The 72,089-nt window shown below is 42.9% G+C and overlaps 1 protein-coding gene across 4 annotated transcripts; it reads left to right on the forward strand.

Moving 5' to 3' along the window:
* The first annotated feature begins 20,541 nt into the window (after positions 1-20,541).
* Positions 20,542-37,210, forward strand: LOC135460205 (activated RNA polymerase II transcriptional coactivator p15). Of its 4 annotated transcripts, XM_064736940.1 has the most exons (7): positions 20,542-20,614; positions 20,713-21,132; positions 21,486-21,579; positions 23,389-23,461; positions 25,357-25,476; positions 32,239-32,347; positions 33,175-37,210. In XM_064736940.1, exons 4-7 carry the CDS (start codon positions 23,390-23,392, stop codon positions 33,252-33,254), a joined length of 381 nt encoding a protein of 126 aa, XP_064593010.1. In that variant the 5' UTR covers positions 20,542-20,614; positions 20,713-21,132; positions 21,486-21,579; position 23,389; the 3' UTR covers positions 33,255-37,210. The 4 variants fall into 4 exon arrangements, with proteins under 4 accessions (XP_064593010.1, XP_064593009.1, XP_064593011.1 ...); XM_064736939.1 differs by lacking the exon at positions 21,486-21,579; XM_064736941.1 differs by lacking the exons at positions 20,542-20,614; positions 20,713-21,132; positions 21,486-21,579 and adding an exon at positions 21,365-21,451.
* Positions 37,211-72,089: the final 34,879 nt, after the last annotated feature.

Here is a 72,089-nt window from a genome sequence, read left to right on the forward strand (position 1 = left end):
GAAAATTCCAGGAACCCATCTGCCTTCTGATCCAGAGGAAACAGGTAAAAATCAGCCTAAAAAGTCAGCAGAGCAGTTCGCTGCTTGACTGGGTCAGGCTGGCAGCTTTTCACGAGCCGGAAAACCCGACATTGGCGAGAGAAACGGGACCTGCAACGGACGTCCCAGCGAAAGGAGAAAAGGTAAGAAAAATCGTAGTAATCCTTGAGAAAATGGGGTTGGGAAAGAGCAGACTCCAGAGAAAAGCTCAGGAAAAACCCTCCCAGGGTCCCAAAAGAATTCTGCCAGAAATCCCAAGAGATAGTTACCTGGGATGGATGCTGGAACACTGGGACGAAAGCCCGATGAGGGTGGGAAAGTCCAAGGAGAAAATGATCCATTTTTGTATGGAAAAATGGGGAGGGAGGGAGGGAGGTCGGTCGGAAAATACATAGTCTGGTCGATTTTCGGCACGTTTGAAGCATGGACTTGTGAGTCTTTGTGTGACCACGTGGCCGATTGCTGCCCGTGGGATGCTGAGGAAACTGAGTATGCCGAAATGTGGAGGCACTCTTGTTCGGGTCTATACTCGATATGAGCTCTCCAGCACGCGGCAAAAGTGGGAAAGGAATGGGAACCGTTGGAAAATCTTCCACCCCCTTACCTTGTGGCCCTGCAGCAGCCCGAAGCCGTGCAGGTACAAGTGGTTCCAGGGATGCCTCCCGAGGCGGGGGCTCAGCAAGCTCAGGTGACAGCACCGCTGCCACCTCCAGAGCAGGCAGCAGCATCTGCTTTCCCACATGGCCATGCGGCTGTGGCACAGCCGCTGCCGCAGGCTTCTCCAAAAATCAAGGAGAGAAAGGGAAACATCTCTAGGGACATCTCTCCCCCAGCACATCGAACGAGGCGGCAGACAAGGAGGGCAACCAGGGGGGAAAGTGGAGATGAGGAGGAAAAACCCAGTATCTACCCTTTACGGGAAATGCCGACAGCTCCGGGGGTGATTGGATACATACACACCCCAATCGACACAAGTGATGTGAGTGCGTTCAAAAAGGAAATGGGAAAATTAATGGATGATCCTTTGGGCATGGCGGAGAGGTTGGATGAATTTTTGGGAACCAGCATATACACCTATGAGGATCTCCAAGAGATCTTAAGATCGCTGTTTAACAACAAGGAGAGAGACATGATCTGGCAAGCCTCGATCAAAGATGGGGAAAAGCAAAACCCGAACAGGGGAGCTGGGGAAGAAAGGTGGCCAAACCAGAAGCCATCTTGGGAAGCCCAGAGAGACGAGGGAAGGCAGAAGATGATAAATTTGAGAAATATGGTCATTCAGGGTATCTGGGAGGTGGTACCAAAAGGGCAAAACATGAGCAAGGTACTCAGAGAGTGTCAAGAGAAAGATGAAACCTCCATGGAGTGGCTGGAAAGGCTCTGCAAAGGTCTGAGAATGTATTCAGGAACAGACCCTGATTCTCCGGTGGGGATGGTGTTGTTGAAAATGCAGTTTGTGGCGAAATCTTGGGAAGATAATTGGAAAAAGCTAGAGAAAATAGATGGGTGGCAAGAGCAGGGCTTGCAGGAACTGCTGCGGGAAGCCCAGAAAGTATACATGAGACAGGATGAGGAGAAACAAGAGATTCAAGCCAAGGTTTTGGTGGCGGCAGTAAGGGAAGCACAGAAGCAGGAGCAAGGGAAGGATATGGCGAAAAAGGCGGCGGCGAAGAAACCGGGTTCGTCACAGGGGAAGGGCCTGGGCTAGCAAATGCTTTTACTGCAAACAGAAGGGGCACATTGGACAGAATTGTCCCAACAAAGCCAAGGACCAGGCAATGTTCCAGGAAGATTAGGGGTGTCAGGGGCTTTTCAGTTTGGGGTCCAGAACACCGAGGGAGCCCTTGATAAAATTAAAAGTAGGACCCCACAAGGAAGAAATGTGGTTTATGGTACACTCAAGGGTGTAACGGACAACGGTGCTACAAATACCAAAAGGGTGCTTTCTGAGCAGTGACTCCATGATGGTAACTGAGGCAAAAGGGGAAACTTTCTAGGTTCCAATCATAAAAAATGTAGAAATAGACACGGGAAATAAAAAGCGCAAAGGAAATATATTGTTGGCCAGGGATGCGGACTTCAATTTGCTGGAGCGGGATATGATGGTTTCGCTGGAAATTGGGTTGGCGGTGGAAAAATCCCGGCTCAAGGTGAGACTTTACAGCCTCACTGTTCAAGATGAGGAAAAGATAGACCTGAGGGTGTGGTATGTTCAGGGGGAGGCCAGGAGGCTGGACACAGACCCGATTCGGGTTGAGATTGAGAGACCAGAAGACCCGATATGGGTCAAACAGTATCCCATCTCCATGGAAGGGAGGAGGGGTTTGAAACCAGTGATTGATGAATTGATAAAGAAAGGTACACTGGAGCTATGCATGTCCAGACAAAACACCCCAATTCTGGCGGTGAGAAAAACAGATGGCAGCTTCAGGCTGGTGCAGGACTTGCGGGCTGTGAATCAGAGAACTAAGACTTTGTTTCCCACAGCTTCAAATCCTTACACTTTGTTGAACAATATCTCTCCTGAGGACACTTGGTACAGTGTAATTGACTTAAAGACATTTTCTGGACCTGTCCTCTAGCTGAGGACAGCAGCAATTATTTTGCGTTTCAGTGGGAAGATCCAGAGATGAACAGAAAGCAGAAGCTCAGGTGGACTTCATTGCCTCAGGGCTTCGTGGACTCTCCAAATTTATTTGGACAGGCACTTGAACAAGTTTTAAGTAATTTTGTACCGATTGAAGGGACAAAACTTCTACAGTATGTAGATGATTTGTTGGTCGCAGGTCAAAGGGAGGAGGCGGTAAGGACAAGCACAATCGAGCTTTTGAACTTTTTGGAGGAAAGGGGGTTGAAAGTTTCAAAGTCAAAGTTGCAATTCACAGAACCTGAGGTCAGGTACTTGGGACATTGGTTAACCAAGGGCAAAAAGAAACTGGACCCAGAGAGGGTGGCATGGATTATTGCCTTGCCAGCCCCGCAGACAAAAAGGGAGGTCAGACAGCTTTTGGGGTTGTTGGGATATTGCTGGCAGTGGATTGAAGGGTACAGTGAAAAGGTCAAGTTTCTATACAAGAAACTCACCACGGACCGGATCAAGTGGACAAAGTCAGATGAAGAAGAATTTAAGGGAGTCAAGGAGGCACTCACAGCAGCACCAGTGCTGAGTCTCCCTGACATGAGAAAACCCTTTCAGCTGTTTGTGGACGCTAGCAATCACACAGCACAAGGGGTGCTGACACAGGACTGGGCAGGAGTCAGCAAACCTGTGGGTTACTTGTCCCAGCTTTTGGACCCGTTCAGCAGGGGCTGGCCCACCTGCTTGCAGGCAATTGTGGCCGTGGTTTTGCTGGTGGAGGAGGCCAAGAAGGTAACCTTCGGTGCACCTCTGGTAGTATTTGCACCGCACAACATGCAGGGCATACTACAGAAGAAAGCAGACAAATGGCTCACGGATGCAAGATTGTTAAAGTATGAAGCCATTTTGATTCACTCGCAGGACTTGGAATTGAGAACTACGACTGCGCATAACCCTGTGCAGTTTCTGTTTGGGGAAGCTTCAGAGGAGCTTGTTCACTACTGCGTGGAGGTGGTTGAGTTACAAACCAAGATCAGAGAGGATTTGGAAGAGGAGGAATTGGACGAGGGAGAAAAGTGGTTTGTGGACGGGTCAAGCAGAGTGGTTGAAGGGAAAAGGAAATCAGGGTACGCAGTCGTGGATGGGAGAACAGGAAAAGTGATTGAAGCAGGTCCCCTGAACGCGAGCTGGTCAGCACAAGCATGCGAACTGTACGCAGTTCTGAGAGCCTTGAAGGGAATGAAAGGGAAAAAGGGAACAATTTTTACAGATTCAAGGTATGCCTTTGGAGTGGTTCACACGTTTGGGAAAATTTGGGAGGAAAGGGGACTGATTAACACGAGGGGAAAGGGACTGATGCATGGGGAATTAATCCGGCAAATCTTAGAGGCTCTAAGAGGGCCAGAGGAAATTGCGGTGGTCCATGGGAAGGGACACCAGGCAGGAATTCAGTTCCGGACCAGGGGGAACAACTTGGCAGACCAGGAGGCCAAAACTGCAGCGTTGATGATGGTAAGTACCCCAGAGATTGAAAGGGAAGAGACCCCTGACAATCCTCCTCCGCCCTCCCAAAAGGAGATCGAATGTTATGAGAAGATCGGAGGAAAATTGAAGGAAGGTAAGTGGAGATTACCTGATGGGAGAGAATTGGTTTCCAGAGGTTTTACCAGAAGGATTTTGCGGAAATTGCACCAGCGAACACATTGAGGGGCACAAGCCCTGGCGGAACAATTTTTGAAATTTTTCGGGTGCAAGGGAATTTATGAATTGGCAAAACAAGAGGTACAAGGGTACCTGATTTGTCAAAGGGTAAACAAATCAAGCGCCAAACAGGCAGCCCTGGGGAGTTGCCCTGTTGTGTACTGACCATTTGAAAGAATCCAAGTTAATTTCACAGAGTTGCCAAAAGTGGGGAGGTTCAAATTTGTACTGGTAATTGTGGACAAATTGACTCATTGGGTGGAGGCCTTTCCCAGCTCACGGGCAATGGCTCAGACAGTGACAAGAAAATTACTAGAAGAAATTGTACTCCAATATGGGGTAGTGAATTGCATTGATTCATATCAAGGAACACATTTCACATTGAAAATTATTAAGCAGATGGCTGATGCATTAGGCATCCGATGGGAGTACCACACTCTGTGGCACCCCCAGAGTTCAGGACAAGTGGAGAGAATGAATCAAACTTTGAAGGCACAGTTATCTAAATTAATTTTAGAAACACAGATGTCCTGGTTGAAATGCCTGCCATTGGCACGGCTTAATATCCGAACCATGCCTCACTCAGAGACGGGGCTCTCGCCGTTTGAAATGTTATATGGGATGCCATATAGACAGGGAATGCTGGTGGGACACCCCAGGTTTGAGGATGGTCAGATTCAACCATATCTGGTTGCAATCAACAGGAATTTGCAGGAACTCAGAAAACAGGGTATAGTGGCCCAGAGTGCTTCTCTGGGATTCGCTATTCGCAAAATCAAACCAGGTGACAGAGTGCTTGTGAAAGTGTGGAAAGAGATGCCGCTCTCCCCTCACTGGGAAGATCCCTTTCTTGTGCTCCTGACAACAGACACAGCCATTTGGACAGCAGAGAAAGGCTGGATGCACATGTCTAGGGTGAAGAAAGTTGAACCACAGGAGGAAGCACCCGAGTGGAGGGTCACTTCTTCCCCCAGCAACTTGAAGATCAGACTCCAACGTCCCTGTAAATGACCGACGGCGAGCGGATAAGTTGTATACTGTCTGATTGTGTATGCTATCCGTTTGTACACTTTGTGTGAATATTGTCAAGGGGTTTTTGTTATTCATTGTAGAAGGTGACAGAGGCCGAAGGGGCTGTGTACCCAGTGTTTGGAGGAAGAGCTTGAACTGACTGACCGTATCCTTACCTTAGCCACAAATTTGGGAATCATTGAATTGGACTCTTTGGAGTGGTTTCATATTTTTCAAAATGGGGTGTGTGGGAAGCTTAGATCTCAAGCAGAAATTTTGAATGTGGAGTGCCAGAAATCCATCAGGATACCATGCAGTTCTGATGCAATCAGAGTGTCACGGTGAGACACCTTTAAGAGGAGGTATGCGGCTAGGTCCGAGGGTGTGTTCCCCGAAGAATATTCCTGTTGCTGTGAAGATGGTCTTCCTCGCCGCTGGTGGCACTCCAGGGGGTGGAGGCAAAGGCAGAGGAGTACTCCTGGTGGGAGTGCTGATTGGCCTGAGCCTAGTCGTATGCGGGATGCAGAGTCTGCACACTGAGCTCCCAAAGAAAGGTGGAAACGAAAGCTCTGCAGATGAGCGTGGAAATTCCACTCAGGTGGTCCCAGTCGCAGGGGACGGGGGACACTCAGCATACCAAGCCCTAAGGGAATGTCTCAGGGAACCTGGCAGGTACTGTTGGAAGAATGGCATTGGGGTCAAATTGTGTGAATTGGAGACCAGGATTTGGTGCATCAATCCCGAGGCAGGGCTAAGGAACGGGCAGTCAAGTGAACACAAGCATCAAATGAGAAAACAAAGTGTGGAAACAATGTCAATCCCCATTTATAACCAATGTAACCGAACCATGTGGGTTAGGGGAAAGACGGAATCTATCTTTATCGCGTATCACCAGGTGAATCCATTGTGCTACGACAATGCAAGGCTGGGGATATGTATGATGAATGGGAAAATGTACTGGACGGCAAGAAATACTAAATTTGGCAACAAATTTACCTTGAATAAGGACCCACTCATATTGGACCTGGCACTGGCAAATGATGACAGCGTGTGCCAGCAATATGATCAGGTTGATTGTTTCATGAAAAACAAAAATGATGAGGATCCTGAGGGGAGAATGAGAGAGATAACTCAGGAACTGAGACGGAGGGAGTCAGAATTGAGGAAGAAAAGAGTTGAACAGGAGAGATTAAAAAAATTGGGCGAACATTATGAAATGCTGGAAAAACAATATGCTGATGGGGAATTACCTCCCCCAGACAGGAACCTGTTCATTGATCTGATGCAAGAGATTGAAACTGAATTGGGATTGTTGAATTGTTGGATTTGTGGGGGGGCTGAAGTCTGCAGAAAAATGGCCTTGGAAAGGGGAAGGTTTGGCTCCAGAACAGCTCTTGAAATGGGACAATCCGAGGATCTCAAAATTGGCAGAGACCTGAGGGGTGGATTTTGGATCAAAGGGTAATTGGTACAATCTGCATCAGTTGGGAAAGAAGGGAGTACACTGAGATGGTGGGATACACTCCTTGTGTATCCACCCTGACAGTGAACTCAGACACAAAAACCAAGGTCTGGCAACCAGCACCTCCTTTGGGGTACTGGAGCCAGAGAAACAAGACAAATTGTGAGTGGGACAAAAGAATGGGATTGTGCTGGGTCAAAAATCCAGGAGCCAACCCTTTCCAGTCCTTGGAGGGCATGAGGGAATACTGGGGAGACCCAGGGAAAATAAATATTAAATGGAAAGCCCCGGATGGAATATACTGGATTGTTGGGAATTTAGCTGCTAGAAAATGGAAAAGTACAAAACCATGGCTAATTCCAAGTCCTGCACCTGCACAGATAGCAGTGTCCTTGGGCCTAGCTGTGGTAGGATAACAAACAGTGAAAGAGACATGAGAAAAGAGAGCTGCAACCCCTAAGGAATGAGGAAGAGTTGATAGTATAGTTTAACCAATAGATTGCTTAGCTTACAGAATATTCATAAGCTTATTACTCGCTGTATAAGTGTCTGATGCTCTCTTCAATAAACGGAATTTGCTTATCACTCGTATTGAGTGTCTGAGTCTCCCCTCACCGACAAATGGCTCGACCCCGGCAAAGGCCTTCATTCTCTGTGACACTGGATCTGTGGGAAGAAGGCATAGTCAGTTACTCCCAAGGTGGAAGGGATCATGCACCTTAGGTATGATCCGGCTGGTGTTCTTTACTCTCCTGAGGACAAAAAGTAATCTGCTAGGGGCTCCATTATACGAGACCCTGAGAAGGGAGAGAAGAAGCCTGAAAAAGATAATACCAGTGATAAGTGGTAAACAAACCTGGGGGGAGGAAGAGTGGCCAGCGGGGAGAATAATTGACTATTATGGACCGGCCACGTGGGCCAAGGATTGAAGCTACGGGTATAGGACTCCAATTTATCTATTGAACAGACTGATTAGGCTGCAGGCAGTGGTGGAAAGTGTGTCGAATCACACCTCTGAAGCCCTGGATTTACTTAGTCGGCATGACATCCAGGTACGGGCATTTGTGTACCAGAATCAAATAGCTTTAGACTATTTGCTGGCCGAGGAAAGGGGAGTGTGTGGAAAGTTCAATGAATCAGAATGTTTTATTGAGATCGATGATTATGGGGAAACCATAAGAGGTTACATGGCCGAAATCAAAAAGGTGGCCCATGTCCCTGTTCAAAAATGGAACTCGATTTTTCAATCTTCATGGTGGGACAGATTGTTTGATGGGGCCTGGTGGAAGAAAGTGATGTTTTTTGTACTCTGTTCAGTAGCTGGAATCCTATTCCTCCCTTGTCTTGATTCCATGCTTTATCAGACTGATCCACTCTGTGGTCCAGGGAATGCAGATTGCAATATTTCCCATGGATTCGGAAGGAGCTTCTGGAGGCGACACATCTAAGATCATGAGATTGGGAGAAAGGAAGTATGCCAGCAATGCTGCCAAGGCATTGGCAAAATTCGGGAAACAGGCAAACCTGAAAATGAATAATATAGGGTATCAGGGTGTCCCACAAGGGGAGTACTGAATAGTGTAAAGGAGTACTCTGTTTGTGAGAGACCCTTAATTGTGGTGGGTAGATGTAGGAAATGAGAAATTTAGCAATTTGTAAGCATGAATTAAATTGGTGAAATAAATGGGGAGGGTTTGTAGTATATGGTAGAGATAATTCATGCTATTAATGTATAAAATATTCTAAGATCCCAGCTATGTCTTTTTGACCACCCCAGCTGGGGGCAGAGTCTACTTCTTATTCATCCAGTTCCTAGATGACGTTAAGATAATATCAGGTTCTTTAACATAAGAATGGAACCTTCCTGAGTGATGATCACTGACTTCCCTGGAATGCCAGGACCACTCAAGAGTGATTTCACATCTCGGAAGATTGTATCTGCCATGGTGATCACCAGCGCCACCCTGTTACATGTGAATGCCAACTTCTCCGAGTGCTCTGACAACATCTAGACACCTGGATTGGACTTTTGTCTAACTCTGCACGTGTATGGCCCTGGTTCTGCATGTGAAGGGACACAAAGGAACATTCGGTCATCTCTGCCTCAGGCAGAATAAACTGTATAAGAACTCGCTGAGCAAAGCAGCATTCATGAACAGGGGAAACTGACATTTGGAGGTCAGGTCTGTGTGTTCACCCAGCATCGATCCCGGGTTCGGCGCTGCCCTTGGCTGTGGTGGTTTTTGCCGATCGAAATTCTGTTTCTCTGACAATTTAATAAATCATTACTAAATTTTCTTATAAATTTGGCTCTCGATTTGATCATTTATAACACTGAGGCTCTGTTTTCTGCAGAGTTGTGCAGCCATGGCTTTGATGATCACTGATGGCAGGATTGTTAAAGTCTGGCACCAAGTTCTAAGTGGATGGATGACTGGCACTAGGCGGTTACAGTGTGAAATAGAGCAGGAGAATTTAGAATTGAGAACCCAACCTGCTGTTTACCCTTAAAGGAGGCTCCTGACTGTATCCAGGGAACAGATCTCTTGACTCGAACTAGGGAAGGTTTACAGTACTCCTCTGCCAAATGGAGAAAAGGTGTTTATTAATGGATTTTCAAGGATAGTAGGAGGAAAACTCTCGGAAGGTTGCAGTTTATTGCAGCCCTGAGACAAGTGAAAAGTCTCTGTTTCGGCCCGCACGTTTGAAGAATGAGTTGGAATTCTTCAGTTCTCGGTCTCAGAGTTGTTTATTGTACCTTATCTATAAAAATTTTTCTCCTGCCCTGCCGAGGTCCATCCAGCAGGACAGTTCCAGGCACACTGCCTGCCCCCAGGTCGGTGTTATCTCTTTATACTACAAACTACGTATACCATGTTTACAATTACTTTCCAATACCTATCATCTATGTTAAACAGTGAGTTTCTAATCTAAACCAATCCAAAAGTGCCAACATCACAGCAGAAGATGGAGGTAGAGAAGAAGAAAGGCTGGACACACCCAAGTCCCTCCATCTCGTCCCCAAAACCCCTATTCTAAAAACTCTAAAATCTACTTTTTCACCTAGTGATAATTTTATTATTACACTACTTAAACTTCTGTGGCTTTCAGGTCTTCATACAAAGGTGGTAATTTGCTCCATGGGTCATAATCAAACCCACAGGTGTTCTGGGCTGTGTACCAGGGTCTCTGAGCCCCCTGGGAGGGGTCCTGGCAACTCAGGACACCCAGAGGGATGTCCTGAGTTCCGACAGAAAAGGAGTTACTGGATATACTATAGTAAAGGAAAGGGAATTGCGAGAAGGCGGGGGGAAGTTACCATCCACATGGTCAGCACAAACCACAGAATTCTATGCCTTAATAAAAGCCTTCAAAGTATATCAAGGATGTGGATGTGACAGCCTGGTCAGAGAGCGAGAAAACGATATTAGTTTTCTCAAAGTGGACTTGTGAAACTTTTAGGGAGTTGTAGAGAAACTATGATAACTTGTTATTATAAGCAACCTGCAGGTGGTGTTTTCCTACTCTGTTTTTCTGTTCTTCTCAAAGACTGTTTGTGAGGAAAGTGTTTTTGTTAATTAACCAATCAAGCCGAATGTATCGGAACTGTCTATAAAAAGAGTTTTTCGTATTAAAGCTGCTGTTGTGCAAACCAGCCTGGTTGGAGTCTGTGCCACTATCTTACTTGATAGTGACACAAGGAAAGGTAGCAAAGTCCAGGTGCATACAGATTCCAAGTATGCATGTGGGGTGGTAAGTGAGTTTGGAAAGCTGGAAGGAGAGGAGTTTGTTAACTTGCAGGGAAAAACATTTGCTCATGAGAGCTCAATTACTCACTTGTTGGAGGTGGTGAATTTACCAAAAGAGGTAGAAATAAGAGATGTTAAGAGACATCAGGCAGAGCACTCAGAGGAGACAATAGGTAATCAACTGGCCAATGGAAATGTTAAAAAAGCAGCACTTTGGACAGAGGTCTCTGGGATCCTCCCTTTGCTCCCTGTGACTCAGCTGATGCCAGGAGGAGGGGGGAAGTGGTGGTGCTGTCTTTTTCACCAGAACAGTTTGAGATAATTAATTAGGTGGTGGGGCAGAAGAAAGAGGGGAGAATTTATTTACAAAGGTGTCCTGCACATTCTCCAATAGTGATGTAACAGATTCAGAGGAGAAGAAGGAAAGCAAAGGCTGAAAAGCCTCATCCCCTGCTCCTCCTCTAACAAGCTGAGTGCATACCCATAACCATGAACCATACATACCTGGAACAGACTCCAGCACCTTTACAACTTCCTACAAGTCATTACCATCAAGCCCAGCTCAATAGCTATTCTAGTCAGTGCCCCCCTACTGCAAAATCTACGTATTAGGGACAGTACCAGAGATACTTCTGGATAAGAAAATAAACCTAGGGACCATAGAGGTACTAAGACCTCAAAAAAAACTAGGGACCAGAAACACATGCAAGCCTCCACCCCAGGAGACATTATTAATTCAAACAACATGGCTATTAACTGCTTTATACCAACACAGACTAATTGCAACCAAAATGCAATCAGAACAGGTTTTTTTCCACTCTCTTGAGCCCCATGTTGGGCACCAAAAATAGTCCTGGTTTAGGGAAAATTTGGGAGAAAACCTCCAAAAAGAGCCCCTCCAGAAAGCCAATCTGCATGTTCCCTCCTTCCAACTGGTTCGGGAAAAAATTTCCTGGTAGAGAAGTGGAAAGAACCTGTTTATTTAACAGGCCAAGCACTCCCCAGCACACAAAATGAACAATACTGGATGAAAAAACTCATTTGCTGCGCTGAATAGATGAAAAATTCAGAAAGTCTCTCTGATGGGTGGTTGCTCTGTTATCAGTCCCTCCAGCGCTGGGAAAGGCTGCAGAGTAGGCCCCGGCAGGCTACAAAGTACAAGCTCTCGGTGTTTTCCCAAGTCCCAGTCTGGAGCTGGTTCGAATGGTTCTGTTATAAATGATCAGCCAGAAATCCGAATTAATAAATGTGAAAGATTTTATTTTCACGACCAAAATACGGTCCTCAAAAACCCACAGCCAAAGAGACAGTGTCTAGCCTGGGATTGGTGCTGGGTGAATCTAGATCTGACCTCTATCGCATCGGACCCTCCTCTGTTCATGAATGCCGTTTCCAGAGGGGCTATTTTATACAGTTTTTTATGGCTGAGGCAGAGGTGCCCCAAGTTCTTTTGTAACCCCACATATGTATGAAAGTTTCTTTCACTGTGCAGGGCTGGACAATTGCTGTTTCCTGAGTAGCAGCAAGCTTTGATCATGTCAGGGGAAGTCGTGTATTCAGATGTATATTTCTTGGTGACTTCGGTTATCTTGATTGATGGTATCTATCAAGCAATGATCACCCTTGGGTGTCTCCTGATGGCCCCTGAGGAAGCCCATAATCGCACTGGCCGCATCTATTAATGGGTAAATGGAGCATTGTTCTCCCGCTGCGTTCAGGAATTTCGAAATTCCAAAGTAGTTATCTGTCCTTGGGCTGCTTGCGGTCAGAGACTCCTTGGATTTTACAATTTTATAATATACATTTTCTCCTTAAGCATGAAATACTTTATAACATATATTACAGCTCCAAGAAAAGGGAAAGAAAACCAGTCCAGGGAAAGCTCAGACTGCCTCAGCTAGCTAACCTAACTAACTCAAAAGCAAAAGGAGCACGGTGTTCTGCCGCGTCCATGCCCAGACAACAACAGTGTTCCAGCAAACTGTGGAGGATTGAGTCTAGTTCTTGATAAGAAAACTCTGTGCTGCTTCTTCTCCCCGCCTTCCTTGTCAGAGCCAGTCTTAAATACACACAATATAATGTCCAGCATAAACAGAACACACGATTGGGGATACAAGCATCATAACATCAACCTAGGAAAAAAAGGACAGTAAATAGTGGGTGTTACGAACAAAAATTCGGTTAATATTTTTTTGTGAGAAAGAGTTAAAGGGACGCAGCCAGATCTCTGTCTCTGCCAGGGTTCTTAGTGCCTTGTTATTGCAATCACGGGTCGTTGTAGCTTATCTCCTCTTTTGCATTAGTAAAAGGCCTGGCTGGAGTGGGGTGATGGCCCTTCCTAGAGGCTGTGCTCTCTTCCAGCATAGGCAAGACACCTGAGAGGGTGGGGGGGGTTATGCAAAGTGACTCCAAGACCAGCATGCTTTGAGACCTCAACTCCAAAATGCAACGAGAAAACCCCAAAAACAACGAGCCAAATAAGAGTTGAGAGACTAAAGTGATGTCTAGACATGAGGAGCCGATTGCTGAGCCTGCAGCGATGCGGAGTCCCTCTCGCCCTGACCATGGGAGTCGTCCCTGGCGGTGAGACTGTGCCGACGAGGCTGAGAGGACCAACATCTGACAGGGACACCACGCCCTAAAGGCTCCCACGAGGACTGGATCCCCCGGCTCTGCCCCTAGTGGACAGAGCTGCGCATATCCTCCTCCTCTGAGTCGCCCTGGGAGACGCGACGGGGACTGCAGCCCTACTGAGCCACCCAATCCTGAGCTGATCACTTTTAATAAAGGCATTAAAAAGGAGAAGAAGTCTCCTGGCCCTGTTTATTTCAGCTGGGGGCGCTTGTCCGGGATAGCCATGCCGCAAGAAGACTCAAGACTGGCCATCTTGGACTTCAGGACAGCTGGCTATCGGGACCAAAGGGATCGGCTCAGGAGCAGCGACGCAGAGGAGCACCGGAGCAGTGGATTGGTGAGAAAGCCGGTGGCGGAGGTGGGAGACGTGCGCATGTGTGTGTGAATGACACGGAGGCCGGCAGCCGGACCTTCGAAGTGAGAGCGGACCCCTCAGTACCGCGGTTCCGGACTCCTGCAAAGGGGCCGGCCGGGAACAGGGGGCGGTGCTTGGAATTAGCGTGAGTGAGCCGTCTCCCAAGGGGGAATAAAGGGCCCCCCCCCCTCCGGGCGTGCGGAGGCAATACTTGTATGAGTGGCACGCACTCAAAATAGGTCCTGACAGAGGGAAGTCAGGCAGATTTGTCAGTCCCGAGAAGGATTCGGGTAGCTCACAAGCCCTGCAGGTAAAAGTACGTCCTGACACAGGAGTCAGGGACAAACCCCAGCGAAGGAGGCTGTGGTTTGCTTTTAAGTCCTGATATGGTGAAGCCTAAAAATTGGCGGGTTAGGCAAACTAAAAATCAGGCAGTTGTTTTTCTTGACTGAGGGAGTCAGGCACGACCCGGATTCTTAGGTCGAGGCTTCGTGTGTTCAAGTCCCCATAGATGTAAGACCTGACGTTGGGAAAGTTGGGCAATCAAGAGATGGGGCAGTTGTTTCAGTATAAATTCCTGAGCATCAGGCAGATATTTTGAAGTTCAGTGGAGGAGGCTGAAGCTCCTCAAAGAAGGTTCTTTTTTGAAATTACAGGTCAGTAAAGGCACCTTTGGAATTTTTTACTGCTGAGACCTGTAAAATGGGAGGGTGTAATAGTAAAAAGACCGGCAAGAGGCTGAGGGACATACCTCCCAATAGTCCATTAGGAGAACTGTTAGTAAAATGGGATTCTATAGAGGCCACGGAGGGATTAGATAAAGTGAAAATGATCCATTATTGTATGGAAGTGTGGCCAGAATTAGAGTTGCAAGGAGGATGGCCTTGGTGTGGGACAAAGGATAAGTGGATATGCCAGCTATTAAATAATTATCTGACAGCTCGAGGAGATATTGATCCTGAGCAATTATTGTATGTAGCTTGCTGGTTAAAGAGCGCTGTTGGGGATGAAGGGGTGCGAATTTGTAAGGTACAGAGGAAGAAAGAGGGGAATGAAGGAGGGGATGATAGGACTAGTAAAAGATGGGACCCCCAGGATTATCTGCCTCCTTCTGCCCCTCCACCTTATAATCCTCTTCTTCAAGCACCTCAAATGGCAGGTCCGGCTCTTCCCCCGGCTGCCATCTCACTACCACCTGTTCAAACTCCTCCTTCTACCTCTTCAGCTTCCGCTATGATAAACCCAGTATGCCCTCCAGTTCCTTCTGCACCACCACAAGTGCCTACTCCACCTGCTGCATTCTCCACCCCTTCTCCAGCTGCACTTAATATCCACTCAGGCTCTTCTCCCCCTCCTATTGCTGTCCCTTTACCTCCTCCTAGTTGGGACACAAATGCCTCCTCGCCCGATAAACAGCTAACAGCAAATACACCTGCTGATGGGCAGAAAGTTCAAGGTAACCCAGATATCCCTCAAAGAAGTTTGGCATCTGAAGATGGGCCGTACTGTAGCACCAGATCCAAGACCTCCAAGGCAGAGAGACTCTTTCCCCTCAGAGAGGTTCCTATGGGAGGAGTAGTGGGAGGTGTTGGCTTTGTGAATGCTCCCCTAACTGTTTCTGAGGTGAGAGGATTCAAGAAAGAGTTGGGGCATTTAGTTGAGGACCCAGTGGGCATAGCCAACCAAGTAGATCAATTTCTAGGTCCAAATATCTACACTTGGGGGGAGATGAATTCCATCCTGAGTGTATTATTTTCCCCAGAAGAGGTCCAGATGATTAGGGTGGCTGGTATAAGAATTTGGGAGAAAGATAACCATCCAGGACCCTAGGTGCCATCAGGCGAACAGAAATTGCCACTAACGGATCCCAGCTGGGACCCTAACCAGGAGGAGGGGGGGAAGGCCATGATGGAATATAGGTCTTTGATAATACGGGGGATCAAAGAGTCAGTTCCCAAAGGAACTAACACCCAATTGGCATTTGAGGGCACGCAGGAGAAAGATGAAGCTCCTGCTGCCTGGCTTAATTGCCTAAAGCAGAACTTCCAGTCGTACTCTAGAATAGACCCAGACACCCCAGAAGGTCAAATGCTACTAAAAGTCCAATTTGTTACCAAATCTTGGCCTGATATATGGAGAAAATTGGAAAAGATGGAAGATTGGCAAGAGAGGGACATTAATGAGTTATTAAGAGAGGCATTGAAGGTGTATTTAAGGAGGGAGGAAGAAAAAGCAAAGGCCAAGGCTAAGATCATGGTTGCTGTAGCTAGAGAAAGTGCAGGGTGGGCGGGTCCACCACCAGGAGGAGGCAAGGATAGGCCTCTTGTACTGTCAAGTGCAAGAGGGATAGAGACACCTCAAGTCCCTTCGAGAGGACGTTATAGCTATTACTGTGGAGAGCCAGGACACGTCAGGAGGTTTTGTAGAAAGCTCAGTCTCGATGCGGCAATAGCCAGGGAACAAGATAATTTAGAAAATATCCTTAGAAGTGACGATTAGAGGGTCAAGGGCTTATACTATAGGGGACCTGATGCAACATCTAGAAGAGCCCTTGGTAAACTTTGAGGTGGGACCCCTAAATGAAGAATTAGAACTTTTGCTTGATACAGAAGCAGATAAGTCCTGTCTCAACAAAGTAACATCTGAAGTTAGACAAAAACAGCTAGGTAGAAAGGATATCCAGTAGCACCAAAACTAGCCAGTAAGACTAAACTTGTAATAAGAGGTGTGAAAGTAAAAGGTACCTTATTGTTGTCTTGTTGTGTGTGTGAGAGTGAGTCACAAGCAAAGTCAGCCTCAACTTCCCGGGCAGGTGGGAAGGGGGCAGTGAAAGTGTGTGTGTGACCTGCAAACCAGGCTTGTGTCCCCCGGGCGGGTGGGGGCTGTGACCAAAATGTGTGTGTGCGTGATCTGCAAACCAGACTAGTGCTCCCCAGATGTGTGAGGGAGCCGTAGCTGTAAGAGCGTGAGTGATGAGAGGGTGAATATAGACGAGTTAGAATAGAGGTAATGTAGATTGTGCATTACAGGTTTTACCACATCTCCTTAGAGGGAAGTGTATTGTGCAGAAGAATAGTGTGAGAAAAAGTGTAAGGGGTTGAAAGAAGTATTTAAGCTGTAAGTGAAAGTAAGAAACAGAAGCAAGAGATAAATAGATAAGATCTTGAAAAATAGAACAGAAAACCAGTGAATTAAATACACAGACAAATAGGAGAATAAAAGTACTTTGGGAGTTAAGTTAGCTGAGAAATACAACGCCTTGCAAAATACAGAGTATGTAGAAGTTGATGAGAGAAACACACAAGCTATGGAAAAAGAGAAATTACCAATAACAGTAAACAGAGAAACTGAGTTTTGATAAAATGATTAAATAGCAGACCATTAATGCCTGTGTTGGAAAGCCCATTTCAGGTACTCTTCATCACTAATTCGACTGTGAAGACCAAAAGAAAAAGGTTGGACTCACATCACTCTCACCCCCTGGCATTGGACCAGGATTCAACATCAGGTTTTTTCCCTCTGGCATTCTGGCATTGGACCGGATTCCACCCCTTTCTCATTCTGGCATTCGGCCAGAGTCCCAGTTTTCTCCTCTGGCATTGAGCCAGAGTCCACACCACTCACCTCGGGGCACTGGATAAGGATTCATCCATATCACAAGTTAATTCACCTGAGTATACTGTGATAAAAGGACCAAAGGATTTAAAGTTGACTCTTAAAAGGAAGAGTCAAAAAGACTGAACTGTATGGGAGAAATTGGTATCAGAGTTCTAATATTGCTTAAAATGCTTCAAAACTGTTTTGTGTAAACTATGTTGGTAAAAAGTTTAAGACTGTAAATAAGTAATTCTGGTTTAAGTTCCCCAATTTAATTCTAAAGACTCCAGGTTAATCCTCTACAGAACACTCCCCTGGGGGGGGAACCAAAATTGGTAGGGAACAGACCAAGAGAGGCTTAACCAGAGAAGTGGGTAGAAGGGACTCTAAAGAGCTTGGAACCTTCTCCTCAGTAAAATTCCCCAAGAGGCAAGGCCGAGTGGGCAGGCTGTGCAAGATGACCCATACCGGACTCTTCGGAAGGGTAGTACTGATAGCTCTAATTGCTGGTGGTGCTCTGGGAAGCCCAGCTGAGCTGTGCAATGAATGCTACCAACCCCGCTATGAGGAGGAAGTGAGCTCCTTGTCGAGAGTCCACATCAGTTCTAACCCTGATTGTGTTAACCCCTCCCAATTGGTCCTTTATCAGAAAAATAAGAGAGTGTATTGGATAGCCCAGAATACTGCCACTTTTAGGCAGCCACTCCTAGGAGAGTGCCCTATAGGGGAAGCCTGGTTTTGCTTTGAATGTGATGCTGCTGAAACAAGCTCAGCAGATCTAGTAAAAAGCAAAGAAATGGTGAAAATGGTAAGAGAAATTGTTTGTTACAAGTATTTATATGAGTGTACTGGAAAAGAGAAAGAAACCCTTTTGGAACACATTTCAGGGGAGCTCTAAACCCCTAGGTTTGATCTCATCTGGAAACTGCATGGCTAGAGTGATAAAACCAATTTTCTTATTACCCAAAGAAACTGGATCAAGTTTGGGAGTTCCAATATATAATGATTTGGGAGAAATTAAACAAAACTGGGAAAGTGAAATAGAAATTGAGAAAATCCAAAATTGTAAAAGCCAAGTTCGGATCCCAATATCTGTGTTGAATGATGTCATCTGGCTCCAGGCAGTATTAAAAATAAAGAATTCAATTATTAGAGACATTTCAAACGAAATAAAAAGATTAGCATGTGCAAATAATCAAGATCAAGCTCCTACACTTGATCCCAGTGGGTGGGAGAACTTGGAGATTTTCAGAAAAGATGTATGGGAAAGGGTAGTTTTTCTCGGTGTGTGTGTACTTGGAGGATTGCTCTTTTTACTATGCTTATTTATCTGTTTTAATAACATAGTATTTGCCGTGTAGACCAACCTGAAGAAACCAAGGAAAGTAACAAGGTTAAGTAACCATGATTACCAAAGTGCACAAGAGAATTATAGTAGATTCAAAACAAAAAAATTGTGAGTTGATGGGAGCTTAAGAATTTAAGCTCGATCAAAGAAAAAGAGGGGGGACTGTTATGAACAAAAATTCGGTTAATATTTTTTTGTGAGAAAAAGTTACAAAAAGGCAGCCAGATCACTGTCCCTGCCAAGGTTCTGCGTGTTTTGTTATTGTAATCACGGGTCGTTTTAGCTTATCTCCCCTTTTGTATTAGTAAAAGCCCTGGCTAGGGCGAGGTAATGGCCCTTCCCCGAGGCTAAGGTGTTCTTTTCCCAGCATAGTGAAGACACCTGAGAGGGTGGGGGGGGGTTATGCAAAGTGACTCCAAGACCAGCATGCTTTGTGGGACCCCGACTCCAAACCCACGGAGAAAACCCCAAAAACATCGAGCTACCCAAGAGTTGAGAGACTGGAGTGATGTCTAGACGTGAGGAGCCGAGTGCTGAGCCTGCAGCGATGAGGAGTCCCTCTCGCCCTGACCACGGGAGTCGTCCCCAGCGCCGAGAGTGAGGGTGACCGCGCTGAGAAAAACATCTGACGGGGACACCATGCCCTAAAGGCTCCCACGAGGACCGGATCCCCGAGCTGGACAGAGCTGCGCATTTCCTCCTCCTCTGAGTCGCCCTGGGAGACACGACGGGGACTGCAGCCCTGCCGAGCTGCCCAATCCTGAGCTGATCACTTTTAATAAAGGCATTAAAAAGGAGAAGAAGTCTCCTGGCCCTGTTTATTTCAGTATAATAAAGTAATTAATTAGCCTTCGAATATCAATGGAGTCAGATGCATCATTCTTCCCAGAGGAGGGGTGGCTGATTTTACAATAGGCGTTATTTATTCTCTGTATTTACTTGACACACCTTGCACAAGGACTAGGCACAGAAAAATCGGGAAGGGCTGTTTAAAATGTTCCAGATTGTTAAAAAGGGTTAAGTTAATAATAACTAGGCTTTGTAAAAACAAATTGATAAATAAGAAGACGAGGGATTGAGAGGGAAGATGTGGGCTAATGCCTTTACAAACAATTTAATGGATGTTAATGTCTTTGAAATGGGTCTTAATGTTTCTACTGACTTTGGGCAGCAGATTTGTAACTGGGCTGTCCTGGGGTGACTTTATGATACTTGTATCCCCATTTGTCTATTTAGCCCAGAAATAAGTTTTTCACCTTTAAGACTTGTTCTAAACACAAAGAGAGGGAAGAGAAGAAGCGTGGACATTGTTTACAGAAACTGTACTCACTCCTCCACATTCCTGCTCCTGGACTGTGTTGTCTGTGGATGGACAGACAGTGGGACAGAGCTCTCCTTTGCTTTTAGTTAGTTTTAGCTAGCTGAGGCAAAGAAGTTCCCTGGACTGTGTTTTTATTTCTTTTTCTTGGAACTGTTTAAATCTGCTCTAGACCGAACACCCAGAAGAGCGCTGGCAGCTCACACCTGTGGCCCACCAGACCAGGCCTGGGTCACAGCATTTCCAGCACCAGAGGGACTGATAACAGACTGAGCGAACTGAACTAGAGCCCATGAAAAGGACTTTCTGAATTTGTCATCTCTTCATATTGTCAGGAGGTTTTATTGTTTAATATTGTTCATTTTTTTGTGCTGGTGAATGCTTTGCCTGTTAAATAAACAGCTTTTTCCACTTTTCTCCAAGAAAATCTTTTCCCGAACCAGTTGGGGGAGGGGCCACTTGAATCTGCTTTCTAGAGAAACCCCTTCTGAGGTTTTTTCCCAAATTTGCCCTAAACCAGGACACAGGCCCAGACAGTTTGGCTCCTGAAATAGACAAGGCTCTGCACAAGCCTGAACCTCTGGACTTTGGGGGGAAAAGAGATTCAAGGGGGGGATAGGTAGTAGGTGGTTCAGGAAGGCTGTACCTTTGGAGTACCTCAGCCAATGGGGAAAGGAAGAGGGCAACATGCAGTCGGGAGTTTAGGATAAAAGGGAGGCTTGCACCCTCTAAAACCTTGCGAGAGAGAGCTTCGTTGGTGTGTGCCCCAATAGAGTCTCTCCCTTTACTCTGGCATTTGTGGATTTTCCTGGCAGCAAGATGGTCAGATTATATTTTCAAGGGGTTTTGCTTGGAGGGATTTTAAAAAGTAACTGTTTAGAACAGAAGGTGACATGTATTTCTTAACGTCTTTTCCCCAGCACTTCAGACGTGAACTTGACTCAAGGTGACTGCCAAGCTAGGAGCCATAAGGCTCACCCATTCCTCAAACGAAAAGCCCGTCAGCAAGAAAAAACGCAAGTCACGATGACAGAAAGGGGAACCGGCACTTTTCTCAACAGCGCCTCGACGTGCTGCGGTTTCAGTATGCAAAGTCGACGTAGCTACACCATTTCTGAGCGTTTCCTCTCCTTCCCTCGGGCATGGCTTCAGGCAGGGAGGTTCTAAATGAGATCGAGGAACCGCTGCTGCGTGCAAAATAAAAGAACTAGTTACAGATTTATTTTTAAGGGTTCCTTTTAGATATTAAGGGCCCTCCTCTCGGTCCCCTCTCACAGCCCCCAGGTGGAGTGCAGGCCTTCCCTCTGCGAGTCTGCAGTCCCGATGGGGTCGGGCTCCAGGTAGGGTCCTGCCGTCGGTCCCATAGGGCTCCCTCTATTGGAATGATGCGGCTGACTAGCCCTTTGGAAGCCAGTTGTGGGATTTTTTTGTGGTTTTTTTTTTTTTTTTTTTTTGGGGGGGGGGTTGTCTGGGTGCTTTTTTTTTGTTTGTTTTTGTTTTTTGCGGCTGTCCTAGCTAGGGCGGGGGAGGTAGGAACAAGTTAGAAAGGTACGCGTCCCCTTTAAACACCTCCCTCTACTCCTTCCCACGTGGTGCCGGGCTGGGGTGGGGATTCTGCGATGAATCTTTCTGTCGTGGTGTAGAGGAGTCGTATGGGAAGTGAGTATTTATGTTCTTTTGCGTATTTTGTTAGAGCTGTTGCCGTGTTCTCTTTCCTCCACCCCCAACTGTTGGGCGCTCGGCATCTCCTAGCCTGGTGTGGGAGAAGTACGCTGGGTAATCGTATGGTGAGGCTTTCCCTTTTCCTCGAGTGCCCACTATGCTCTGTGGGAGGAATGCCCTGTTGTGGAGCGGGTTTGGAGCGGGAGTAGTAGCCACTGCCATGTTGGGGGGGGCAAAGAGGATTTGAGTGAGGGAGAAAATGGTGGTGGCGAATCGCCCAGCTCTTCACCTTCACCTCGCACCGGGATCAGGCCCTGCCCGCTGACGACCCCCGACTTTTTTTTTTTTTTTTTTTTTAATGTGTGTGTCGTGTTCTTTCCTTCACCGCCGGTAACCTGCATCCTTCTTGCTGCCACCCTGCCCTGGGAGGACCTGAGTGTTCTTACCCGCGCCCCCCTGCCGGGCCCTCGCTCCTTTCCTTTGGGGGGCAACACAAGCCGTAGAAAAGAGGAAGAGGAGAGGAAAATGGCGGCAGGCAGGCATCGGCTTATCTGGTGTTCCTAGCTCGTACTCGCTTGTCTTTCTCATGTTACTTTCCCTTGTCTTCACTTGTCCCGTCTCATTCCACCCTTCCTCTCCTCGGTGCTTCGGTGTCCTCACGCTCTGCTTGCTAGTTTCTCAAGAGAGGACACCAACCCCACCCTATTTATTTTTCCTTTAGTTTCCGCCTCCATTTTCCTCCATATTGTTACTCTCCCTTCCTGATGCGGACTCTGGAGTTGTCCTCTGCAGGTGTCCTGCCCTTCGCGTATCAGACTTTTCTTGTTCGGCTTCCCTATTTCATGTCACTGCTCAGTTTATTTTTGCATTGCCCCGTTCCAGCTCTCCTCTGCCTGCCTCCGTCCTGTAGTGTGGTGTCTTTCCAAACCAGGACATGTGGTTTATGTGTGCTTCCCATACCCTGTTTTATTTTCAGTTCTACAGCTTCTGTCGTTGTGTTCCAAATTATTCTGACAATTTACTCTAGAACCACATTTGATCCGTTCAGACTGTTTTTTCTTTTGCACATAGTTTATTTTATTGCCAGTTTAAAAACTGCTATTTCTTTTTCTTTCCTGAGGTATGCTTCTTTAAAACTTTATTAGCCTTTCCAAGCTAGTTTATTTTGTGTAGTTTCTCCCTGTGATACTTCTTTTTATTCTGAAGTCACAAACTATCTATTTATTTGTTAGAGTTTTTAGTAGCAGGCAAGATGTTGTTCAACTGCTGTATCTAATCATGTTTGCATACTAGACAGATGTAGAAGTACACCTGGCAGCATGCATTCAAGGAAAGTTGAGTGTCCACTTGTTCAGTAAATGAATATATTCTAGTGACTGATGTTGTAAAGTTGCAATGGAAATATTAATTGCAGTACTGTAGTTCTCTGTAACTGAGATATTTTCAGACTTTTGTATTACTGATGGGAAATTAAGCTCAATCTGTGACAACTATGCAGCTGTTACTCCTGATTTCAACTAGGCAAAATGCTAATGTAAGAATATATGTAGTGTTGGGGGCTTAATTGTTTATATTTATGAATATTATGTTGAGAATTCATCTGGACACCGGTTTTGTATTGCTTTTTTTTCATTATAGTATCTACCATACTTGGGAGAACATGAAACAGGTGAAAAAAATGTCCTTTTGTAAGCAGTTCAGAACTAAAATACTGCATATAAGGCAGTCACAGCAAAAAGGGGAAGAGCTATAAGAGGGAAGGGTGCTTGTGATTACATCTACAATGTGTATTAAAGGTTATATGAAAAGGTAGGAAAGTCTTCAGGAGGGTTTTGAATAAGTTGAGCCTTTACAAACAGGTTTGGAGATGGCTTTCTATCCATAATGGGATGTATTCCTTGTATAGTGTTCTCACGTTATCTTTCTCTTCCTAGAATGCCGAAGTCAAAGGAACTTGTGTCTTCAAGCTCATCTGCCAGTGATTCAGATAGTGAAGTTGACAAAAAGGTGAACATTATATGCAGTTTATAACTACTGTATTAACTGTTATATTTCAGGCAGGGGTTAAGGAATTAGTTGAGTGTTATGTCACAAAATGACATATGATTTATCTGACACTTAAACCCCAGACACCCCCTCCCAACCCCAAACCAAACCCCAAAAAAACCACCCCCCAAGCTTATGGTTTGGGTGGATGCTTTTTGCTTTGCAGTACACTTTATTCTTAAGGTGCATTTTGCTTCATGTTTTTCTGTATGGTATATTTAGCCACAAGCTTCCTGGAGTTCTTTGCTGTTTTGTGGCAAGTGATAGACGGCTTCTGTATAAGCTGCCTCTGGTGGCAAGAATTTGAACTAATTTTGAGGACACCGCCCCACCTTAATTTTGATATCTGGATTACAAGCAAGTCCAAAACCAAAACCTCCACTTGCCTTGTTATCCATGTGCCACTTGCTTATCTCGCTCACATTCTTTTTTATGTTTCAGAGTCTTATGTTTACTGTAAGACTATCTGCTAGTTTCTCACTTAAAAGCAGAGCCAACCAGAATGTTTCTGAGTTGATAATTTTAACATTACCTGTTTTAAATGCATAAATGTAATGTTTTCATTTAGTTTAATAATTATTTACTTTATAAATTTGTATAGATGTGTCAGTCATTGCAAACAAATTGAATACAACAGTCAATTTATCTTTTTAAGAAATGCTAGGTGGTAATGCAGACATTGGGTCTTTTAGTGCGCTTTGCAAAGAGACAATCTGATTTACTGAACTGGTTCAAATATGAAAATGTGACTTGCTTGCACATAGCAAATTAGGTATTTTGTGAAATCTTAATATAAGAGAAAATGACCAGGTGATTTTTTTTTTTTTCTGGAAATGTATTCCTAATAAGACATAGTGTAACAATCAACTTCAGTGGGCAGTAAGGTGGTTGGTTTTGGTTTTGTTTTTTTTCTATGACAACATCCAGTATTTTTTTGAGCTGTCTTTAAAAGAGATTATTTACAATATGATTCTAGCAGGTGAGAATAATTTTTGGTATCTTTGCATTATTCTTCCTTTACAGTGGGCATGATTACTATATCACCATTAGTGGAAATGTAGCATGCTCTAGCATCGGCTAACGAAGTAATCTGATTTGCAGGTGATATTGCCTCAATGTCTTAAAAACATGTTTAATTTATCATGCTATGAACAGAGATTTGACTTCAATTAAAAAAGTTATCTTGGATTTGATTTTTCAAATCCTTTTTTTTATTATCTTATCTATTTTTTTTTTACCAGAGTTGTTAGCTGTTCCTCATTTTTCATTGTACTTTCTGGAAAATGAAACTTCTATCAGACTTAAAAATTTTAATTAAAACTGCCAGTATTACTGCACAAAGAAAGTAGGCTTTTTGAAATGTATTTTCACAGAATCACTCAGTTGGAAGAGACCTTCAAGATTATAGAGTCTAACCCATGCCCTAATGCCTCAACTAAACCATGGCACTGAGTGCCACATTGAGTCTTTTTTTAAACACATCCAGGGATGGTGACTCCACCACCTCCCAGGGCAGACCATTCCAGTACTTATCACCCTTTCCGTAAAAATCTTTCTCCTAATATCCAACCTTTATTTCCCTTGGCACAGCTTAAGACTGAGTTTTGAATTTTGATCTAATTAAATTTCTCTTTAAAGCCAAATTATTATGGTAAGCTTCACTGAGAACAAAAATAGGCTAATTTGAAGATTTTTTTTTTGGCTCCAGTCTAAATGTACAGTATTGTATTCCTGCCCTCACAGTAGGAAGGTGTTAATACCTATGGCATAATAGTTTGTGACCTCTAAAATAATTTTTTTTTATAACTTATAAAATGAGTTGTGATTTATGAGGTTTTTTTTATTCTTGCTCCAAGGCAAAGCGGAAAAAGCAAGTAGCTCCAGAAAAGCCTGTTAAGAAACAAAAGAGTGGTGAAAGTTCAAAAGGTGCAGCTTCTTCTAAGCAAAGCAGTAACAGAGATGAGAATATGTTTCAGGTAAAATTGATGACTCTCTTAGAGCCTGGTTAAGGTAACCATTTACATAATAATCTGTATAAATTTTATGAGGCTATGTGGATATCATGATAGCATTGTGCTTGGTCTCCTGAAATCTTGGCTGAAGGGGATTATGATGCTAGCATGCAAGATGAGATGCTGAGAAAAAGCACTGATCGGTTTCAATAGAGTAAAAGAATCAGAGTTGTGGTAATTGATTCTAACTCTCATGTCTTTGCATGTGGTAATTGTCTGTGTAGTCATTTTGTCTGTAAATATTAGATCAGGACAGTCTTGGAAACCCAAAATATGGACTCTTAATTCTTATTTAGCTAGGTCAAGGGAATTTGGCTACTGTCTTCTAAGACAGTATCTTGGAATAAGTTTTGCTCGTTCTTTTATGATGCAGGTTTTTCTCACTGAAAATCCAAAAAGATTTCAATTTTTGACATTGCCAAAATAGGATGAATGTACATTTTTTCAGTCGCCACAAACATTTGTGAGTTCAGAGTATTGCATGTCCCATGGTTAGCTGAAGAAGCAATGTATCCTGAAAGCTGTGCAAGAATATGCATAGCTCAGAATTCCTTTTTTTAGGGGTGTGGATCAAGACTTATTAAACGCCTGACTAGCTGGTTTGAAAAGGGGAGCACGGGATGAGAAAGGGACTTAAATTCTTAGACTTTGATTCTTAAGTTTGTGAAAAGTTATATGAGAGGTGCCTAATAAGATGGTTCCAACACTGAATAAGGTAAAATAAATGGATTTGGGCTGTACCTGTGCAAAGTAATATGTGGGGGGAAATTAGTGAAGGCCTGTGTCAATTTTCACTTTCCTGTGTATATATAGTTGGAGGGAGAGCTTCAATTTAAGACCCTGGGCATAACTGCTTGGACTTGTACATTGAAGGAAGAATATAATACTTTTAGTTCTGCTGGGGCATGCTTTGATCCATATAGGAAAAATGATAGTATCTTCTGCATCTAATGAGAGGAACTGCATTTAGAACTCAAATATAAAGCCTATATGTTTGGGATTTTTTTTGTAATAGGTTCAGAAATTGCAGCCTTGGGGAAAAGTTAATTTTAATGCCCTCCTTATGAAAAAAAAAAGAGAAAAAAACCAAAAAACAAAGCAACAAAGCAAACCACCATAAGCGAACCAACTAATGCAAAAAAACTTTCAAATAAAAGCAAAACTATTTGTGTGCTCTGATTTCTTTCAACCTTTTTTGACTCAAGGTAATAAGTTACTAAAAACAGACAGTAGAGGACATATATTACTCTAAGAGCAGGATTCTTCCAGTGTTGACTACAATGCAGAAAAAAATTTCACTATCACCCTGACTTAAACCATCAATGTTCCTAAGTTTCTGCCTGCTTCTAGTTTCTCAACAACAAAAGTTTTTTTAGGTTGTTTGTTGTGTTATGTGCGTTTTTTTTTTCATGCAACATCAGCTTATGTGTGTTAACCAAGATGTACCTGTTTCAGTGTAGAAATAGCACTGTAGGTCTGAGAATGCTCCCCTTCTCTCCTTTCTACCCAAGAGAGCATGCTCAACATCTAGTTGCATGTTAATTTTGGAGGTATTATTTTGTTTTTTCTAGGAATATTAACAATACTAGAATCTCTCCTTTCTGCTTCCCCATGGTAATAAAAATGATCTGTGTACAAGTGATTTTGCAGCATAACTTACAAGTGTGTCTTCAGTTGATGGAAATGAGGCTGTAAAGCATTCATATGATAGTCAGAAATTCTGTGACATCCATATTGTGTGTGGGAATGATAGCAACTGACATGAAACTTAGTGGTTTGCTGTTCTACACCTTTGGGCTGTGTTCTTAAAGTATACAACTTCCTTTAATATTGAACTCGTTGTGACTGCTGTATTTAGAAGATTGAGCATTTTCATAAAGATCTACACTTTATTTTTGTTTGAAACTAATGTTGGTATAATGGTATTCTTGAAACTAATTATGAAGAATAAAATAATTGTAAGAAGAAGGGAATTAAGTATAAGAGACCAAGTATGTTTTATTTATTTACATCATGGTCTTTTAAGTTTTATAGGCAGCCTAGTATACTCTGGAATTTATCAAAGGATTTGAGTACAGTTGGGTTGTGGAACTTTACTCCCATTTGTGATGTATTACTAGAGGCCCTAAGGACAAGCATTATTCATGTTGCATTAGATTCCTGTCTGTGGCTTCAAGCCACTGTGAGTTGTTCATCATGTACCTTGGTTAGTTTGACAAATCCTGTCATCTACCTATGCCTGATTTGGATTAGGTTTGTTAATGCTGATGGGTTAAAGTATTAATATTAATTATCCAGAGTGGAACCACATTACATGATTGGGCATTTCACAGGAATTGTTTCCTGAAAAGGAGTTTGCCTGTTGCATATGGGCCTCACTCCCCCCTCCCCCCCTTTATTTAAGTTTGGGTCAAATTTGCTTTTTTCACTCGTGAGAAATAAGTTCTTCAGTTTCCTGGTGTAATGTCTTTACCTATCATAGGCTCCTGAAAGTAGATAAGTAAGTAGGTAATATATGCTTGTGATGTTCTTGAATGTGATTGGTTGTGTGTCATTATTTAGCAATAGTATTCTCCAATTTAGTCCTTGCACTAAAAAAAACCCCACCCATGTGACACTCCTTCTTCCCTCCCTGTCCAATTGGAGGCACAAAAGGCAAAGATCATGGGTTGACATAAGAACAATTTACTGGAAACAGCAATGAGATAAGAAAATGAACAGTAACAACAATTATGTTAATAACAAAAGTGTACAAAAGAAATTATTTACATGGAAAGCCCCCAGCAAGAAACAATACCAGACAGTTCTCCTGCCATGTTTTCTTGACCGGAAGAAACCCCCTTTCCTGGGAAGCGACAGTCCCTTTCCCCTGCTTCTAGCAATGATGAGAAGTGATATGGAATAACCTCCCTGTCTTGGCCATGCCACCTCATGGCTACTTCAAAAATTAACTCTATCCTGACTGGAACCAGGACATTGTGAAATGCATCAGTGATCACATAAGTTTCAGAATTAATTTGTTAAACCAATTTGCTGTATTACAGATCTCTCCTGTTTGCAGGACTCTCTATTCTAGAAGTTTATATTAGCTTATTGAGGTTCTTCTAATGCTATACATATGGTAAGGGAAAACAAATTTTTTTTTTGCTGTTTTTTCTCCAACAATATATATACAGTTTAATCAAGGGAAAGAGGAAGAAAAATGGTGAAGAAGATGGTTGCTGAAACTCATACAGGAAGTCAATTGCATAGCTGTGAAACGAACCTAGACACAGTTCAGTGCATTTTACTGTCAACAATGGAAACCTGGAAATAATGCTTTTAATATTTTGTGTTTAATTTAATAGAATAATATGTCAAATGAGCTGTAATATTTAATAGAAAGCTAACATGTTTTAACCCCAGCCAGCAACCAAGCACCGCACATCCAAACAAGGAGTTAATTCACTGTTTCCCATGGGCAGGCAGGTGTTCAGCCATCTCCAGGGGAGCAAGGCCCCCATCATGTGCAACAGTGACTTGGGAAGTCAAACTACATCACTCCAAACATCCCCCTGTTCCTCCTCCTTCCCCCTATTTTATATATTGAGCATGATGTCACATGGTCTGGAATATCCCTTTGGTCAGTTGGGGTAACCTGTCCTGGCTGTGTCATCTCCCAACCTCCCATGCACCCCCAGCCTCCTTGCCATTGTGGCTGTATGAGTACCAGAAAAGGCCTTGGCTCTGTGCAAGCCAAACTTTCTGGGAAGAAAATAAATAAGCCAGCCAAAACCAGCAGAAAAGCATATGATTTTGTTTATGAAGGTTGAACTGCAGCAGCTACCCTGCTAATAATTAATGCAGCCCTTGGAATATTAATGTGTTGTTACAGAGATACAAAGGTGTCTTAGAGGAGTGAAATTATTTTAGGTCTATCAACTGCTGCATGGAAAAAGAATTTATCAGAAATGGCTCAATGCCAGAATTGCAGGTAACTGAATGTCAGGAAACATTACTTTGCTTAGGGAAAATCTAGGTTTGAAATTTTTTAAACAGTACTTTGAAAGCCTATATAAAGCTTTTCAGCAGTGGCAACAATTTTGTATTGAGTTTACCTAAACATTTGAAATTTCATGTGAGTATTCAGCTGAAATCTAGACAGTGGTGTAAAATCTAACAATTTTAACATTTTCATAATGAACTGTTTACATTTAAGGTAGACTTACTGACTGAATAAATGTTGTGTACTTTGTATTATTGCCCCTCACCTTACTGTAGTTGAATTAAGACATGTAGCCTTATCTTTAATAGTCAAATTCTGCATCATTTTGCTGTATTTGCAGCTCTAATCTGCTATTTTGTATCAGATTTTTTCTTTAAATCTGGAGTTACTTGGCAGTAGACTAATAGTCTTTGATAGATCTGGGGGGGAAAAAAGGTGTTCAGGAGTACTACTGCTTGAAGCTGATTTATAGGTGACCTTAAAAGTCACTGAAACATTAGAAGGAAAACCAATAAATGTTGTTCATGTAGACTATTTAGGATATCCTTTTCCAGCAGTACTGATGGACTTGGACATGCTACTAAGTTTGGTCTAAAAGAACTCGGCTACTGTGACATAATACCTTATTTTTGAATGTTAAATTTGTAGTGCTGTGAAAGTATTTAATAAATGAATCGCAAAATGCTATCTTATAAACTTTTTTATTTTAAAGGATGCTTTGAAGTAGGAAAACAACTGCTTCAGGCTTATGGTAATTAAAGAGGTCCTAATTATTTAAAAATAAATTTTAGAGTTAAAATAGCATGATCTGCATAAGAAGAAAAATTAGTTTAAGCAAGCACAAAGCCTATTTATGTATATTTTGTGAAATAACAACTTTTATGACTTTGTTTTGCTGGTAGGTAGGGTCAGCACCAGACACCGACGCCAACTTAAGGAGTAGTGTAATTTACTGTAATGCAGTACTGCAAAGAATTACAAAAGAATAAGCTAAGCAATGCACCTAATCATTACTACAGAAGATTGCCTATAGTGATTAAGAAAGATACATCACCAGTTGCCCTAATACTTTACCCCTGCATCCAGATAACCTTTAATCATCAGCTGAGTGAAGCTGTCACAGCGAAGGACTGGAGAACCACTCCCAGTAACTGGGGAATTCTGTGGTACATCCACCTTGCGGGCAAAGAGGCTTCTGATTTTGCTGTTAGAGGAGCCCAGCTTTTATAATATACAAGCTACTATTACTTCTAATGTGGGAACATCTGTTTTTATTCTCCTGTTGGGTTTCTCCCTAAGCCTGGCTAGGGCTCAAGGAGGAACCAAGGGAGTTGTCTTTGATCCTACACCCCAGACAAGGCCAGATGTGGCATTGACCAGTTTCTAAATACAGAAAGATAAATACATGTTTTGCCAAAGAGTGGATACATATATCATATTGCTAATAATACTTCATTTATACATGGATACATATACATTTGGTTGGACGGTTCATCTAGAGGTCAAATTTAGTTCAGGGCCTGTTGTTTGGGCCTTAGTACTTCAGATTTAAACATCTGTGAATGATTTTAGTTGACTGGAGAGTTGCTCATGCTTTCTGGTTAGACTTTATGCTAGTAAGATATGTTTTGTCTCCTGTTTAACTATGTCAAAGTGCAAGATGTGTAAATTAAATAAGGTGAAAACTAAAACTAATGTTTTATCAGGAAGGAATATTCCTTTGTAAAAATTGTTTATGTGTGTTTTCTTCACAAGGTGGGTCCAGGAGGTGCATACAAAATACTAAGAATTTTTTACATTACTTGTTTGACTGTGCTTTTATTATTATCAAATTTCTCATTCTCAAATTCACATTATATTTTGAATTTATGTGAACAAATAGTTTTTTTGAAATCAGTCTTTTTCAAATTTGATAAAGCCTAAATAATGTAACATATAGTATACCTGTTGTCTCTTTTCCCTTTGCCCTTTCTTTGGAAAATTAAAAAAAAGCTCTCATAATTCAGTTAAACCACTGCATGAAAATCTGATATTTCAAAGTCATTTCATACCATTGCTGTGTTGGTAAGCTAAAGTATTTGAATAGGGGTCTTTTTGAGAACATTTGGTACAGTCTTTTAACCACAGTTCCAAGAAAGTGTCCCAATGAACCAGCAGAAGCAGGCATGGGGCAGTTGGTGGCTTACTTCTGTTTCCATCTGTATTTACTATGTTTTAAAAAAGAAAAAAAGGAAAAAAAAAGAGAGGGGGGGAAACTAGTTAAATATTGGGCCCATCTCATGTGAATATCTAATTTGATTTCTGTACCTATGGAATGGACTAAAACTTAGATTTGGCGGTAGAGCGTAGAGTGCCTTCTTCCCCATTTGTTTACAACAGCTACTAAAAAAGATGGTTATAACAGACCCAAAAATTTATTTCAGAAAACAGTAAATTAGTGGGTTTTATAAGATGTAAGCTTGTTAAGAAGACAGGTATTTTCTTGTTCTAGGAGAGAGCCACTTACTTTGAGGATTGAATGCTGAATACTCAACAGGTTTTAAGTCATTAATGTATTTATATTGACATTACTTATTTCCCTACTGATTGCTCTGGATTAAGCTCTTGATCTAGTTGTTTTACTGGTGTCTAAAATAAGCTGAAGTGTGCAATGTCGCATGTACATGTCTGATACTGCTGGGAAAAGTGAATGCTGTAATACATAAAATACCTAAAAAATATCCTTATGTGTGTTTTGACAGATTGGCAAAATGAGGTACGTCAGTGTTCGTGACTTTAAAGGAAAAGTCTTAATTGATATTAGGGAATATTGGATGGATCAAGAAGGTGAAATGAAGCCTGGCAGAAAAGGTATTGTTTTGCTTCATGTTATTTTGTACTAAAACATTGTCTGCAGTTTGCTGGAGATCTTTGTGTATCAGATTTCTATACTTTGTTACTACATGGTATTTTTAGAGTAATATTTTTACTTATTAATGATTCACATTTTAACATATAATTAGTTTTATCAGTTGACTGTAAACAAAAGCAAAGTGGTTTCATTGGCCTGAGTCTGTTTTCCTAAATAATTCCCCCATAATTTATGGAAAACAAGGCATCAAATACAAACAGATTTGTTATGGGAGTTACATACATAGCCATACATTTTCCCTTTAATTAACTTCACTTCTTCCTTTTATTACAATTAGATTTCCATATTGGTTTTTGAGTGCTAGGGAGTGGTAATAGTCTCTCCAAAATATTACTTATAGTTTGTTATTCACAATGCTTTAAGAAACATGAGGGGAAAAAAACCCCAGAATTATGGTTCTTTAAAAGTGTGTAGAAGTTTAGTCCACAGAGGTATGGCTTTTAGAAGTCAATGGGAATACAGTTGATTTCCTTGTTTCTTTTGTACTGCCTTCTGTCAAGACCAGCACCTAATTTCTGTGTTTAGCCTAACACTTGTAAATGCATTTGTTATACTGCACTAATTTTCTTTGTAAGGAGATAAGCTAAGGTCTGAAGTGTTCCAAGTGAGTAATTTCTTTGTAACCGAGGTGGTTGTTACACTTGAGGTATGTTAAGCATTATTAATCGTGACATACACTGTATATGAAACCAGCCTTGACAGTAACTATGCAAGATTCTGCACTACAATTTTTTTTTCCCTAAGTATTTCTTTTAATGCATTTCAGGTATTTCTTTAAATCCAGAACAGTGGAACCAGCTGAAGGAACAGATTTCTGATATTGATGATGCAGTGAAAAAACTGTAAATACAGAGCTATACAGAAACCTTTTATTATTTCAGTTGCTTTAAGTGGTCTTTTTACATTGGCATTTGTTTTCTAAAATATTGTTTTCCAAGCTATTGTATATTTATTTGGATTACTGAATGATTTGTAAAATGAATACTTTATGTGCATTAAAATTGTATTCTGAATGAGGCTATTTGTGTATACATTACTAAAAGGAAATGTGTTGCTTTCACCTCATAGTATAAAATAAAAAAATCAAATAATATGTAAAGCATAGATGTTTATGGCCTTTTGATTCAAGATGATGGTAAAGTTGCCTAATAGCTTTAATTATGGCTTTAGTTTAATTGACCATTAATGTGATATTTTTTCCTGAGATTTCCTTAAGTGTCTCCATTTTAATGTTTTTTTCTTTTACTTCATACTCTTTGGTATTGCCCTGGCAGCTTTTAGCTTTAAGACTTCATACAAACAGTGAATACCTGGTAAAACTCATTTTTGTAGATAATTTTAAATACTGTATTTGCTAATTTACTGTATTTATTCAAATGTAAACAGTCCTGAGTATATAGACTATTTTGCATTACTTGCATGAAGTGTTATGCTAAACAATAACATTTGAAAACAAGCCACACACTATTTATTCCCATTTTTCTATAGCTTGATTGACTTAGAAAATACAGTTAGCTTTTGTTCTTAGACCCTAGATTTTGAATGTGATCGTGACAGGACCTTTCATCCCCTGACACAGCAAAAGGCTTCTCTACTTTCCCCATGGCTAAGCTAGGCCAGAATGGTTTGTCTTGTGATGAATTATCTCAGCAGAAAACACCCTTAGTCAGCAATAAACATCCTTCCTTGAATGGTGGGAAAGGATAAGCCGCAAATAAGTGACTGACAGACAAGCACTGTTTACAACTATACAAGACCACTATGATTATCAGGAAATCAGAAATCTCTTACACATTTTCTGAGTGTGTAGAGAATTCTCGATGTGGAGATGTTCACATTGAGATACTTCCCTGGGACTGAGAGTAATTAGGAGATTCTTTGCACACCACCATGATATGTTGGTAAGTGACATTGGCTCCTAATCAATTCTCCTAATCTCTTCTACTATTTCTTCACTAGCTGTAACATAGATTCCTTTATTTTTCTGCACTATATTTTATCTACTAGTAGTTCTTTTTGTGTTATCCTGTGTAGTAAGTAGTCTGTTTAAAGTCTTATGTCTGTTTTCCTTGGCCTGTTCAATAAACAATTCATGTTGTAATAGGCCTGATTGGTCATTATTAAGAATTTGCGAGCAACAGTGGGTTTTGGGATGCTGGCCGTCTCAATAAAGCTGCTGTCTACTGCCAGAAACCTGGAAAGGCACTTGTCTAACCTTTCCTCTCTCATTCATAACAGTGATGCATAAACTTTTACAGTAATGGACCTATACCTTAGATAGTATTTAAAAGCTGTAAATGACAGTATTGTATAAACAATGGTGTTTAAACTAGGCTATAACACAGATTAAACAATCAAAGGGAGTTAAGATTGCTTTAGCCAAGACAGCTGGCTATCATGTTTCTGCCCTACCCACACTGCCTGCCCAAACCATTTAACTTGGCTTGCCTTGTGTGGCTTACATGCGCACAACTGTTTTATATTTTGTACAGAAAGTACTTGGTGCTTACAATGGAACACTGGTACACAGTGGATCATTACTGTAGTGAACTTGGCTTGTCTACCAGTGTACTATTCTGGTAAGAGAGTCTTCTGCCCACTGGAAGTTCTATTAGACTAGATGCTGCTCCAGATGAAGGGCTTCTTGGTAGGTGTCACAAACTATGAAATGAAGAAGGAAGACTATGATGTTCGAGTAGAACTTGGAGTGATAAGGGGCATTCCAGTGCAGAAGTTAAAGGTGACAGATCAAAGTTAGCTGACAATAATACCTACAGTGAAGAAATGTGTTAGCAGAATTGGATAAGAGTTTTTCTGACTTAATTCAGTTAATCAAAGGAAGAAGATCATAGAATCATACAATAGTTTAGGTCAGAAGGTGCCTTTAAAGGTCATCTAGTCCAGCCCCCCTGCAATGGGCAGAGACATCTTCAACTAGATCTTCACAATCCAATCTGACCTTGAATGTTTCCAGGGATGGGGCGTTTACCACCTTTCTGGGCAAAACTATTCTAGTGTCTTGCCACTCTAATTGTAAGAAAATTCTTCCTTATAGCTAGTCAGAATCTCCCCTCTTTTAAAACCATTGCCCCATATCCTATCACAACAGGCCCTACTAAAAATCTATCCCCATCTTTCTAATAGTCTCCCTTTAAGTACTGAAAAGCTGCAATAAGGTCTCCCTGAAGTCTTCTCTTCCCCAGGCTGAACAGCCCCAACTCTCTCAGCTTTTCCTCATAAGAGAAGTATTCCATCCCTATGATCATCTTTGTAGCTCTCCTTTAGGCCTGTGTGTTTGGATTTGAAACAGCTTAATGAAAATTGACATTTCAGGACTATGTAGTAAATATAACAATTTCTTGGCTCAGCTGTAATTTTCCAATTTGATGTTAAATTTATTGTATTTTTTCAAGTGTGTGCATAATCAGGATTTACTACTAGTTTATTTTTTGAATATTTTAATATAATTGTTTATATTGCAAACATACATGGAAGTCGTATTCTCCTAAGTGTCATACACAGACTCTTCCTGTACTGCAGGGTTTATAATTCAATACAAATGGATACGGAAAGATGAGGAAATATGACTAAATCAAATATATATAATTTAATAATATATAATTTAATTTTAACTGTTATGTCAGATGCTTCCACCCACTTTTTAACTTACCCATTGTTGACATATTTAAAATAAAGTTAAGCTATGTTTTAGTATGGCTCAGTAAATTGGAGTTTTAAAAACTGCTCAAGGGTGAATAAAAGCATGAAGAGATGTTTTGTGGTAGCAGCTGTATTTTTGGGGCACAGCATTCTTTTGGAGTGACTCTTATTGGCATGTCAGGGTATTTGGATGAAATAGAAAAAGTATGAAATATCTGCTAAAATTTTCAGATGAGTATATAAAAGAAATTGCTTCAGATCACTATCAACAGATTCTAGGTGTAGTTTTTATTTGTGGTATGTATGTATGATTTTTATTTTCCTTTAAGTCTGAAATTTTGCAACCAGATTTAACCCATTTTTACTTCAAAAGTTTCATATGGCCACTCTAAACTGCATGATTATCATAATAGAGAGAACATTGTCCTCAACTACTGTGGTAGTAGGTCATTGGGTGACAGTTGTGTACAATAAAATTGTGTTCAAGAATGTGGAGAATTAAATAAATTAATTTTGGGGGAGTAAGTGGAAAAGTTTTCATAATAGTGATTAGTTGTTTTGTAGAAACTGATGGTAGAGATGTTCAAAGAAATTAGTATTTGTTAATCAAAATGTCTTAAGTTGCAAATACAAGATGTGGCTGGGAATGTGTATTCTATTGCCATCTGTTAGAACCAGGTGGGGGCAGTTTTCTTTATCTCTTCCACAACCAATCCTCCTTCTGGGGAGATATTTTCTGTTAATAGGCCATTGAGTATCACTGCATGACTGATAAAATGCTATCATCCCATTGGGAGATGCTCCACCCAGGGGGAGAAGCTAAGCATTCCTGCCTGGATATAATCTGAGATTTAAAGCACCACAGTCAGCCTTTTCCCACTGGATTCCCAGAGGAAGACCAAGCCCATTTACACTATCACTGGACCTTCAGAGGAAAACTACATCCTTTCTACAAGATCAGTGTTTCAACAGAACTACATCTATCACTCCAGGAGGACTGCAGCTACCATTTAATTGGACTGCTACCAACACCCTGACCAACAGGGTGTCAGGTCGTATTCTGACCCTGTCAGTGTTGTTTTGTATTACTTCATTTTTATTTTTATTTTTTCCCTAATAAAAACCTGTTATTCCAACTCCCATATCTTTGTCTGAGAGCCTTTTAATGTCAAAATTATAATAATTTGGAGGGAAGGGGTTTACATTTTCCATTTCAAGAGAAGCTCCTGCTTTCCTTAGCAGACACCTGTCTTTTCAAGCCAAGACACGAGAACTATTAGTTCCTCTTATAACACTCTTGCTTAATTTGTGATTATAATTGAGAAAACTTGTCACAATTTGATTTTTCTTAGCTTGTATGCTTAAAAAGTTTACCATCTGACAGTTATATTTCTACCTCCAATAATAATAAAATATCATTTTACCTGAGCCAGTCTTAATGTCTGCATGATTGTCACTGGAAATATGCACCCTCCAACTGTAATTTTATTAATGTTCAAATAAAAAAATCATTAAATGGCATCTGTGCAATAGCAATTAGAACACTTGGAAATAAAAAGACTTTTGTTCACATAGTGTTATTTTTAACAAAAATTTAGCTGCACTACAACTTTTTTTTTAATAGCTGTTTTCACAACAATTTGTTTCTTGCAACTGTTGTAGTTTAGAAATTTGAAAACTTAATCATCTAATACTTGGTCCATGTTTGTGGGTGGGTGGTTGCTTTTGTTAGCCGAGTTTTTCATTATGATAGAACAAATGTCTTGTGAAGATAGAAGCAGTAGATATAAACACACTTTGAACACCAAACAGTAGGAAAGCACCTGATAAAGTGCTATTGTGAAGAAAATGGCTGGTTAGCTTTTGAGTAGTGTTTCTTTTTGGTCTGACAATAAATGCAACCATAGATTAGATAGATAAAATGGGTGAGAAGCTGTTTTCTATCATTGGTCATAGATTAATGTGGGCTTCTTGAGGAAGGATATTTGGTTTTCACATGCTTGCTATGACTGATCTGTAGGGAGGGGGATTAACTGTAACCTTGAATTAAACAGACTTCTTCAAGAAATTGTGATTAGTTAAGCAATTTAGAGTCACAGAATCAGAAATTAGCTTGACTCAAAGGGAAGACATACAGTTAGGGGTTGATAGAGAGTCGTCATATCCTAGCTATTTCCTATTTATCCCCATTCACGTATTGGTAGGATTCATCTTTGACTAGCTCTGGTGGCTACGTATGGAAGAGCAATCTAAAAGGCAATGTTTTTCATGTTGTGAATCAAGGTTATTCTCCCCTGCTCTCAACTTCACAGTGTTATGCAAAAATGTGAAGACTGGTGAAGAACTGAAATAAATGTTTCTTGGCTCAGTGGTGATTTATCAGGGAAGATTAAATTGTTTTGTCTTGTGAGCAAAGGGACATTAGTCATGGAGATAACTTAAAGGCTGAGGACTTGCTGACAGCTGTTCCCTTGGTATGGTGTTTCATTGAACAAAAATGTTATAATTTTTGTAAAGTCTATTTAATTTGGTTTTCAATGTACTTCTTGCTTTCATAGAATCTATATGCTCATCATTGATGGGATGGTGAATTAAAAATGCGGGTGTTAGAATGGTAGCTGCTGCTGCCTAATTCTTGTTCCCAACAAACCTCTCCTGTCAAAAAGCAAGTTGAGTTAACATTCAGGCAACACAGTCAAACCTCCACTCAACACTTACTGCAACTGGCTCAGCGATAGAGGCAAGAAAGGCTCTTTTGCAAGGTTTTATTCCAGCAGAGTAACACAGTAGCTGAAGGGAAACCCGTCTAGAAAGAGGAGGAACCATGTGGAGCAGGCAGCTTAAGAAGGGGAAGGAGTACGGGGCGGAGCTAAGGGCTGGGCAGAGGGGACTGGCCTCCAGGGGAAGACAGGTGGCCACCAGGGATGCCAAGCCAGTCAGGGGACAGGGGAAGGAGAAACCAGAGGAAGTTGTGACACAAAAGTCCATGGGGGAGTCTGTTTTTCCCCCTGGGAGGGCTAACTCTATGGTAAGTAGTTACTGATGTTTCCAGGCCTGGGAACTTGGGGATTGACCAAGGGGGGAGAGTTCATGGGATACTACAACTCCTCTTTTTTTTCTTACTAAGAAGACCTCCCCAATAGACTTCTGCATATGCTTAACTAGACAGGGAAACATGACTAAGATGATAAAAACAATTATTACAATAAAAAAAATTCCTTTGACAAAAGATGCAACTCATCCTGTCAAACCCCACTGTCCAGAGTTCATTGATCCAACCTGGGTATTTTTTCACCTTTAAGTCCTTTATTTGCTCCCTCAGCTTGTGGATGCTTGTATGGATGAATTCTGAGTGTGAGGAGATGTTGAGGCAGCACATCCCTTCAAAGTCTTGGCAGCCATGCCCATGGGCAAGCAGTAGGAAGTCTATGGCAGCTCTGTTTTGCAACGTTGCATGTCTGGTAGCCTCAGTGTCACTAAGCAGGTCACTGAGTGCAGTGGAGGTAGTGTTTGCCTGCTTACTAAGCCAACACTCCAGGTGAGAAATTTCACTGAGAACCTTAGCTGTGGCCACCCAAGGTAAGAAAAGTGAGACCGCGACTCTCTTTGCTTTGTTCCAGTTATAAACTTGGCTATCACAGTTTTCATCAAATTCAGAATAGGATCTCTTTTGGCGTGCCAATTTGTTGCAGACATCTTTTTATGAAAATCCTTTTCTTAGGATTTTTCTTCCTGAGAAGCTGAGAGGCTCCAGGAACAAAATGTAAACAATGGTTATCTGCTGCTGTGGAATGCAACAGGTGCATCTGTGATTGGCCCATCTTGGATGTTTATAATTAATGGCCAATCCCAGCCCAGTTAGCTTGGACTCTCTGTCCGAGACAAAAACCTTTATTATTCATTCCTTTCTATTCTTAGGTTAGCTAGCCTTCTGAGAGGAAACTTTTCCTTCTATTCTTTCTAGTGTAGTTTTAATGTAATATATATATATAATAAAATAATAAATCAAGCCTTCTGAACATGGAGTCAACATTCTCGTCTCTTCCCTCACCTGAAAACCCCTATAAACACCGTCACACCAATTTGCTTTTTTGTTTCCAATTATGTAATAATGTAATGTTTGGAATGAGAGTAGAAAGCCTGCCAAGGCTACAGGAACCCCCTTGACGACGTGAAGGGATCCCAGCCCACACTCACTCACCACAGATAAAAAACATTCCCTGAGGCAGCACTTTGGGGAGGAGTGAGGACACAGAGAGTATGTGACTGCTGTAATTACACCAATTTAGGTTATTATAGGCTTTGTTAATTGCTGATATGTCTTTTCTGTATGTGTTTTTTGCTGGGTCAATTTTGGGCCAATGTTGACTCGGCTGTCTGAAGTAAAATTTGACACAATATGTTGCTTTGGAGGACCCCAGCAAGTCCAATTCTTGGGGTTCCTCTATACCATCTGACAGAATCTTTGTCCACTCATCCCAAGTGTCTACTGGATTGGGCCTCTTGCCTGTGGTGCAGAGGAGATCTGAACAGGTGACAGGCCAGTCATCTGCTACCAAGGGAATCCCTACCGGACACATGGACAACGGGTTGCCCATGCTGCCCATGGACAGGCAGATATTGTCTTGCTGTAAACTCTTGGCTAGTGTGACCCAGATGTTCTGACTGGGCTAAGGGACCATCCACAGACAAACTGATGGAAAGGTGAGGAGCATCCAAAATCCAATCTGGAACAGTTGGAGGTTCCCTGCCACTGGAGACATAACAGGATGCTTGGGGGTGATTAGTTGATCTGTGACTTTGAGAAAATAGATGTGTGTAACTTCAACAGCCCCTCCTACCTTCCCCTCTTATGCCCTCAGTTTTTACTGAGTAGAAAAGGGGTGGGAAAACAGGGGGGGATGACAGTTTAGCAAACCGAAGAGAGGTGAAGTCAACAAAAAAAGGGGGGGGTAACAGTGCAAACAAGTGAATAAAATTCAACACCGAGTCTTTTGTCTTCAGGAGCAGAGGAGGGTCTTCTGTGAGGGACCTTTGTGTTTACAGTCTTTTTCCTTCACCTCTTCCACGCTGCCTGAGTTTGGTCTCTTTCTTGTCTCTGAGGTTCCAGGGAAGTGTCTCTGGGAGCTGCACTTGGCGATTTGATGAATGGCTTGACATTCTTGCCAGGGATCCACCTGGGGCCAGACTCTGTGGACACTCAAGCATAGCCTCTGCCCCATGTTACTAATGGAAATGAACCCATTATTTGCTTAGATTTGTGGTCTTTGATCAGCACAGGGGGTTTCTCAGTAAGTTGAGCTCTGCTAGTGTTGGAGAAATGTCTGATAATGGGGGGGGGAGAGGGGTTGGCTCTGTGAATGAATTATTAAGAAAGTTGATAACATAGAGAGCTTTACATATTCTTTCTACATTTGATAGTGTTTCAACTCCCCCACACTGCTGGTCCAGGACTGTCTTGAATGTACGGTGAGCCCTCTCTACAATGGATTTCCCTGTTGGTGAGTGGGGAATGCCAGTGGTGTGTTTCACTCCCCATTGATTTAGGAACTGTTTGAAATTTTTGGAGATGTAAGCAGGACCATTATCTGTTTTGATGGCTTGAGGGATGCTTAGTGTGGAAAACGCTAAAAGAAAGTGTTTGGCAGCATCTTTGGCCTTTTCTCCAGAGTGAGCAGATGTGAATACAGCCCTGGAGAAAGTATCTACAGACATGTGAATGTATTTTTGTCTCCCAAAAGGTGCATAGTGTGTGACATCTGTTTGCCAGAGCTGTAAACTTTCGAGGCCTCAGGGGTTAACCCCAGCCCCCATAGAGGGCAATGCAAACTCTTGGCAATTGGGGCAGGAGCCCACGATTGCTCTTGCTTGTTCCCTTGAGATTTTAAACATCCGGACAAGGGCTGGCACATTTTGGTGGAAAAACTGATGGCTTAGTTTGGCCTGATTGAAAATGTCTGGTAGGGTGGTCTGCACTGCCATGGCTAGGAGATCTGCTCTCCAGTAGCCTTCAGCAACTGGTCCTGGGAGGTCAGTGTGTGACCTCACGTGCATAATGTGATATGGTTGCTCTCAGTGGGAGAGGAGGTATGCTAACTTTGAAAGCAATCTATGAAGATCTGGATTTGGGACTTCCTTTAACAAAGAATGTTCTACTCTTTAAGCTATCCCAGCAACATAGGCTGAATCAGTAACCAGATTCAAGGGCTGTTTGAACTTTTCAAAGGCTCTGACAACACCTGCTAATTCTGTGATTTGTGGGGATCCCTGAACAATTTGGACATCAGACTCCTGAGTATCAGGATTTTTCCATGTCATAACTGACTTGTGGGATTTTCCAGAGCCATCAGTAAAAACAGTTAGTGCCTTTAAAGAAGTTCTACTTTTTAATTATTTTGGGACCAAAGTGAAACACTTGCTAAATAGTTTATGTTTCTGCAAATGGATAGATATTTGGCCTGGATAGCTGTCAAGAGCAAACTGGAGGTGTTCATTGGTCTGGAGCAGAGCTTCCAGCTCACCTGATTTCACTGGGAGACTGACACCCTGCTAAGGTTTTGAGGCACGATCTGACTTTTATGATGAGCTGAGCCATCAGCTCCTGGGGTGTAGTGATAGTCTTATGTGGTTGATGTGATTGGAACATCCACTCTATAAATAACAGCTGATCTTTCAGAGTGGGGTCCCACCGGAAAATGAGACCATGAAACTTTGGTGCCTTACCCCAAATGGCAAATTGGAAGGGCAGGGTGGGATCAGTGCGGCAGGCTTGTCTCATGGACAGTGCTTCTGATACCTTTTGGATTGCTACCTGGGCTTCTGGTGTGATTATGGTGAATCGAGGTCATTGCAGCCTCGCAGGAGGTTGAAGAGGGGTGCGAGGTCCTTGGTTGTGATCCCCAGCAGTGAACGAACTCAGTTGATGGTCCCACATAGCTGATGTAGGTCCCTCAGAGTTCTTGGGTTTTCCTTGATGGTGAGCTGCTGGGGTACAATGGTCCTTTTGCTGATCCGGAGTCCTAGGTAGGTCCACGGGCAGGTCCATTGAATCTTCTCGGTGGCAATTTCAAATCCTGCTCCTTCAATGGCCTGAATAGTCTTTTTGAGAACAGTCTCTAGGTAATAGTCAGTCTCAGTGCAAATTAGAATATCATCCATGTAATGAAAAATAATTGCATCAAGGAACTTTTCCCGAATGGGTGAGAGCACGTGGGCAGCAAACATTTGACAAATAGCAGGAGAATTTTTCATGCCTTGAGGAAGACTTGTCCACTGATACCTTTTGAGAGAGGCTTGTCTGTTAATTGATGGTACAGGAAATGTGAACCTTGGGGCATCTCTGGGATGAAGCAGGATGTTAAAAAAAGCAATCTCTGATATCAATGACTGCTAATTTCCAATCTCAGGGGAACATTGAGGGTGAGGGTAGGCTGGGCTGCAGAGGGCCTATGTCCTCAATGACCTCATTGATCTTTCTGAGGTCTCTGTTCTCGGCCTGTTGTCTCTGCCTGGTTAGGCTTAGGATGGCCTTGAGGCAGCCCGCGCTCCAAAGGACGAAAGCAGTCTTCAGGTTTTTCGGTCCTCAATATTGTTTATTAATTCTTATCTACAAAGTTGTCTCCCGGCCTGACAGAGGTCGGCACAGCAAGACAGCCATGGGCACACTGACCTCCCTCTGGGCGGTCATCTATTTTTATACCAAAAACTACGTATAAGATATTTACCTTTACCTTCCAATATCTTTTACTCTTATTGACAAGTGCAGATTTAGTGTGAACCAATCCCAAAGTGCCACCATCACCATCAAAGATGGATGACAAGAAGGAGAAGAAGAAGGACGGGACACGCCCTAATTCCTCCATCTTGTCTCCTAAAACCCCCTGTACCAAGATTCCAAAACCTGTGTTTTCATCCTGTAATTAATCAATCCCTTCACCACTTATCCCCAAGTGATTCTCTTGTCCTCATACAGGTGTCACATCCCGTGCAGGGTCAAAGTCTAACCACCAAGCACTTCTGGCAGCGTTCCAGGACTTCCGAGCCCCCCAAGCGTGGTCTCGGCAACTCTGGACATCAGGAGTGATGTGCTGAGTTCCCACAGAGCTTCCACTTGTCTTTGCCTGGTTTATGAATGTCAAAGACAGGGGTATTACAAGGGCTAATGGATGGTACTATGTGGCCCTTGGACAGCTGCTCTTCCACTAGGGATTTGAGCACCTTTAGCTTTTCATTTGAGAGGGGCCACTGATCAACCCACACTGGTTCATCAGTTTTCCAGGTGAATGGTATGGTGAGGCGCTCTGCATTTACAGTGGCCCCGACAAAAAATCCTGTGGTAGTGAGGGGGTTTCTAGCCTTGCTCGCCATTAGGACAAGAGATCTCTGTCCCATAAGGTGATGGGTGTCCTTACTACAAAAGGTCTCACTGTGGCTACCCAACCCTCAGGTCCTTGGATAAGGATTGTACGTTTGCTTCGCATGGAGGTGGTAGCTTCTCCAGTCCCAGAGATAACTCCATTGGCTGGCACTAGCTCCCAGACCTGTGCCCACTGGGAGCAGGAAATGATGGTCACACCTGCTCCGGTGTCTGCTACACCTGGAAGAAAAACTTTGTACCCTTTGTTAAACAACCCGCACTCCATAATAGGTCTGTCTGAGCCCACAGTCTCAGCCCGTAAGACTGTAGGGTTTTCTGGTTAAATGTCAGTCCAGGTAGGCAGGAGGAAGGCTTGGACAATGGGTGTACCCTTAGACAAATACCAAGGTGGGTGTACACGAGACAGTCACAGTAATTTCATCCCTTGGCCCCACAGCTTGGACTTCTGGTAATACTTGAAAATAGTCTGGTCCAATACTAGAGTCCCCTATGATTAAAATGTTCCTTGGTTCATCAGAGGGTCCAAATTTACCAGTTGGAATTTTGTAGATTGCCTTATCCTCAAGTTGGATGGAAAGGGCACTTACCAGCCTGTGTAGCGTCCCTGCCTGAACATATTGGCAGACCTCGGAGAGTTGGAGCTGTTCCTTAACATCACAAATGGTCTCTCGGTGCTCGGGCTTTCCGGGATGGTGGGGAAAGGGGTACGGAAACTCTTGGCATTTGGTGTCATCACGCCGTCCTGCCGTGCACTTCATGGGAAGTTTCCCTGATGCTGCTGTTGAGAGGGCTGATGCTGGATCTGCTGGTGATACTGAAACTGGGGACAGTGTTTAAAATGTTCTTTACAGTCTAGGCATGCAGTGGAGGGACAAACAGCGGAGGGGTGTCTCTGCACAAAGTTCTTGTCACATTCTACCTTGAGGTGACCAAGTTCATTACACTTATAGCACCACATGGTTTGTTTTGTACTACAAAGGTTTCAGCTACACCTTTACTGACAGCCATGGCTACTGTATGTTCAGTGGTTGTGAGGCGGGGACAGGCTTCCACCATTTGGTGAATGGTGGGTTCAGGGTCTGGAGGGAGTGCCCTTATGATTTTTTTGCAATTTTCATTTGCATTGGATACTGCTAGTTTATTGAGCAGCTTCTATTTAGCCTTTGGGCGATCGACCTGCTTATCAATAGTATCTTTTAATCTGTCAATTAATTTAATATATGGTTCAACAGTGCTTTGGCAAATGTCAGCAAAACTTAGTTGTGGGGTAGTACCATCAGGTGTTTGGAATAAAGCATTCCGGGCAGCACTTTTAATGTCCTCTAAAACAGCTTTGGACAAATTTTGGGCTTGCGCTTGTGGGTTTTAATATTCTCCTTCCTGGCTCAAGTGCTCTACAGTGAGATAAGTTCGGCTAGCCTCCGATTGGTAATTTTTACTAATGTTTTTAATTGTTTTTTTCCAAATTGATTCCCACAGAAGTAGCTCTGTAGGTGATAGAAGGAAGGCCATAACATGCCGGAGGTCATGGGGGACAAGCACATGAGTAGAGAAGGTAACCTGTATAAGATTTTTGAAATATGGGGAATATCGGCCAAAATATTTGGAAATATGGCAGATTTCTCTGAGTTCAGTATAAGGAACAGTTTTCCATTTTGGGGGGCACCTCCTTCTGTAGTTAACTGGGGCAGCAAGGACATTTAGTTTTTCAGTGAACTCCCAGTTCTTATCCAAAGCTGCTTCTCTTTTGATTTGAACCCAGGGATCCTCAAATTCACTGTCTGAATCTTAGGAATCACTGTCATCTGAGGTAGAGGCAGATGTCCTAGAATTGGCACCAGAGCTCCAGCCGGGGTACACTTCATGCTTGGAACCTTTGGTGTGTAAAGAGGAGGGTTTTTTCTGATCAGCTTCCCTCCCAGTAGGGTGTGGGGGGTGAACTGGGGGAGCAACTGTGGGACACAGTGGGGGGGGGGGGGAAGGACCAGGGGGGGGAGTCCCACAGGGCATGGGGGGAAAGGGAATCCCTGCTGCCAGGACAGCTGGTGTGAGTGGGTAGGCAGGGGCAGAGGGGACTACTGCCAGGGGGACACTGAGAATCAGGGTAGGGGGAACACCAGGAGCTGGGGTAGGGGGCACACCCTGAGATACGAGGAGAAAACCCAGGGCTTCAGGAGAAAAGGGAATCCCCGCTGCTGAAACAGTGGGGGGAAGCAGGGGCAGGGGCCACAGCTGTGGCATTCACATTCTCTGAAAAAATCCCTTTGCCCAGAATTTTTCTCCTGGGAAGCTGAAAAGCCTCAGACAAAAGGAAAACAATTCTTATCTCATTTGCTTCTCCTGTGTTTTGCTCATCTGGAATGTGTTTGGAGATTGTTTACCCACAGGTGATTGTTTCATTGGTCTCCGGTGTGAGTTGTTTTTGACTCATTGGCCAATTGGGGCCAAGCTGTGTCGAGACCCTGGAAAGAGTCACGAATTTTCATTTTTATCTTTTTAGCATTCAGTAAGTATCCTTTCTGTATTCTTTAGTATAGTATAGTATAGTATAGTATAGTATAGTATAGTATAGTATAATATAGAATTCTTTAATATAATAGAGCATTATAAAGTAATAAATTAGCCTTCTGAGAACATGGAGTCAGATGCATCATTCCTGCCTTCGTCCTGGTTTGAAAAGGAAGTGATTTTTTTGGGATGCTGTGGTCAAACCAATGGGTACTCAGATTTGAATATTGGTACCTGGTGTGGCCTCTGAGGACATGCATATGTCTCTGAGAACACACGGGGTTAAAAGCAGAGAACTCCCGGGGGAAGCTCTCTTGGTTCCGGTTGATGAAAGAGGTTGTTGGAAAAAGAAATTAAATTTAGCAAAATGTTTTATTACAGTTTAGTTATGAGTTGTGAGTGTGAATTGGTTTGTTAAAAATAGTTTTGCAGCCGTTGATATTATGTGTTGAGTTCTGTGTAACTTAGCAGGTAGTCTTAGGAACTTAATAAACATTTAAACCAGGGTAGGAGAGTAAGAAGACTAACCGCTTTGGGGGCAGCATACAATAAGACAAGCAGAAGATTTATGATTTTGCTTGTGAACTAAGGAATGTATTACAAGGGGTATGTCGCTTGGCAAAGGGGCACTGTTTCTTGGAGACTTTGTTATGAATTGCATGTATATAAAAGGAAAACACCTGTGTGTGAATTTTGGGGCTCTGATTTGGGGACGCTAGTCCGCAGGCTCCCGGGCCCTTTAATAAAGCACCGCACAAAACTTATCCGAGTTTTGTGTCCTTTATCAATCGGGCAACAAGGTCAGACCTCCCCTGCCCAGCTGCGGGCTGGGTGGGGGAGGGGAAGCCATGTGGCTGGGTGAGGTAGGCCGGAACTTTGGACAGAGAAGGGAGGTGAAGGCCCCTGCAGGATGGAAGGGTGGAGAAACACTGAGAGGCATCAGGCAGCCCCCCTCCCCTCCGGGAGAGAGAGAGAGAGCCTGTGCCTGTGCTTGTGCCACCTTGAAATTTGATATCATGTGCTGGCAGCATGGCCCAGCCAAGAAGGAGAAGGGGAGGGTGCAGCAGAGGCGTGGTGAGAAGGTGCCCGGCAGGGCAGTTGTGGGAGTTCTGGGCAGGCAGAGCCTGAGATTTTCTTGAATGATGGAAACTTTACAAATACTGATCCTCCTGGATCTGAATGAGAAGAGAGATAGAGATGAAATAGGAGGAAATGGGCAAGTGTGATGAAAGTTCGTGCAAGTGAAAGATGTCAGAAGAGTTGAGAAGAATCCTAGGTGGGAGGAGATGATGGAGTGGCCTTTGGCTGGACTTTTCTTGTATGGCCATGGACAGAACCATTTTTTTTTCCTGTGACACAGAGACTGCATTTAGGGGGAGGCAATGGCTTGGAGCCAAGAGAGTGCAGTGATGTTATGTGAAGGAGTGACATGAACAGAGATGACGGGTGAGGAGGGTGGTAGTGCCCTCGATCTTCAGTGAAGAAGAAGATCTCTGTTCTTGAGACCCCTTGGCCCCAGGGGGTGAATTTAGGGGGGACTGGTGTCCCGAAAGTGAGAGACTGTTGCTTTTTTGGAACTGGACAAAGCACCCTTAAAAGGAGAACCCTAGAAGCAGCTCTGGTCCATGTGCAGTGATGAGAGCACTGGACATGGAAGGAAGTTGGCATGATGGCAAATGTTCCCCCGGCGGTGCCACGTGTGACATGGAAACACAAGAGGTTTCAACTGTGTTTTCTGGGGAAGCCTATGGTACAAGAGGGACTCCTCTCTTCTTGATGAACTGAGAGTTGATTATCTGAGGGGTGGTAACTGGATTGAGAATCCAAGGTTTTGTCTCACTGTGTTGTGTTGGAAATTGGAGGGAGGAGGAGGAATGTTTTTGTAAGGTTTTCATTCTGAGTTCTGTGTGGTTCTTTTACATATTGTAATTTAATAACGTTTTTTTGGGGTTTTTTCTTTATTCCTGAGCTGGAGCCTGCTTTGCTCTATTTCTGGTCACATCTCACAGCAGACAATAGGGAGAATATATTTTCATGGGTGCACTGGCATTGTGCCAGCATCAAACCATGACATTTCTCTGGAGCAAATACAACACGCAGCCACACGCTGCTACAGTGAATGAGGTAGGAACTGAGGTTGGCTTGAGGAGTCAAGTGTTTAAAAACATTATTGTCCTTTGGAAAGAGGTAGGCTCTCCATACACCTAAAAGTGAATAGATTTTGCTGTAAAACTGCAAAACTTGGTGCAATGCACAGACTATGTTCTTGTTAATCTAGGTGTATTTGATAAGGCAAAATTAAAAAAATACTTTTTACACCTTCTTGGTCAGCATGCCTAGTAGACTACTATGAGACATCAGTTCACATGGACATAAGTTAATGAGGTAAAAATTACTGAAGCAAAGAAATAAGATTTTTACATTACCCTGGTGTGTTGCAGAGAGAATAGCTATCTAATGAATTGTATCACACCTTAAGAATTGTATTTGGTTTGTGTGGCAAGGTTCTGGTGAGGGGGCTACAGGTGTGTGGCTTCTGTGAGAAGCTGCCAGAAGCCAATGCCAGCTGGCTCCAGGATGGGCACACCACTGGCCAAGGCCAAGTCAATCAGAAATGTTAGTAACGCTTCTGCGATAACAAAATTAAGGAGAAAAAAAGTTATTGCACAAAAGCAACAGCAGCCAGAGAAGAAAGGAGTGAGAATGTGTGAAAGAAAAAAACTCTTCAGACACCAAGGTCAGTGGAGAAGGAGGAGCAGGAGGCGGTCCAAGCACCAGAGCTGAGATTCCCCTGTAGCCTGTAGTGGAGACCATGGTGAGGCAGCTGTGCCCTTGTGGCCCATGAAGGACCACAGGGGTGCAGAGATCCACCTGCAGCCCGTGGAGGAGACCTGTTTCAGTACCTCACTGTTGCCTTTTCCCTAACTTGGAAATGAAACTTGAGATAATTTTAGAAAGGAGGTAATATAAAAGGGGATCTTCATTTGAAGGCCTTCAGAGGCAATTATAGAAATATGTCCACAAAAGCTCACACCCCTCCCCCCCAGGGGTGAGTACATCTTTATAGGTTTTAGGAAATTTGCATAATTGATAAAGAGCACTGATTAGGAGGAAAAGTGGTGATGCAGTTCCCTCCCAGGTCAAACCCTTTCTCTGGAGCCCCCCCTTCAGCACTAGTTGTACTTTGTCTATGAAAATGTATCTCAAAGAGTTGTTCTCAGCCTTGGTTCCTAGGAAGAATCAAGATAGCATGTAGCCTTGTACCTCCCGGGGCTTGGAGCTCTGGAATTTGTTCTGTCTTTTTGCTTAGGGAAAGGCCATGGAAAAGTACTGGGAAAACTAGCCACTAATACAATAGGTGACAGAGTTACAAATATATGTGTGAAGAATACAGAGAACATAGACAAAAGGCAAAACCCAAGTGGCATCATCACCAATCTCACAGTTAAGAATTTCTTTGTATTATCTAAACCTACTGTCAGTTTAAAGCCATTACCTCTTGTCCTGTCACTACATGCCCTTGTAAAAACTCCCTCTCTAGTTTTCCTGTAGGCTCACTTCAGCTACTGAAAGGCTGCAAAAAATGTGTCCCCAGATTCTTCTTCAGGCTCAACAACCACAACTCCCTCAGCCTTTCCTCATAAGACAGGTGCTCTGTCCCTCTCATCATCCTCATGGCACTGCTCTGCACTCACTTCAACAGGTCTATGTGCATCTTATGCAGAGGACTCCAGACCTGGATGCAGTATTCCTGATGTAGTCTCAGGAGAGCAGAGTAGAGGGGCAGAATCACCTCCCTTGGCCTGCTGGCCCCGCTGGCCACTCTGCTTTTGATGTAGCCCAGGATACAGTTGGCTTTCTGGGCTGCCAGGGCATATGGGTGGCTCATGTCCAACCCCTCACCTACCAGCCCCCTCATGTCCTTCTCAGCAGGGCTGCCCTTGATCTGTTCATCCCCCAGCCTAGATTGATACTGGGGGTTGCCTCAAACCAGGTGCAGAACTTTGCATTTGTCGTTGTTGAACCTCATGAGTTTCCTGTGGGTGTACTTCTCAAGCTCTTCCAGGTCCCTCTAAATGGCATCCCATCCTACAGGTATATCAACTGCACCACTCAGCTTGGTGTCATCTCCAGATTTGCTGAGAGTGCATTCAAAACCTGTGTCTATGTCAAACAAAGAAATAACACTGGTCTCAATACAGAGCCCCGAAGGACACCATTTGTTAGAGATGTCCATTGGCACTCTGAGCCATTGACCACTACACTCTGGATGTCACTGTCCAACCACTTTCTTATCCATCTAACAGTCTACCCATCAAATCCATCTCTCTCCAATTTAAAGAGAAGGATATTGTGGGGGACTAAGACTGTGACAAAGATTTTACAGAAGCCCATATAAATGACATCTGTAGCCCTTCCCTTGTCCACTGACGTAGTCTATCATAGAAGTCAACAGGTTGGTAAGGCAGGACTTGGGATGGGTTCAATGTTTCCCTTTTTCCAGTCACCTGGGACTTCACCTGACTGCCATGACTTTTCAAATATCATGGAGAATGGCTTGACAAACTGAAAGACGATGCAATCATTGGTCACAGCCAGCATGGGTTCATGAGGGGAAAGACCTGCTTGTGAAACTTAATTTCCTTTTATGACAAGGTTGTTGCAGGTGCAGTGGAAGCTTCAGACAAAGTTTATTAAAGAAGCCCTTCTGCTGAGTCGCAAGCTGCTGAGAAGACCCCCTCACTTTCTAAACTCTTTCTCAGAGAGAGGAGTCTAGAGGCAGCTGGATCTTAGCCTCACTGTCAATGGTTTTTCATCTTTGTCCTGAATGTTTTATTAATGGCAAATCAGATATATTTATAAAAGATGAATTATTTATTAAGACAAATGAACAGTCAGAAGATCTTAACCAGAATTACTTACTACACAGTATAAAAGCTAAAAGCACTAGTTGACTATAATGACATAAAATGGCTAAGTGCACTATATTAAAGCAATAACATTAATGCAATTATATACTAAAGCCAGCAAGAGAAACATTAATTAGCTGTTTTGATGTATCTCACCCCACACTGTTTCGTGGAATACGTCTTCCTCTTTCTCTCAATCCCTGGGAAGTGACTGTGAAGATGCATTGCAATTCACAGAAGAAACTCCACGTACTTTGAGAAGTATGTGAAAGAATCTGACTGTATGGAAGTATGCTGGATTTTTTTATAGCATAAAGAAATTGACTGCCAGTCATATGCCTTCAGGACAGTTTAACAGCTTATCTGTCAATCCTTACATCAAAGAGACAGATGTATGTTTGAAGATGGTAAGGCAGTGTGGATTTTTAGCATATTCAGTACCAAAAATTACCACTGGTGCCACCTGTAGCTCACCAGAAACAGTTTGCATTGTTTGTATCTTCTGACTGGATTCCAGGCCAGGAGGACCTTGGGAACTACCAACCCATCAGCGTCACCTCTGTGCCTGGGAAGATCATGGAACAGATCCTCCAAGAAGCTCTGCTAAGGCACATAGAGGACAAGGAGGTGATTTGCGACATGTACAATTTCAAGGTCTTTTAAAGCTGTTTTATCCAATTAATGTCGCTATAGAGCACGACACAGCACAAAGTACCACAACTCCATCAGAAGGGTGCAAGAAAGAGCTTTATTATAGCAACATGTTGCTTTTATGGTTTTTCAAGATATTTACATTCACTTAACAGACACATTCACTGCCCATTGGTTATAAGAAAGAAACAAAGTTCTCAGTAGGTGATCAAGGAGCTACGTCATTTTGTGAGCCAACTAGAGTCCGTATCTTTTAACTTTCTCTCCTTCATCACATCGCCATGCTGACAACCTTGGTGTCTTCCTCAGGAGAGATACGGGGCTTTCCTTATCTTCAGGAAGCCTTTGCTGGCTCACAAGAACAGCACAGGATGTCTTTCCTACAAATTAACTCTTAAAATGTACTTTATTTCTACTTTTCTACCAATAACTAATCCTTTCTCTGTCCGTGTAACCTCTGCACTGCAGTTTCCCACAACCAATCACCTTGTGCCACCAACACTGCAGAAAATGGAGTCGATGAAGAAGAGGCTCAGAAAATGCCCAAGATCCTCAATCTTGTCTCCTATCTACCTCTATACTAAACTCCCAAAATTCTAAATTTCTCACCCTGTGACAAACTATGGTCTGTTATCTATTTCACACACTTGTACACTCCAATCCATCCCAAAGTCTTGGACGCCCTCTTCATGGGCGAAGGTTAAAGGCAGTGCTTCCCTGGGAGTCAGGACCCCTCAGGACAGGCAGAGAAATATTCCCTATGCCCTGGGTTCCAACAGGGACAGTCAGCACAGCTTCAACAAGGGCAAGTTCTGTCTGACCAACCTAGTGGCCTTCTACAATGGAGTGACTCCATCAGTGGACAAGGGAAGGGCTACTGATGTCATCTATCTTGACTTCTGTACGGCCTTTGACACGGTCCTCCACAACATCCTTTTCTCTAAATTGGAGAGAGAAGGATTTGATGGGCAGACTGTTTGGTGGATGAGGAATGGGCTGGATGGTTGCATCCAGAGGGTAGTGGTCAATGGCTTAGAGTGCCAATGGACATTGGTGACAAATCCTTCAGGGCTCTGTATTGGCACCAGTGCTGTTTAATATCTTCATTATTGACAGACACAATGGATTTGAGTGCCCCCTTAGCAATTTTGCAGATGACAACAAGCTGAGCAGTACAGTTGATACTCCTGAAGGATGGGATGCCATCCAGAGCGACCTGGACTGTAGCAATGGGGAACAAAGAGACACAGACCTCCTTATGCATCCAAAGGAGATCACTTTATTGTAGAAATCACCCCCCTTTTATACCTTTAGTTTCCACTGGGCAGAACCAGAACTTAACAGAAGAAGGGCACCCATTGTCTGGCTCAGCTGCAGTCTGCTGTCCACGTGTCCTATCACCCAATCAGCTTCCCGTTCATATCCTGTCCACGTGTTCCTCCTCATAACTGCCTCTCACCCCCCAACTGACTTCCAACTGTCCAGCCTGCAGCTGTGCCGTCCCCACAGGGCCTTCTGGTGAACATAAGCCTTAACAACTTTAACACATATAACTCCCTATCACACACTGGACAAACTCAAGATGTGGCCCATGGGAAACTCATGAGGTTCAACAAGACTAAGTGCCAGGTGCTGCACCTGGGTCTAGGCAATCTCTTGTATCAATACAGGGTGGGGGATGAAGGGATAGAGAGCAGTTCTGCAGTGGAGGACTTGGGGGTACTGTTGAATGAAATGCTGGATGTGGACCAGCTATATGTGGTTGCAGCCCAGAGGGAAAGTGCATCCTGGGCTGCATCCATAGCAGTGTGACCAACAGGTTGAGGGAAGTGATTCTGCCCCTCTATTCTGCTCTTGTGAGACCTCACCTGGAATACCGCATCCAGCTGTGGAATCCTCAGCACAGGAAAGACATGGACCTGTTGGAGTGCGCTTAGAGGAGGTCCATAAAGATGATTAGAAGGATGGAACACCTCTCTTATGAGGAAAGGCTGAGGGAGTTGGGGTTGTTCCTCTCAGAACACAGAAGGCTCTGGGCAGACCTTATTGCGGCCTTCCAGTACTTAAAGGGACCCTACCAAGTAAGATGGCAACTGACTTTCTAGTAGGGCCTGTAGCAACAGGACAAGGGGTAATGGTTTTAAACTAAATCTATCTAAAGACGATAGATTTAGACTAGCTATTAAGAAGAATTTTTTTACACTGAGGATGATAAAACACTGGAGCAAGATGCCCAGAGAGGAGCCAGATGTGCTGTTCACTGGATGCATTGTTGTGAGTTGAAGCCAGTTCTAATTCCATCACTGTTGCACTTGTCTGGTTTCATCATATTTTATTCTTCATTAATGTGGCAGTCATAGGGCAGTTCAAGTTCAGATCCTCAAATCCAGACTGTCGGAGACAAGGTCCACAAGACGCCCAAAGCTACCTGAGCCACTTCAGTCCCAGCAGCCTGATCCACTTGATGGTTATTTTGATGTTCTTCAGTGGCCTGACTCTTGTGTATAACAGCATCTATGTGATGTACCTTCACAACCAAGTTGTCCTCCTAGACAGCAATATCTTGCCACAATGCAGCAGCCCAGCTGGGCTTACTTCTACGCTGCCAGTTTTTCTGCTTCCATTGCTGCAACCACCCCGACATGGCATTTGCCACCATCCATGAGTCAGTATAGAGGTAAAGTATCAGCTATTTTTCTCATTCAACAATGTCTAGAGCCAACTGGATGGCTTTCACCTCCACAAACTGACTTAATTCACCACCTCCTTCAACATTTTCTGAGACTTGTCTTTGTGGACTTGTCCTGGGGTGACATTATGATGCTTGTATCCCCATTCATCTGTTCTGTGCCTTTAAGACCGGCTCTGAAGAGTGGAAGTTTTGTTTGGGTTTCTCTTATCAGGGACACAGAGACGGGCAGTACATAGGGCTGTTTTCTCTCTTCTTGCTTAGCTTGCTGCTTTTGCTTGCTCTCTTTTTCTGCTCTTGCTTCTGCTCTGCTTTCGCCTCTGCTTATTAGCTAGTTCTAGCTAAACAGTCCACATTGCTTCCTGGACTGTTTCTCCTCTCCTGTTTCTGTGACCATCTCGAACCTGCTCCGGACTGGGACCCGGGAACACCGAAGGTTTGGCTGCAGCAGTTGCCCCAGCGCCGGAGGGACTGAGAACAGAGCAACCACCCCCCGAAAGAGACTTTCTGACTTTGTCATCTTTCTCAGAGCGGTGTCATTGGGTATTGTTCATTTTGTGTGCTGGGGGGTGCTGTGTCTGTCAAATAAACAGGTTCTTTCCACCTCTCTCCGGGGAATTTTTTCCCGAACCGGTTGGGGGGAGGGGCCGTGTGGGTTTCGCTTTCTGGAGGGGCCCTCCTTTGCAGATTCTTTAACAAAATTGCCCTAAACCAGGACAGGACTCGATACATCTACCTCCCATCTCTGGTGCTTTCTTACAGTACAGTAGAACCCATCAGTCAACAGGGCATATTGCTTCTCACTTTCTGGTAATTTATTATATTTTGGGGCCTCTTCAGCATGCCTCACCTCTGTCACAGACATTTTATGAAAAATTGTTTTGTTAGGATCTTTTCTCCTGAGAAGCTGAGAGTCCTCAGAAATGAAATGTAAACAATAATTATCTGCTGCTGTGGAATGCAACAGGTGCATCTTTGCTTGGTCTCATGTGGTTGTTTTTAATTAATGGCCAATCACAGTCCAGCTGTCTTGGACTCTCTGGTCAGTCACAAGATTTTATTATAATTTTCCTTTCTATTCCTTTCAAGCCTTCTGATTAAATTCTTTCTTCTATTCTTTGAGTATAGTTTTAGCATATAATTTTTTTAATATAATATATATCATAAAATAATAAATCAGCGTTCTGAAACACGGAGTCAAGATTCTCATCTCTTCCCTCATCCGGGGACCCCTGCGAACACCATTACATACCTCCTCCTCTGGTGACACTCCAAACTCTTTGCCTTCTGACCAATCCATGATCAATTCCAAGATTACTGGATGACTGGGGTTTCCTATTTGAGTTTGTTGTGGGATCAGTGCAATCCACTTATTCCATGTAGGATCAGTTGCATGATGTGTAGAGGAGACCCTTTCAACATCCAACCCAGCATGGGTAATCAGGGTTCCAGGAAGAGCTGGACTTCAGAACCAATCATTTCCAAAGCAGCTCAAACCCCTTCATAAGCTGCTGGTATCTTTTTCAGTTGGACTATAGCGGGCTTCAGATCCTTTAGAAGCCAAGAGGTCAACCTCAAGTCTCCCCTGGTGCTTTCTGCTAGAGGCTCCAGAAAGTACCATTCTCCCTGGCTGCAATGTATAACCCTTTTTTTTACATCTTGCACTGTCTGGACTGGCCCCAGGGCTACAGCATGAACTGTCTCTTATTTGATTTATTCAAAGGTTTGTTGATGCTCAGGGCCCCATTGCAAATCATTCTTCTTACAGGTCACTTAATAGAGGGGTGTCTTGGGGTAATTTTATGATGATACTTTATTCCCTAATCATCTGCTTTATGCCCAGAAATGGCTGCTGTAGATTTAAGATGGACCCGGGGGTGAGGCAGGGAGACTTGGGCTCCTGTGCGGTTTGGTTCAAACTCTCTCTCACCTCGATGTGTGCTCCAGTGTGCTCGGGCTATAGCACCGACCAGAACACTACATTGTTTCTCTTGCTGGATTGGTTTTTGCTAGCTTGAAGTAAGATGTTTTCCTTTTTTCCCCTTCCCCTAGCCTGGAGGCTATACCGGGAATTCTCTCAGTGTCTTTTTCTTTGCTTTTTTTCCTTGAACTGTTTTGGCTTGGGTGTTTGGTTTTTTTTCCAGTCCATCCGGGGAGATGGCGGGGGCCACCTCAAACCCAAGACCTCAGAGAAACTGAATCAACACGAGAAAGGACATTAAAATCCATCAACTTCACCAGATGGAAGGAGAAGACCAATGCTAGAAATCCAGCAAGTTCCCAGCTGCTGCATGAACATTTTTCTCCTCCTTCCCTGAGACAAAGGGGGCCAGCTGCCATCTTTGCCTCCCAGCCACACAGTGAGGTGGGGGTGGGGTGTAAGGTTCAATTTTTTTCCGTGCCTTGCAGGTATTTTGTTTTGTTAATAAACAGTTTTACTTTTCTTTCACCCACTGATATTCATTCCTCTCACTGGCAAAAGGGGATAATTGGAGTCCCTCTCTTTAGAGCAAATGCTCATTCCAGGGTGTTTTCTCCTAAAATTCGTCTCGAAACCCAGACAAGATGGCTGACAATCAGACCGTAATTTTGAATGTGCATTCTTCAGAATCCCACAATGCCTAGGAAAGCCTGTGCTTCTTACTAGTTGGTGGAGAAATTGCTGATACTTTGTTGATCATATGAATTCATATCTCATTGTGCCCATCTTTTAATTTTATTCCCAAAAACTGAATATCCAGGGCAGGTCCCTTGATCTTACTTTGTTTTATGGCAAAACCTGATTTCAGAAGGATTTGGGCTATATTCTTCCTGTAGTATATGGTGGAGATAATTCATGCTATATATATAGGAATATGTGGATAAAATATTGCAAAGATCCAAAAGTTATGTTTCTGACCACTCTGGCTGGGAGCAGAGTTCTATTCTTATTGTAACCAGTTCCCGGACAGCGTTAAGATGATATCAGGTCTGTTACCATATGAATGGAATAGTCCCCAGCTATTATGGGGGATTTCCTCCGGTTCCCACATTCGGGAGATACCATCTGGACCTTCCCAGAATAGAATGTCTGGAGGAGCTCACGAGACCTGCACCTGGACATGACTTCATTGTGGTACTCAGAAAACCAGTACATGTGAATACAGCCTCTGCCTGGACACTCAGACATTCATCTGCATCTCTGAGTTTGCCTTTGTCTGTTTCTACATCTGTATGGATTCAAATTTACATGTGAAGGAACACAAAGAAATATGTGGTCATCCCTGCCTCAGGCGGAATAAACTGTATATAAGCTGGCCGCTGGAAGCACTCGGGGTGTACCTCTGGGGAAATGCTGTCTCTCTGTCAGCCGGAACCCTAGGTCACCCAGCACTGTTCTCGGGACTGACGCTGTCTTGGCTGTGGTGGTTTTTCTTTTTTTGAAATTTCTATTTTTGTTATTGTTCTAATAAATCTTTGCTAATTTTTTTTTTATAAATTTGGCTACCGATTTGATCATTTATAACATTCCCTTTCTCAAAACCTTTTTTCTGCTCTATTGCCTCATATTACATGGGGTTACCATGTGTTATGTGGGGTCAGTGGTCAGAGACAGGGACGACACAGTCTCAGAGATCTATGCAACAACAACCAGTTTTATTGTTTGAACCCACTTTATACAGAGGGTTTGAAACGCCTTGGTTTAAACCGCTGATTGGTCTGCTTTTACCACCGCCCAGCTCTTTGACCAGTGAAATGTCTGCAGCTTAGGATGGAACATGATTGGGTGAAGTCTCTGTTTAGGTTTGAATCCAACCTATCCCTGCCTCATCTGAGGACTTGTTTTAAAGGTCTGATATGATCAAATTTATCTGGCAGCTACAGGCTAGCTGCATCCATGACAGCCCCATATGATGATGTCATCAATATACTGCAGGTGTTCCAAAGCTCCACCCTTTTCCAGTGCAGTCTGGATCAGTCCATGGCAAATAATGGGACTGTGTTTACAACCCTGGAGCAGTTGATTCCAGGTGTACTGGACACCTCTCCAAGTGAAAGCAAACTGTGGTCTGCACTCTGCTTCCAAAGGGATTGGAAAAATGCATTAGAGATGTCAGTTGTGGCACCACTGGGCTGCCTTTGACTCCAGCTCATATTGAAGTTCCAACATGTCCAGTATGGCAGCACTCAGTGGCATTATGACTTCATTCAGGCCACAATAACCTGCTGTTAGTCTCCATTGTCCATTAGACTTTCAAACTGGCCATATGGAGCTATTAAAGTGTAAGCAGGTCCTGCTAATCACTCCTTCGCTCTTCAGTCAACAAATCACTTTGTGGGTTGGAATCAGGTAATCTTGGCTGGTACTGTATTGCCCCCGGATCACTGTTTTGATAGTGAGCAGCACCTGTTGGTCCTTGATCTTCAGCAGCCCCACAACAGAAGGGTCCTCTAAGAGACTGGGCAAAGTAGGCAGCTGCCTAATTTCCTCTGGCTCCAGGGCAGCTGTATCAAAAGCCCACCAGAGTTGCATATAGGTAAAACCTTATAAAATTTATGCCCTTTGGGTTTTGCCTTTTTCTTTTATATGTTCTCTGTATTCTTCACACGTATATTTGTAACTCTGTCACCTATTGTATTAGTGACTAGTTTTCCCAGTACTTTTCCATGTCCTTTCCTTAAGCAGAAAGACAAAACAAATTCCAGAGTTCCGAGTCCCAGGAGGTACAAGGCCTTGTGCTCTCTTGGTTCTTCCTGGGAACCAAGGCTGAGAACAACTCTTTGAGATACATTTTCATAGACAAAATACAACTAGTGCTGAAGGGGGGGCTCCAGAGAAAGGGTTTGACCTGGGAAGGAATTGCATCACCACTTATCTTTCTAGTTGGTGCTTTTTATCAATTATGCTAATTTCCTAAAACCTATAAAATGTACTCACCCCTGGGGGGGGTGAGCTTTTGTGGATATCTTTCCATAACTGCCCCTGAAGGCCTTTAAATAAAGATCCTCTTTTATATTACCTCCTTTCTAAAATTATCTCGAGTTTCATTTCCAGGTTGGGAAAAAGACAACATAACACGGGCCTTGTTACCCTTGTAAAATCATGGCTCAGACCTGTTACTTCGGCTAAGTAAAAGAGGACTATGGGAAAATGACTCAGCTGAATTGGAGGTAGAAAAACAAGTTATATAACCATTGCGTGTTCACATTGTGCTGTATGGTGGTTGGTTGGATTATGTTTGTTAGGATTTAAAACTATGTAACAGCTAAAGGCCTAACTGCTTAACAAGGCCTGGTTTTTGCAATAAAGTGGCTCTCCTTTGCACCTGCCTGGGGACTCTGCGTCACTGCTTTAACACACCAGTACCCTTTTGTGTCCTTGAAATACCCTCTCCTGAGGTAAGTCTATGCCAAGGATGCACAGGGCCTCTGGGCCAGTCACAGTGGGGTTCTTTTACCACTCATTCCCAGTCAGGCTGATCTCAGCCTCCAACAGAGTCAGATGTTGGGATTCCCCTCATCACTCCAGAAATACAAATAGGTTCTGCCCCTCTATAGCTTGATGGCATTAGGGTGTACTGTGCACTGGTATCTACCAGAGCTTTATACTCCTGTGGGTCTGACACGCCAAGGGCATCTAATCCACACAGTGCAGTAAACCCCTTTGTCCCTCTCCTCCATCTGACTGGAGGCAGTACCACTTTACTACTGGTCATAGGATCACTTACTTCTTGAAGAAATGGATTAGAATTTCTTTCAATAGAATCAGGTGTAAGATCACCCCTTTCACTCTGCCTAAAAAGATGCCTGTTGGAGACTGAAGCAACAGCAGCTGTCCTAGAAGAGCCCCCATTTGTGATTGTTTTTTCTTGCAATTCCTGCACCCATGCCTCTAGGGTCGAGGTCGGTTTTCCACCTCGCTTCCCTATGTCCTCTCCGTGGTCCTGCAGGTAAAACCACAGGCTACCCCGTGATATGTACCTTGTATATCCCTCTTAAGGAAAAGAATGCTTACTATTAATAGCTGAGATGCAGGCCCCTACCAGTGGGGAATAGGAACTCCTGGAACAGTTTTTCATGCTTTTTGGACAGTTTTTCAAGAGCTGAAATGAGGGAGGAACAGAGATTGTCTTCATCTTCCTGGAGCTGCCAAACTACTTCATCCACTGGTATTGGTGTGGCATCTTTCCAATTTATTATTTCCAGTGCATTGGTGTGCAATAATGGTGCACTCCATAAAAATATCCACCACATGGTTCCTGTGCATTGGACTTTGTGGGTAACTGTGCATTGTTTAGGTCAAAAGAAATAATCTCTAGCATGACTAATTCTCTCAGGTACTGGACACTTTACTACAGTCCACTTGCCTGAGCGATATATTGCACCTTCCTTAAAGGGATACCTTTCCTTCATGCTTGACAGGAGTTGCCTCCAGAGGGTAAGGACTCACGTCTCTCTTCAAATTGCCTTGTCAGTGCCTGTTTCCCTGGAAAGTAATCCCAGCTGCTTGTCTTCCCTACCCTCTAATTCCAAACTTTTAGTCCTGCTTTCCCAGCATAAAAACAGCCAAGTGATAATGTGCTCACCTGGATGACAGCTGAAATCTTTTCATATATCTTGCTGCTCACTCAGGGATAAGGACCAAGTGGTTAACTCTTGGTATTGTTCTGTCTCTTCCTCCCATTCCAGCGATGGCCCTGCTTTGTCCTTTGCTAAACAAGATGTCTTTTGTGTCCATTTCTTCTTGTGTACAGCTTTAAGGCCCCAGATCTTGCTCAACAAGTCTCATTAACGGGCTTAAGGTTCTGTTATGTACCCTGAGTCAGACGCATGGGAGAAAATATCGGCAAGATATACCTGAAGACATCAAAATAACAAAAACTTTACTGACAAACTTCAGAAAATCAGTGAAGTTTGGCAAAAGTTTAGAGCAACATTTAATCAACATAAAGCATTTCACAAAGCATTAACTTAGCAAACTCTAAGCCTATTCAATTTAGCAAACTCCAATCCATCTGAATTTAAGTTACTCAGACTTTGAGAAGAAATTAGAAGAAAAAAGAAAAAGAAAGAATACATATAGAAAAGAATGAATATAGCTATCACTCCTGGTTCTAGCAGTGTCTCAGTTGATATAAAATCAAAGGGAGGTAGGGTGTTGTATTGCACTAAATAGTTTATTTAGTTGTTGTTTTGCACTGGGTGATTAGAAATTTGTACTGAGTATGTTATGTCATGTAGATTGTTATTTCCCTTCTCCCATCACATGGTCTCTCCTTCATCCACCCCTCTGCTATACCCCCTGGTGGTTTGGCCCCTGGTTACCCCTCCCATCGCCCCTCCTCAATGGTATCCCATTGGCTATGGTCCTCTTCCCCCGCCCCCATCCCCTCGGGTATAAAGGTCCCCTGCAAGAAGGGAACGCCCTCTTTTCCATCTGGGAGGTCGCCAGTGCCTGAAGTGTCTCTTCCCAAGCCAATAAACAGGACACTCATCCCCATGTGGAGAAGAGCATTTCTCGTCTTTTGCTTTGTCCATGTAAGACCGTTCAGGCCAGGGTCCATAGCTAGCCAGAGTGGACTCAAACAACAGCCCAAGAGACATGGATTCTTACAGTAGACTCAAGACAATGGAATCACCTCATGATCTGGCTTACATACCCCTTGGCTTTCCTGGACCCTTCATCCAGGTGGGACTTCCAGTCTGATAGCCACTCAGGAGCTGGGTTAAGGGTTCCAGAGGAGGAGTGTGGAGCATTGCCTCCGGTGTGCCAGTGACTGGTGACCACTGTGGGGCTGTGATACAGACTCTAGGGGGTGGGGTGTGTGGAGCACAGCATTGCCCTGCCAGGGCAAGGCCCGACCTGCCCCTTCCCCCACACATGTGCCTGAAATGTTTTGAGCCAGCAGTCCTTCCAATCTCTCACAACACAGGTAACTGCTACTGGTACAGGTTGAGTTCTCTCTGCTGCCGTGTCTGTCGCTGGGGTTGGTGTAGCCGCAGTGTTTGTTGCCAGTGTCAGAGCAGCTTCAGTGCCTGTCATGTTGTCATCAGATCCAGAGACCTCATTTTCCTCTAGAGTGTCAGGAAAATTATTCCACAAACACCAGAGATTTATGTCCAAGGAGGTGACAGAGGAGTCCTGTTACTTTATTCAAATAAAGGGAGAGGCCATGGGGCATTTCTCCTGGGGTGTCTCAAATTTTTGGAGGATGTAGCCTCTTTTGTATCCAAATTTCCCAGCCACATTTCCCTCTCTCTTTCCCCATTGGCTCAAGTACTTGAGAGGTACAGACTCCCTGAAACACCTAATACCTAAGACCTCCTTCTAATGTATAACCCCCCCCCTTTTGTCTCTTCCTTGTGTCAATTAGTGGCATTCCTTATGGAATTTATGGTTATTGCTATTGTTTCTTTCATCTCTCAGTATTCAATTTTATTTATCATCAGACCTACAGTTTGCGTGTAAAGACAAATCTCTCATTCCATTTATCAATCAGTGGAATCCTTCTGTTATGGATAAATAATGAAATGATTTGCTCTTGCAATTAAGGGCTGAATATTATGTGAATATTAAGAGAAGGTTTATTGATGTATAGTTATGTTATTGTGGTGTTGTTCAGATGTCCTCTGTTTTCCCCATAGTCCCCTTTACCCCCCCCCCTCCGGTATTGTAGCCGATGGACAGTCTGGGTTATCTAGGACAGGCAGAAAGAGGGTGTGTACATATACCTCTTACATGAGGCAGTTGAGAATGGAAAAGCTTGTTGCTAAAGGGGGGCAAGGCATGACAATACCTGACCCTCCAATCAAGTTGCAAGAAAGTAGTCTCCACCAATAAACAGCAAAGGAGAGTTGACTGACAGACTTTGGGAGGGGCCAGGGTTGGCTGATGCAACCCCCAGGGGTATAAAAGGCAAAGCATCCATCTTGAAGAGGAGTCACGTGGCAGGCAGCCACAAAGGGGAGGGGCTCTCAGCGCTGTTATTTTTCCTTATTTAGTCCTTTTGTTGTATTTTTTGAAAAGGTTTAATAAACCTTTAAAATTTTTTAAGTGAGCAGTCGTTTCTCACACTTCCCATTGTTTATTTTATCTCTCAATATCTAGCTTTATTTAGCAGCAGATACACAGTTTCTTTGTAAAGACAAGTCCCTCCTTCCTTTCAAGAGGATACTGAGTAGTGTTGAAGAGAACTCGATAGGCCTGAGCCAGGCCCCAATACATTGCAGTGATTTGTGTCTCTCTGGAATTGCCAGGGTGACAGTGTTGCCACATTTCTCTTCACAGAGAAAAGCAAGGCACCATTCTTCCCAAGGATTTCTGAGATTCACATTCTCTGAACCTCGGAGAAAGGGAAAACACAATCTTATCACTTGCTATGCCTGTGTTGTGCCAAAGTAGAATGCAATATGGAGATTGTTTATCCAAAGTGAGGATGTTTTGTTTCCTTGACCTATCAGGGCCAGCTGTGTGTGCATGTCGGGGCTGTCGGCTGACAGTCGCAAGATTCTGTGCAGTGTGAGCAGGTGTGTGCAGAGTGAGTGCTTGGCAGATTCAGTTTAGATGAAATTGATATAGTATAGTATAATAAAGTAATTAATTAGCCTTCTGATATCCATGGAGTCTCCTCATCAGTCTCTCTCCTTTGTTGGAGTTGCCTTTGATTTACAATATTGGAAAATATACCAAGTTTAATTTTTTTTTTTTTAATTTTATTTCTCTAATCAGGCTTGATTTGCCTTTGCTCTGGGGAAAAAAATTTTAAGGGTTTTTTTAAGGGATGTTACACCAGTCAACAGAGATGAGCTTAACATCTCAACAGACTGGGAATAGCCCAAAAGATATCAAAAAGATAACGACCATCAACAAAACATCAATGACCATCAGCAAATATCAACAAGCATCTACCCCAGACACTGCCCCCTGGCATAGTTGGAGATGCCTGGTCTGGAAAAGGCTGATAAGGAAATCAAGGAGTGTGGACCTAATTAACATTAGCGGCAAAGAAATCAGGGTCCAGTAGGAAACCCAATACTAAGAACTACGCAACTTGGAACCAGTGAACATTAAACCGATGGATTTCTATGGGTTTTGGACTTTATAAAGTTTAAGAAAAAATTTACTAAAACTCATGTGTGATGGAATTATTTTCTCTGCACACCTGGGCTATGTGTGGATGAAATTATTTCTGTTGCACATCCTGGCCAGAATGACATCCTGGCCAGAAATAAAGTGAGTCCTTGATTCTCGAACACTATGTCTTGGTTTGAAAAGACAAGTGTCTGCTAAGGAAGGCAGGAGCCTCCCTTGAAATGGAAAATGTAAACACCCTCCCTCAAAATCATTATAATTTTGAAATTAAGGGTCTCGCAGGCAAAGATATGGGAGTAGGAATAACAGTTCTTTATTAGGGAAGAAAATAAAAATGAAATAGAAAAATGCAGTAATACAAAATAACACTGGCAGAATCAGAATACAATTGGCCGCCTGTTGGTCAGGGTGTTGGTAGCAGTCTGATTAAATGGTGGATGCAGTCTTGGAGTGACAAATGTGGTTCTGTTGAAGCAGTGATCTGTAGAAGGGTGTAGTTTTCCTCTGAAGATCCAGTGGTGGTGTAGATGGGCCTTGTCTTCCTCTGGGAATCCAGTGGAGAAGACAGCTGCTCCTCTTGGAATCCAGTGGGAAAAGGCTGCCTGTGGTGTTCAAAATCTCAGATTATATCCAGGTAGGAATGCTTGGCTCCTACTGCTGGGCAGAGCATCTTACAATGGGTTGATGTAATTTTATCAGCCATGCAGTGAGACTCAATGGCCCATTAACAGAAGATATTTCCTGGAGGGAGGATTGGTTTGTGGAAGAGATAAAGAATACTGCCCAGTTAACAGAAGATAACTGCCCCACCTCTAACAGATGGGAATAGAATACACACCCCCATCCACATCTTGCAACTGAGGACACACTAAAATGTTGTTGGAAAGTTTTTGTTTTTCCTGCAGTTTCAGTGACAACAGGACACTTTTCCCAAATATTTTACTGGTTTTATTTTTTTCAGATTCTGCACTTGTTCAAGAGGATTTTTCAAAACATTGGAGGTACCCACTGTCCTAGGTACTTGCCTGGACTGTCCCACACATCCTGCCACTAATAGCTATTCACCCTTGAGGCAGATCTGTGTGATGTTCTTAAATAGCTTTTTTAACTTAAACAAAACTATATTCAGCAACATGTTGGCTTCTAGGAAAAGGACCAGGTTAGTTTCTCCCTGGGATTCCCTGCAATTTGAAAACCTTAAAGAAAAATATGGATGAAGGGCAGGGGAGACAGAAACTAAATAGCTGTGGAGAGTTTGTCTCACATGGGGGGAAATAGGATATTATTGGATGACGTGGAGAGTTTCAGGTTCTGGGGTGTGGCTGTCATTTTGCACCTTGGACTAGATCCTCCAGATGAACCCCATTCAATAAGCAGAACAGCTGCATATTGGGAAGGAGGAATAAATATTACAAAGAGAGGGGAATCTACCTCAATGCCTATGCAGTCAATTAATGACATCTCTGCTGCTGTTACAAAAGTCACCTGTTTGTTGGCAAAGCACAAACTTGCAGCTGGAGATATTCCAATCTCTGCAGAGGTGAATCTTAATATATTAAGATCTTTGCTAAGATGAACTCCAGCTATGCTACAAAGTTGTTTGGTGGGGAGATGAGACAAAATCAAAAGAGCTGTAATGCATAATGAAGCTTTACATAACCCACAAACCCTGAGGAGACTAGTCCCTACATGGGGAAATCTCCTACATGATGTAGTAAGGCACGTGAGAGAAAACGGCTGGAAATATCGCAAAAGAAGCTCAAGTACTAAAATGCAGAAACCCCCTAAAAACAGGTGAGAACTGTTAAACATAACCCACCAGAGAAATGAACTATGGAGAACTGCCTTGCCTTTGGGAATACTGAGAGCTGCCTTCCAGGTGGATGGTGGGCGGGGGGACAGGGGGGACAGTGTGACTGTGGTCACAGGGGTTTGCAGGTGAAGAGAGAGACGAGAATGTTGACTCCATGATCAGAAGGCTTGATTTATTATTTTATGATATATATATATATATATATATTACATTATAACTGTACTACAAAGAAATAGAAATAAAAGTTCTCAGAAGGCTAGCTAAGAATAGAATAGAAAAGAATGATAACAAAGATCTGTGGCTCAGACAGAGTCCAAGCTATCTGGTCTGTGGTTGGCCATTAATTGTAAACATTCAAGATGGCCCAATCACAGACACACCTCATGCATTCCACAGCAGCAGATAACAATTGTTTACATTTTGTTGCTGAAACTTCTCAGCTTCAGCAGGAAAAATCCTAATGAAAGGATTTTAATGAAAAGATGTCTGCGACAGGACAGGAAGCAGCAAATTTCACAGAATCGCAGAATCACAAAATTGGAAGAGACCTTCAAGATCATCAAGTCCAACCCATGCCCTAACACCTCAACTAAACCATGGCATCGAGTGCCACATCCAATCTTTTTTTAAATACATGGTGTCTCCACCACCTCCCCAGGCAGACAATTCCAGTACTTTATCACTCTTTCAGTAAAAACTTTTTCCTAATATCCAACCTATATTTCCCTTGGCAGAGCTTAAGACTGTGTCATCTGGTTCTGTCAGTTGCTGCCTGGAGAAAGAGACCAACCCCCACCTGACTACAACCACCTTTCAGGAAGTTGTAGAGGGTGATAAGGTCACTTCGGAGTCTCCTTTTCTCCAGGCTAAACAACCCCAGCTTCCTCAGTCGTTCCTCATAGGGCTTGTGTTCCAAGCCTCTCACCAGCCTTGTCGCTCTTCTCTGGATGTGCTCAAGCGTCTCAACATCCTTCCTAAACTGAGGGGCCCAGAAGTGGACACAGTATTCAAGGTGCAGCCTCACCAGGGCCGAGTACAGGGGAAGAATGACCTCCCTGCTCCTGCTGGCCATACTGTTCCTGATACAGACCAGGATGCCATTGGCCTTCTTGGCTACCAGAGCACACTGCTGGCTTATGTTCAGTTGGCTGTTGACCAGTACCCCCAGGTCCCTTTCTGCCTGGGCACTGTCCAGCCATACCATCCCCAGCCTAGAGGACTGCAGGGGGTTATTGTGGCCAACCCAACCTTTCACAGAAAGAAACCCTGCTCCCAATTCCTTTGCAACACAGCAGGGAAAAAAAAACACCTAAGCACTGGGTGAATTTTGGGCCTTGACCAATGCGTTCCTGCATTTCAATAGACTTCTGATAAGGATAACCCCGTATACTTATCTGGCTGTAGGAGCAGAAAGACAACCTTTGAAATTCACAATTGACACTGGAGCTTAAAATCTCTTTGATTACGTCTACAGAAGCCAAAAACCTAAACTGAACTTTGAAAAAATAAAAAATTAAATTGTTTAACCAGCTTTAAAGAAGAATTATATGTTACACTGCTAAAATCTTTTAATGTAATTAAAAATGTAGAACAAAAGGCATATTTAGGATGCATTCTGATTACAATTCTCCTGTTTGGCCAGTGAAAAAAAGCAGACAGGTGCTGGCATTTAACAATTGATTATCGAAGACTTAATGCTAATATGGGACCATTCACTGCAGCTGTCCCAAATATTGCACACCTCACTGCCACACTGCAGGCATCTGCACATAAATACATGGCAGTTTACATGTTAGCTGCCTTCAACTAAGTATCAAGATCTCTCTAAGGAGGTGAAATTCCTGAGAACCAGTGGATAGCAGACCAATTACAAAATTAGATACTATAGCTACCCCCACTACTGAAAGGGAGCTTTAAACAAAATATCATGTTCCTGGATTGTCTGTAATAGCAAGACCCTTGTACACATTAATGATGCATATACCTTAGGGGTCAAAAATCAAATTAATGTCACTGAAAGACCAAAAAAAACCCTACAAAGTTACAGGATACTGTGACTCCAGACATGTTAGCTTTACAACAGCCATATAAACCTAGTCCTATACTGGATACTTCTGCATTCACTTCAGACTCTGAAGTTAAGGATGTCTGGTTCACTGATGACTCAGCCAAATGCACTGATGGTAAATGGAAGTACAGAGCAGCTACTCAACATTGAAAAAGGAATGGAGGTAGTAGAAGAAGGGATGGGAAGTGCACAGGTGGGAGACTTGAAGGCTGTATTGCTGACAGTAAAGGAGAAAGCAAGGATGGTGTATGTTGATTCTTATGCAGTCAGGGCTGGTGCCACACAATGGTTCTGTCAGTGAGAAGCATTAGATTGGCAAGTGAATGGAAAAGAGGTTTGCTAGAAGGAAAATTGGAAATGGTTGTTGTTACAAGGCTGTATCAACAAATCCACATAGGATGGGTCAAAGCTCATGCAAATGACTAAACTTTAGATACTCATTAGAACAACAAGGTGGATCAGCTGACAAAAAATCAGAAAGACAAAATTTGATTCACAACATCGGTATCGATTTGGTGAATGATTAATAAGCTCTGTTGTTTTAGTTTCTCTAATAACCTTGGATGTTTAAGTATATACTCACTAGACAAAAGACTAGGTGTGTATCCAGATGTGAGACAAGAAGCTGCTCAAGAAGCAATGGGAAGGAGTGTTGACTACCTACATGACTGTGAAGGCTACTGATGGAAACTCCTGAATTCCTATAAGCAAATAAAGCAAACTCTAGACACAGAGGAACCATACTGGACAACACATTAACCAATGAATCTGCTTGTAGCTGAAAGCTGCAGCAAAATCAGAAACTCTAAAATAGCAATTATTATATGGTTTACATTTTATGTTTACAGGTCAATGTTTTCAATACTGCATCATGGCTGTTCACATCTGGATTAGTCAGCCATCCCAACCAATGCCTTAAAGACCCTAGAAATGAAACAACACACTTTTGAAATAATATTAGTATAGGAGGCAATATAAAGGTTGATCTTTATTGGAGGCTTCCAGGGGCAGATATGGAAAATGTCCACAAAAGCCCACCCACCCCCAGGGTGAATAGAGATTTATGAGTTTAGCAAATTAGCATAATTGACAAAAAGCACCAATTAGACACATAAGAGGTTATGCAATTCCCCCTGGTTCAAGCCCCTTCTAAATTCTCCCCCTCTCAGATGGGAATTGAACTTCGCTGATGAAAATATGTCTCAAAGAGCTGTTTTTCAGCCTTGGTTCCCAGAAAGAACTAAGATAGGATAGGGGCTTTGGAATATGTTTTGTCTTTCTGCCTATCAGGGTAGGGAAAAGTACTGGGGAAACTAGCTACAAATGCAGTACTAGGGTACAGAGTTACAAATATATATGTAAAGAATACAGACAATATATAAAAGTAAAAAGGCAAAAATCATTAGGCATCAACAAAACCTTGTGACTAACAGCTGTAAAAGAAATTAAAGCAATATTGTTTTTTCCTAAGGATCTTTCTAATATAATACACATACCTGACCCTTGGAAGAGAAATTCACACCTAAAGCTAATGCAAGCTGTGACACTGATAACAAACAGCAGCAATTGCTGGATTTGTTCTCAGTTTCCTACTCATTATCATGAAAGCATTTGGATGATGGGAATTCTTACACCAAGCATATTTTGTAATGGTCTTCTTCCATATAGAGTGATGCTCCTTCTGGAAGGAAAGAAAGCCCAAATCTCCATAAATCAACAAAGCCTGATGATGTAATCAGTACCTTGCAACAAGAAGTTACCAGCCTTTCAAAGGTAGTTGAAAAAAAAATCGAATGGGTTTGGATTTACTTTTGGCATCCAAAGGTGGTGTGTGCACAGTTATCCACACCAGTTGCTGTGTATACTTAGATCAGATTCTGAGAATGCAGACTAATGTGGAAGAAATTAGAAAGAACACCTAAATCTTTCATGAAATATGAAAAATCAAAAGGAAGATATATTTGATTGGATAACCTCATGAATTCCAAATTTAAATGTGACCATGAGAAAATTGATTGACATAATTATTGTGGCTCTGACATTAATGGCTAGCATATGTATTCTATTCCAAATTTGCAAAGTTGGGTACAACAATATGTATAAATCTGACAATAAACCTTTTCCTAAAGAGTCCCAGAAGGATGGTTGACTACCATTTTAAAGTTTGTTTACATAGTATTAAAAATCTGATTAGTATTGTTAAGGTACTAGATAATCTAATAGCTTTTAATTGTTTTGATTAATATTTGTGTATGTTTTACAGTTTTCTGTAAGTATTGTTTTTGGATGCTTGTGTCTTTACTCTGGTTGCCACAGTGGGTGGAAAAGATTCCTCTCTGAATATAACTTAAATTTTCATATGCTTATGGAATCAGTTTTGTATTTCCCTTCCTGCCTCCTCAGGGTAAGGTATAAAATTCCCAACTGGAGTAATATGCTGAGTAGGTAGAAACAATTTGAGTTTCATTACATCTTTGATTTCCCTAAGACAACCAGACTATTATATAGCACATATATATTTGTTCAGGTTACTATGAGACATGGGGGTTAGTGTAACAGGCTCCGGGCCTGCTAGGACTCCGTGGAGGGAAGAGGCTTAAAGATAGGAAATGCCATGTCATGGTGAAATAGCAAAAAGTCCCTCTCTTTCGCCTTTCAGACCCCTGCTTATGTCTCTGTAACTCCATAGGTGACTTTCCCTTAACCCCTGCTATTGGACAATTTTGGATCCCCCTATACCCTATATAATGGGCTGTTTTAGCCCATTCTGGTTAGAAGAGCCATTGCTGGAACCCTTCACAGACCCCCAATAAAGCCATCGCTATGGAACTCCAGAGCAGCCTTCTCTCTCTGCATCTGCCAGACGGCCAGCAGTGCCTTAGCAAGCAAAAGAGCTGAACACAAAGAGCTGATAATCACTAAAGAGCTGATAT

This window comes from Zonotrichia leucophrys, unplaced genomic scaffold (genome assembly GCF_028769735.1).
Source record: "Zonotrichia leucophrys gambelii isolate GWCS_2022_RI unplaced genomic scaffold, RI_Zleu_2.0 Scaffold_33_1714398, whole genome shotgun sequence".
In the NCBI taxonomy this organism is placed as follows: domain Eukaryota; kingdom Metazoa; phylum Chordata; class Aves; order Passeriformes; family Passerellidae; genus Zonotrichia; species Zonotrichia leucophrys.

What these genes read in the sequence shown, in the direction of transcription:
- LOC135460205 (XM_064736939.1), top strand. An exon ending in GAGATGAGAATATGTTTCAG is followed by an intron (nt 25,477 to 32,238) that starts GTAAAATTGATG and finishes GTGTTTTGACAG; the next exon opens with ATTGGCAAAATGAGGTACGT. An exon ending in AATGAAGCCTGGCAGAAAAG is followed by an intron (nt 32,348 to 33,174) that starts GTATTGTTTTGC and finishes AATGCATTTCAG; the next exon opens with GTATTTCTTTAAATCCAGAA.